We start from the raw sequence: 72,089 nt of genomic DNA on the forward strand, positions 1-72,089 counted from the left end.
TGTTATATTTTGCTTAATGAAAATTGAGTGTATTTTGTGTTTTCATTTTGAATTCAGTCATTACTTGAATGCAGCCTTTTTAAAACTGAAATGATTTATACTTTTGTATCGCATTGTAGTAGTTACTGTACTTCCATTAATTTATGCTTTTAATTTTAATAAAAAATAATAATTTGAACTTTTATTATAAACACTCATCCAACACAGTTTCTCAGTTTAATAACGCACACTTGAATAAATCAAGAGTTGTGCCATTTGTCATGAATATGAGTACTGTATCTGTGAGCCCAGTCAGTCTGCAAATGTCGTCAGAGGTTTTCTCTCTGATTGCTATGCATATTTAATTACGTTGTGATATTAGCATAATGTTAGGACTGTTTTGAAGTCTTTCATCTTTATAACTAATTGGTACTTGCTTGTTATTTTCTCTGTAAATATCCAGAACAGTCCCCATAGTCTCCATCGTACTATTCTGCTGGTTTTGTTGATGTTGTTATTCAGCAGAACCGGTGTCCGTCTGTACTGTCATTGTGGATTTGAGAAAATGAGAACAACAGATGTCAGTAAAGGTCTGCATGTTTATATATATATATATATATATATATATATATATATATATACAGTCTTGTTCAAAATAATAGCAGTACAATGTGACTAACCAGAATAATCAAGGTTTTTAGTATATTTTTTATTGCTACGTGGCAAACAAGTTACCAGTAGGTTCAGTAGATTGTCAGAAAACAAACAAGACCCAGCATTCATGATATGCACGCTCTTAAGGCTGTGCAATTGGGCGATTAGTTGAAAGGGGTGTGTTCAAAAAAATAGCAGTGTCTACCTTTGACTGTACAAACTCAAATCTATTTTGTACAAACATTTTTTTTTCTGGGATTTAGCAATCCTGTGAATCACTAAACTAATATTTAGTTGTATGACCACAGTTTTTTAAAACTGCTTGACATCTGTGTGGCATGGAGTCAACCAACTTGTGGCACCTCTCAGCTGTTATTCCACTCCATGATTTTTTAACAACATTCCACAATTCATTCACATTTCTTGGTTTTGCTTCAGAAACAGCATTTTTGATATCACCCCACAAGTTCTCAATTGGATTAAGGTCTGGAGATTGGGCTGGCCACTCCATAACATTAATTTTGTTGGTTTGGAACCAAGACTTTGCCCGTTTACTAGTGTGTTTTGGGTCATTGTCTTGTTGAAACAACCATTTCAAGGGCATGTCCTCTTCAGCATAGGGCAACATGACCTCTTCAAGTATTTTAACATATGCAAACTGATCCATGATCCCTGGTATGCGATAAATAGGCCCAACACCATAGTAGGAGAAACATGCCCATATCATGATGCTTGCACCTCCATGCTTCACTGTGTACTGTGGCTTGAATTCAGAGTTTGGGGGTCGTCTCACAAACTGCCTGTGGCCCTTGGACCCAAAAAGAACAATTTTACTCTCATCAGTCCACAAAATGTTCCTCCATTTCTCTTTAGGCCAGTTGATGTGTTCTTTGGCAAATTGTAACCTCTTCTGCACATGCCTTTTTTTTAACAGAGGGACTTTGCGGGGGATTCTTGAAAATAGATTAGCTTCACACAGACGTCTTCTAACTGTCACATTACTTACAGGTAACTCCAGACTGTCTTTGATCATCCTGGAGGTGATCATTGGCTGAGCCTTTGCCATTCTGGTTATTCTTCTATCCATTTTGATGGTTGTCTTCCGTTTTCTTCCACGTCTCTCTGGTTTTGCTCTCCATTTTAAGGCATTGGAGATCATTTTAGCTGAACAGCCTATCATTTTTTGCACCTCTTTATAGGTTTTCCCCTCTCTAATCAACTTTTTAATCAAAGTACGCTGTTCTTCTGAACAATGTCTTAAACGACCCATTTTCCTCAGCTTTCAAATGCATGTTCATCAAGTGTTGGCTTCATCCTTAAATAGGGGCCACCTGATTCACACCTGTTTCTTCACAAAATTGATGACCTCAGTGATTGAATGCCACACTGCTATTTTTTTGAACACACCCCTTTCAACTAATTCAACTAATTGCCCAATTGCACAGCCTTAAGAGCGTGCATATCATGAATGCTGGGTCTCATTTGTTTTCTGAGAATCTACTGAACCTACTGGTAACTTGTTTGCCACGTAGCAATAAAAAATATACTAAAAACCTTGATTATTCTGGTTAGTCACATTGTACTGCTATTATTTTGAACAAGACTGTATATATATAGGCCTAGTATTTCAAACAGGTTTCATCTCAATATACTATAATGCCAAATTTCCATTGAGCGTTTGGTCAGTGGTTCTGAAAGGACCAGCTGCATCACTTGGATTTGGAACTCTGCCCACAAGAATATGGCTGCATGCAAATATTTATACTTATATAGTTGTTGATAAACTGTATGTCTGAATTCACAGTATTCAGTAGGGAAAAAGTACTCAATCTACAATGTCCGGTATGAGGCCACGGGAGAGGATGTGTGAATGCCAGTGAAGCTGATGCTGGTAGATCACAACAATTCATACTATAGCATACACATACATGCTTTTTAAAGGTTGCAAAGTACCTACTCTGAGAGTATGCAGAATTTAGATGGAGCCAGTGATGGTTTATGGTTTTGAAAAACTATGAATCTGGTGTAATCATATGATTTTAATTTACAACAAGGAATAATAAATACTGTAGCAATGGTCTTGCTCATTGTTAGTTAGTGTTGATTAATAAATTAAATATTGTTTTAAAGTATACTGTTTTAAGGAAGCCACGCCACCTGTACTAACCTTGATTTTTCATGAATAAGTTAATTTAACTTAAGTTAGGATGAAACACAATCAGTGACAGATTTTTTCTTATTTATTGTTATGTACATCCAAGTATTTTTCATGTGAAGGTTCAGTAATGGCATTTTGATGGCAAGGTTGAAAAACAAAGAACTGAACAATATGCATGGATGAATGGTTCACAATAAGATCTATAACATGCATTTAGAAAAAAGATACATTTTCATTCCATGCTGTCTTTCAGAGATGAATTGACCTTGACGCACACTGAACTTGACTTTTTAAAATTTGGTGACTTTCAAATATTCATAGAAGTGATGAAATGTATTAAAAATATTAGTTTCTGGAAAATATTAAAAGCTCGTGCTAAACTCTATCAAAGAATTTCATCCTTTTAATTAAACGTTTGTCTTCATTGAGTTCAAGTTTATTGTATTGCCCTAACAGGAATATCTTTTTAATTGGATTTTAAATTAAAAACATGTCCATTCTATATTCAAGTCAAATCATTGCATGAATTGAATTTTAATGCATTTTTTAATAGATTGTTCATTGAGTTCCACATTGTTGACCCTTATGTTATGCAAAAATACAATGGTAACACTGTATTTAAAGTCTTTTTTATAAAAGTAGTTTTAATGCATTAATTATGCCTTGAAATGCACCTTATAATACATCTCATGAATAATAGTAACCACAGTTATAATACATTATACATGTAACTATGCATCGTTATACCTTTAGAAAGTATAATGCATTTAAAACACACATACAAAAACAAATTACAGTGCATTTTAACGTTAGTTACAATTATTTATGAAAATATATTATGCATTACATCATATATTTTGAATACCTTTATAATAAAGGCTTTAAAGGTGTTACCAATAATAATAATAAGCCTCCCAAAACATAATGTAGCAAAAGCTGCGTTTATCCTTGTAGCAAGTGGAGCCTTCTTTAATATATTCAGGCTTATAATTGTCTTTTACCGTATGTATGTATTTTGGCCTTTTGTATATATGTTAACAGCATTTTGGGGGCCTGAAAATGCAAACTTTTCAAAATGGATTTTAAGGTGCAAGCTTCTGAAAATGTTTTGTTGTCATCTAAACTTGTTTTTTAATAATGAGGACATCACACCAGCCATCCATGCTGACATCAGCCTAATTTGACTATAGCTTCTACCGAATGATAGATGAATGTGTGGCAAAATACCATGGAGCTTGATTGGGTGCATAGCCTTTGACATCAACAAGGAGATATTTAGCATTTTATTATTTGTAGTCGGTGTTCTTTCCCCACTATCCGTGACCCTCTCCAATCAGACTTGTGGCCCACCGTCTCAGACCACTGCACTTTCATGTTTTCTTCCAGCATTTTAGCATGCCATCACTTTTCTGCTTGTACCACAGTGAACTGCACTGACACACTGGAAATCTGGTCACCTTCTGTGGCAATACCTCGCGAGTCACGCTTGTCTGCGAGATAGAAACATGAGGAAATTTACTTCACAATGCTGCTGTCAATCACGACGCAGCAGTCTGGAGCAGCAGATGGTTTCGCAGATCCAAAAACAAATTCATCTGAACCCCAGCAACCGAGGTAAATAGCTCACGCGCTTGGAACAGACTCTTGCCGCCGTGGAGAAGGATCTCAGATAATGGGCTCTGTCCAGGGTGCCAGCCTTTCAAGCGCCGCACGTCTCCATCTCCTCAGTGCTCATCCATCACACCGGGAGCGATGACGGAGCGGAGGACTGAGGGAGGTCACTCTCCTCATCGTTATTCGCCTGCCGATAAGTGCCAGCACTCGTCTCTTGAGGACCGTGCATTTAGGGCACTAAATCTTCCACAAAGAAACTAAGAGGAAACCATATGCCGTCCATCTTTAGGGGTTGAGGTGCGATGGAATGGTGAAGGATGAGATGGAGATATATGACATGTGAATCAGGCAGGAAATAATGTTTATTAATGACCATGTGATTGATGCTTCAGAAGCAAGTCTGTTTTTGGCGAGGAATTTAAAAGGCGTCTTTGAATGTTGCTAAAGACCCATCCTCTCCATTGACAGATCAATACATATTTATGTATTTTAGCAAATTCATTTGAACATCCTGTGTACACCTAATGCTATTTTGTCTGTTTCACATGATGTCTTTATGCGATCCAACCTGATTGCAATTGGGATGACACATTTGAAGGGATAGCAGCACCTCTGCTGTCAGTGCCAATGGAAATGTTCAGTGTGGTACTTTAGAATTCTCTTTAAAAATGTCTAGCCATGCATTTCAAATGTATTTCCTGCACTCACATATACTATTTTGGTGTCACTGAAACCAATTGAAAAGGGATGTACATGCATGATCAAAACATGTTCAGGCCACATTTCATCCTAAATTAAAAACCTTTATATATATTACCTAAATAAAAATAGAAACAAAAATTATACACAGAACAAATTGGCTCTAATGGAAATCCCCACTGAGAGTAATAATAATAGCTCTCTCTCTCTCTCTCTCTCTATATATATATATATATATATATATATATATATATATATATATATATATATATATATATATATATATATATATATATATATATATATATATATATATATATATATATATATATATAGTGAAATATTATTACAATTTAAAACAACTCTTTACTATTTGAATATTTTTTTTATCAAATTTACAAATTGTGATGCACAGCTAAATTTACATTCTTTATTGTCACATGATCCTTCAGAAATCATTCTAACAGCATTTTCTTGATATAGAAATCGTTTGAGACATTATAAATACCTTTACGGACCAATTTATTTCATCCTTGCTAAATAAAAACCTTCCACCAATTTTTAATGGTAGTGTATAATATATGCATGTATGTACTGTATTTATGTGTGGATGGATGGATTACTTTTATTTTGGGGTGAAATATGACTTTTCTTGAGGAGTTACTTTGGATTCACTTTTTCTAAATAATGAGCTAATGGAAAGTTTTCTGCTTTTTGTAAAACGCAAACTTCAAATGTTCCATTGGATGGTTGAGATCCAGCCAACTGCAATCAGTAGGCTACAAAAACATTACAAAAATCATTTTTTGCCTATTTTATTTAATTCAAACATGGCAGAATTGATAAAATTGTGCAAAACGTTGTTTCATCTGAACTACCATTTGGACCAAAGACATCAAATATGTAACAGTAATGACTTCATATCAAACAGCAACAACAGTGACCCCCCCCCTTCATAAAATAATTTTCAGTTAAATGAACTTCTCAGCGAGTAAAGCAAAACATCAGTGGCAAAAATAAATTGGTTTGCTTTCTAACTACAAAGTTTTGCAGCTTCATACTCTTTGTAGAACGGCTGTTTGGCACTAAAAGTCTGCAGTGTGGTGAGTATTCTCTGTACCTCGGAGCTGGAGAGTTTGAGCCTATGTCGAAGTAGGCAGGAGAACAGATCTAATGGCAGTGGTCCGGGAGGAGACAGTCTATTGACCCGATATCGGATCTCCATCAGCTGCAGCAGAGCAGAGTCCTGAGATCCCTGAGTGTACGGATAGTCCAACTGTAGGATCAGATCCTGGATAGCCTCGGGGTCAAAGTGAATGCTGTAACCGAACAGTTGCATGCTGTTGATCTTCATGTATCCAAAGTTTTGAGAGGCATCCGCAGCTTCCAGCGGCTCGAAGTAGACTGTTTCGTTCCCCTGAGAGGACTCGGTCCGAATGCGGCTCCGCAGATAGAAGTGAACGGTCTCAAAAAAGCTCTTCCACCGGTTGCCCAAAGTCAAGGTCCAGTTGAAGCAATCCAAAGGAATGTCCAGCTTGGTCTTTTCCCAGTCCGGGAAGCCATTCTGATTGATGGGCATTGTCCAGCTTTCCGAATGGCTGCCGCCAAAAGGGTTGACGTAGACAGACAGCGCAGGCTCCAGGGTGGAGTTCTTGGTCATGCAGATCTGCAGCGAGATGCCCAGGAGCATATGGACACGGCTGGATTTGAACTTGTTGCTCTTCAGCGTAAGCAGCATCCTCTTTCTCCAAGATGGGTCAAACCAGACATTGAGGCGAACGTCGTTGCTGACAAAGATGGCATGCGTCGTGATGCGGTCGTCCCGGTGTTGCAGTAGGTAGCGTAGCTCCAGGTCTTGTAGGTCAGTCTCAAAGCCCAGGTAGTGGTCTGTAGGGTTGGGTACAGCGTTTTTGCAAATTCCATGACTGAGAACGTAACCTGGGTTGCAGCTGGAGCAGCGGGTGCGGTTGTCCACCGAGCACGAGGCACAACGGTGACCGTCACCCACCTCGCACGGGACAACACCCTGGCACGAGGGGCTTTCGTAAGGACAGGCGCAAGTCCGTAATTCCTCTGCATAAAATCCCAGTTGGTTATTCTCACTGCAGTACAGGATGGACAGGGTGAACTGTAGCCAGTAGCTCAGTGGCCTGTGAAAACCAACAATAAAAGAGTGAGGAAACATGACAAAATGGGATTTTATAGCTTGTAATGTGTGCAAATAATTGCGGAGATTATAAGGCAATGATTCGCAACAAACGGTGACTGTCAATAAACAGCTTTGTTTAAGCAACAGAACTAATTGGTTTCTAACCTTGAGCTCTGCTAATATCTGCCTTGAAACCACTGCTAGGGCAAAAGCAATCCATTAGTGCAGCAATAGCCTCAGAGGCTGTAGTGGGTGGTTAAACAATAGATTAGTCATTAGTCTTTTTTACTCGCCTGGAGATCAGGCTTGGCTAAACAATAGCGCTTTCAAATCAAAAACCCAGTAGTTTAATAATCATTGAAGTGTTTTCATAATCCCAAAGCACAACTGCATTGCTCAGAGGTTACCTTTTCAAAGCTCAAAAGACTTAATAGAGATTTTAGTTCTATTTAATTTATGTATCATCAACATATTAAATAATAATAGGCACAATTTTTGTTTTTAAAAATTGCCAAGAACAATTTACATTCCTAAATTGTAAAAACAGCTATTTATCTTCATGTTTAAAGAAAAAATAAACAATAACGCAATATAAGCCAAATATTTTTTTCAAAGTTAAATAATTGATTTATTTTATTACCATTGTTCTAAAGCCGAAATAAATTATAAAAATAAAGTGACCTTTTAATTTAATCTGGGACAAAAACAAAAAAAAAAAGTCTCCAAATATCACAGAAGAAAATAAGTCATGCAGGTTCATCAGTCATCATTCTCCAATTGCTGTGCTTTTAATTTCATCACCATCTAAAAAAAAGTAAATGAGATATTAAAGGAATCTTATTTTTTATATTTCTGTCCTATAGAGATTGAATGGAAACATACGATTTCAACTCAAATTCCATGAATCTAAAACTTTAATGCTCAAGCATTTATAATTCCTTATAGACTAAAACTTTGCAGATTAATTTGCATAACTTGCATAATTATACAACACTAAATTTGGATTCACTGGGTTTAATGTGTGCCTGTAAATATGTTTACCTCTCCCTTAGAGACACTATTTTGGGCTGTGTGTGGCATCTCTTGCTGAGGCTGAAGAGCTTGTTAGCAGTTCGTCGGGTCTTGGAGAGCAGGAGGCTAACGCGACTCTCCAGCTGCCTGTAACGTTGTTGTAGAGCACTGTCTGTCCTCCACAACTGCTGGATTCTTGATGAATTTAGAGCGCTCTGTGTTGGTAGTTTACCCATGAAGCTCTGGAACTCATCTGATGAAAAAACAGATCTGATTAACACAGCATTTTTGCAAAGATTTTCAAAAGGTATAGTTGTCAGTAAAATAACGATACTATGGAATACTAGAATTCGGATTAGCATACATCAAACACAAATGGTTTCAAGGTAGACAAATACTAACGGTTCATGTTAAATAAAGAAAATAAATACTGTTTTTATGTCCCAACATGGTCTGGACAGGGTGCTTCTTTCAAACGTTCTGAAAAAATACTGTAATAAAGTGATGACACATTATAATATAATATAATATAATATAATATAATATAATATAATATAATATAATATAATATAATATAATATAATATAATATATTATAATATAATATAATATAATATAATTGCACTTACAAAAAGCACATACTTTGTGCTACAAATGAGTAAAGATAATTTTAAGCACAAATAAATCACATTAAAAATTAATAATAATAATAATAATAATAATAATAATAATAAAACGCTGAAGCTTCAAGTTATAATATTCTATAGCCACTACAGTATATTCACAGTTTGTGAAAATGACAGTATTAATATTACTATTTTTAATTTATCTAAATCATAATTTCATTGTAGAAACAGGTAATTTTCAATTGTTACTTAAAAAAAATACTTGTGTTGCTATTAACTAAAGATTTAGGTCAACTGAGCAATAAATAATGTTTTTAATTTAGATATTGCCATTTTTAAGTTACAATTTTTTAAGTGTTTGTTATCATATGGTTTGCCTTTTGTCTGTGTATCATTCTTGTACTATTATATTGTTAGTTTGTACTCTTCAATTGTTGGTATTTTGCCTGCTTTATCTCAACTGTAAAGTGTCCTTGAGCTGTGCGAAGACACCATCTAAATGAAATATTATTATTATTAATATTATCTGTTTGCTATTGTTATTAGTTACTATGAATGTTTTTCACATACTACAAGACAGCAACAAAAAGCAGATCCTAGCCATTGAAGATACTGCAACAAGCTTTAGACCCAGTCCACACAAATGTAAAAAAAAAAAAAAAAACTATCTGTGTCATCTGTGTTTTGGTCTTTCATTCATATGTTAATGCTATTCCAAAGCAAAGAATTATATTAAAAAAAATATATACAAAATAAAAAATAAATCATAATGCATGTGGATATTTTCCAAACTGTACTATTATGAACACAATATTGCACATGGCAACAATTATTTTTAAATACAAAGTGTCTATTTGTGCTCAGGTGCAAATAGCATCTCCCACACAGTGCAGCTATTAGCACCCACAGTAATGTGAAACCACAGATATTTAGGACAAAATACCACTTATGCTACACTGCCCACATCTCATTTAACTCTTTTCCTGACTTTTTTCTCTTCCAAATCAATTACAAGCTTGTCCTCCATGTTGTTTGTTGAAATTCTGTGTTCGTGAGTTTATGTGAGAATGTAATTTTGGGATGATAGCTGATCATATAATTGCCAGACCGAATCTGCAATTAACTGAGTACTGTCAAAGTGCACAAGATGATGAGCTTCTGTCTTGTAATGTGTGCTTGGCTAATTTGTACATTACCGGTATTATAGTTTATTACATGGCTTTCTGGAATACTTGACTTCAGATGGCTACTACAATATATTGCTTGTCTCATTTCTACCCTGCAAAAAAATACTTTTCAAAGTTGAAAATCCAACTACAAATCCGATTCCAAAAAAGTTGAGACACTTTACAAATTGTGAGTAAAAAATGAATGGAATAATTTAAAAATCCCATAAACTTATACTTTATTCACAATAGAATATAGATAACATATCAAATGTTGAAAGTGAGACATTTTGAAATATCATGCCAAATATTGGCTCATTTTGGATTTCATGTCTAAAAAAGTTGGGACAGTTAGCAATAAGAGGCCGAAAAAGTTAAATGTACATATAAAGAACAGCTGGAGGACCGGTTTGCAACTTATTAGGTCAAGTGGAAACATGATTGGGGATAAAAAGAGCCTCTCAGAGTGGCAGTGTCTCTCAGAAGTCAAGATGGGCAGTGGATCACCAATTCCCCCAATGCTGCGGCGAAAAATAGTGGAGCAATATCAGAAAAGAGTTTCTCAGAGAACAATTGCAAAGAGTTTGAAGTTATCATCATCTACAGTGCATAATATCATCCAAATATTCAGAGAATCTGGAACAATCTGTGCGTAAGGGTCAAGGCCGGAAAACCAGACTGGATTCCTGTGATCCTCAGGCCCATTAGACAGCACTGCATCACATACAGGAATGCTACTGTAATGGAAATCACAACATGGGCTCAGGAATACTTCCAGAAAACATTGTCGATGAACACAATCTATTGTGTCATTCACCGTTTCTGGCTAAAACTCTATAGGTCAAAAAAGAAGCCATATCTAAACATGATCCAGAAGTGCAGCAATTTTCTCTGGGCTCATTTAAAATGAACTGTGGCAAAGTGGAAAACTGTTCTGTGGTCAGACGAATCAAAATTTGAAGTTCTTTTTGGGACGCTATGTCATCCGGACTAAAGAGCACAAGGACAACCCAAGTTGTTATCAGCGCTCAGTTCAGAAGCCTGCTTCTCTGATGGTTTGGGGCTGCATGAGTGTTTGTGGCATGGGCAGCTTACAATTCCGGAAAGTCACCATCAAGGCTGAAAGGTATATCCAAGTTCTAGAACAACATACTTCCATCCAGACGTCGTCTCTTTCAGGGAAGACCTTGCATTTTCCAACATAACAATGCCAGACCACATACTGCATCAATTACAACATCATGGCTGCATAGATCCGGGTACTGAAATGGCCAGCCTGTAGTCCAGATCTTTCACTCATAGAAAACATTTTCCGCATCATAAAGAGGAAGATGTGACAAAGAAGACCTAAGACAGTTGAGCAACTAGAAGCCTGTATTAGACAAGAATGGGACAACATTCCTATTCCTAAACTTGAGCAACTTGTCTCCTCAGTCCCCAGACTTTTGCAGACTGTTATAAAAAGAAGAGGGAATGCCACACAGTGGTAAACATGGCCTTGTCCCCAGTGGTGGACGAAGTACACAAATCAAGTACTTGAGTAAAAGTACAGATAGGTATAGTAAAATATTACTCCAGTAAAAGTATTCCTTTTTCAATTTTACTCAAGTGAAAGTACAAAAGTACTAAATTTTTTATGTACTTAAGAAAAAAAGTACTGAAAGATAGATGTTTGAAATTTTATATAGGCTACTTAATTTAATTTTATACTAGCATTTTTTTTTTATAATCCTACTGCTCAAAATACCTGGGATTTTTCCCAAAATAACCACTATATGGAATCAAGATATATTTTTGTTGTTGCTATGGACTACATTGACTAGAGTAATATTCACTGTGAAGCTTACACTGTGATGTAAAGTTACCTTAGAGAAAACAGAGATGACCATCTGATTTTCACCAGTAAGAACAAAGTATTTTAAAGTTTGTTGTTTTACAGAAAATCACAGTTATATATGGCATGATAATAAGGCCTGAAGTTAGGAAGAACATTTTAAGGAAAATATAATTATATTTTCAAAATGATTTTTTCCTTCTCAAATCTTGTCTGTGGTGTAAAAACACCCCTGGCCAAACGGGGTGCATCTCTTCCCCTCTTTGGTAATTACTGTAGTTACCATGTTCTGAACATCACATCCTTTCTTTTGTCCCTAGATGTAATCTGTAGATATATATAAAATATACATATATAGGTGGTTGAATAAAAATATTTGGACATTATTTATAAAAACTTACCTCAAGTTAGCACCAGCAAGCTTGTTAGGTTGACAGTTAGCATCAGCTAACAATATTTACTTATTTTCAGTACGGTTATTGTCATGATTCTGCCCTCGTGTCCTTGATTTTTCCTAGTCTTGAGGCAGGATCATGGCAGACCCGTGTTTTGTGTACTAGCACATGGCCTTGTCTTTGGGCCATGTGCTTGTGTTGTCTCGTTGCCTTGCCCCGCCCCCCTTGTTATCCTAGTCTTGTCCTGATTGTCCTATCTGTGTCACCTGTCGTGTCTTAATTGTTCCCCCTATTTAGATCTCCTAGTGTGCTCTGTCCTGGGTTGGTTCATTCTGTGTGATTGTTCCTGTGATGTGTTCTACTTGTCTGATGTGTACCTCATATGTGTTCCATTTGAGATTGTGCCACACTGTGATTGTTCCTACATGTGAGTGTTTACCTTACCGTGAGTGTTTGTTTATAGTTAGTATTTAGAGTCCTTGTTTATCTTGTCAGCCCAGTCCTGTTTAGTTATTTAGTCTTTACCCTTAGTCAGTGTTTTTCCCCCTCGTGGGTTTTGTTTTCCCCTCTTTGTTAATAAACCCTTCGTGTTGAGAATCCTGTCTGCACTTGAGTTCCTCACTTACCAAAACCTTGACAGTTATGAATAAACATTCATGTCTGTCTACTCGTCTAGTTAATCCAAACAATATACATATGTATAACGTTATTGATAACCGCGAGTTATTTTATATAATATGTGTTAGTTTAATGTGTTTTTTTTTTTTTTACCTAAAACACAGAGACGCTGATTGATGTGTCTGCATCGTCTGCACTCGAGCATTTCAGTGGGCTTAAACAGATCACTCTTTACAGCGGATTTAGTTCCCAAACAACTGACAATTTTGACCTAAATATGATTTTCATTTACAATAATTAATCCTAAATTTCGACATTAATAACTTACTTTTAGCAACATCAGACGCACGCGGGCTCACAAGATCTCCCGGTTCTTACTGACTCGCACTAAACGGTTCATTTGAATCAGTGAGTGGTCGACTCCAGAACAGCTGCAATCGGATCATTCTAATTCGTAAACGAATCGTTTGGTGCGATTCGCGATCCGATTTAAAAGTATATTTTGAAAAGACTCAGTTCGTTCATGATGAGTCAGACACCGCTTCTGCGTGTCGGAGCACGTGATATACTATAGGGAGTAATGATATGTTTAATGAAATGATTTTATGCTTTGGAATGTAGTGAAGTAAAAGTAAAAGTTACTCGAAATATAACTACTCCAGTAAAGTACAGATACTTGAAAAATGTACTTAAGTACAGTAATGAAGTAAAGCTACTCCGTTACTGTCCACCACTGCTTGTCCCAACCTTTTTTTAGTTGTGTTGATCCCATAATTTTAAATCAACTTATTTTTCCCTTAAAATTATAAATTTTCTCAGTTTAAACATTTGATATGTCATCTATGTTGTATTCTGAATAAAATATTGAAACTTCCAAATCATTGCATTCTGTTTTTATTCACAATTTGTACAGTGTCCCAACTTTTTTAGAATCGGGTTTGTATTACTGGAGTAGGTTTTACAAGAAAAAATATTAAAATTTTTCACTTACAGATTTCACGTTTAATTAAATATGTTGCTTGCTGTTTTTTTGTAATTGTTTGTGAAATTACTGGCAATAGCGGAGTAAATTGTTTCCACAATTGTTTGTATGTTTATTTATTGTAGGCCGATTGTACATTGTAACAAATTATGTTTTTCGTGGCGAACCTAGAGATAACACATGTGAAATTTTAAAAACATGTATAATTTACAAATAATTCATATAATTATTTATATTTATAAATAATTCAACTTCAATAAAAAAACAGTACTATTTTAGTATGAATAATATACTATTATTTACGTTTCATTTTTAGTCATTTTGTTTTGTGCTGTTGTAATTCTTAATCTGTTTGTATTTAGCTTTTCAATTCATTTCACTTTATTAATGATTAATTTGTAATTAATTTTCAGTAACTTTTAATCAGCTGCCAAAGCAACATTTCTACTCTTCGTTGAAATTTGTTCCCTCTAATATTTTTTTTATTTTATTATTTAAAATGAAAGATTTTATAATATTTTAGTAGTTAACAATAACACTTTTATATGTGTAATGAGCAGAATAATGTACAGTCAGCTAGTCAATGGTGCAAAATTAACCCCTTACAAAAGAAAATGGACAGATTTAAGTTGGTTGACCATGTCTTGCTGGTTAGGTTAGTTAAGCAATCTAGCAGCTACCTAATATGGATGATAATGTCCCACGAGAAAAAGAGAAACGCAAGAAGTTTTGGCACCTGAGTCTTGAAATTCCTGGTTCTCCTGCCTCCAGGCCTCCTTCATACGCTCCAGGTAGTTTTCCTGGGAACGGATATCAGCCTCAGGGCAGTTACACTGGGGAAACTCCTGAATGCATTGGCACCAGCAGTCATTGTCTTTGCACATAAATTGGCCTTCAGCATTGCAGCCTATGTAGCCTAAGGCAGCGTGAACAAAGTTGCTCCTTAAATAACTAGGCAGAATAGCCTGAAGTCCTGGAAGGAGAAAGACGGAAGTGTGAGGTAGACCACACATGCCTCAACTTTTCCAGTACAACCTTATTCTTGTCAGTTGCTAAATCTTTTAATCTCATTAGGAAGCACAGTCAACTATCAACATTCAAGATTTGTGTATAATTAGCAGGCTAATTAGACAACAGCGGCATCAAGGCTTTGATCGTGTAGCTATACCACGGCTCATCACACATGCACGACCTCTGGAAAACACTTTAGAATCAGGGTCAGGACGAGAGGAAGTGTTTTGAGAGGAAGTGTGGGATTGTGTACTTCTTTACCTTGCAACTGAACTCTGTTCTCGTGGCTGTGAACCAGAACGGAGCTGACAGAGTCGAGGTTGTCATAGTTACTGCAGCCCAAAGGCCCGGTCCTGGTCTCTGTTACCTGGAGAGAGAGACAACAGCAATTAATGTCTTTGTGTAATAAGTTAATTGAAATGACTGGTAAATATCAAACACATCTGATCAGTGGGTGAGTGCTTTTCAATGTAGCCATCTAAATGATCAGCACCAGGGATCCTACACCTTTTGACCAAAGAATATCCACAACTTTTTTAAATATAAATTTCTCACAGCAAGCTATTTTAATTTGGCGTAGAAACAATTTTTACTCAGAAATTGCTGGTTAACTTTGCAAACAACAAAAGAGCAAATAACACGCTGACTTTTGAAATTAAATTTTAAAGCAGAAAATCATTTATTTTCTTGTAAAACAAATTATTTTTACAGTGTTACACACACACACACACACATATATATATATATATATATATATATATATATATATATATATATATATATATATATATATACAGATCCTGAATGATTTCTGTAGGATCACATAACACTGAAGGACTGAGTAATGCTGAAAATTCTGCTTTGCATGAGAGGATTTTTAATATATATATATATGTGTGTGTGTGTGTGTGTGTGTGTGTGTGTGTGTGTGTGTGTGTATATATATATATTTTTTTTTTGACTTTTTGAAATTTTGACTTTTTCAGCACTGGAAATTTAATTTTCCCCAATATTTCTTATTTTTTTATATTTCCCTAATAATCTTGCTACACTTGCCTATGTTTAAACATGATCTAAATCACTTTATTTTTAAAAGTTTAGAAAAGAAAAAAAATCTAAAAACACAAAATCAGCACTTTTTACCTTCGCAACAGCAACCTCAACTATGCAGGCCTACTTCTGTTTGTGTAATGATGCAAGAGTTGGTTGCATCTGGTCCTAATTTATCATGAAACTAATTAGGTTAACATCACTGTATTTAATTAACATTTTTTATATCTTTGTATCTTTGTGCAGCCCAGCGAGCACTGTTCATCTCTCTACTCTGCTGTGGCATAACATTATGGATTTTATACAGCAAAAAATAAAAATAATAATAATAATAAATAAATAAAAAAACCTTGGTAGTTCATCATTTATGAAAAAAAGCTATAAAAAATATTGAGATGGCATGAAGTCAAGGGCAAGAATCAGCAGAGTGTGAGAGAGACAGAGAGAGAAAAATCACAACTTCATTACACCCGCAGCGGGCTCTAACGCTTCTGTTAATGCTGCTGGAGGGAGATTCATTAAATCCTAAAAATTCTCTCTGAGGTCTGAGCCAGCTCATTGTCCCTGCAAAGGCCAGAAACACAATAGGCCAGTTGTAGCACTCCACCTCTTATTGTACATCAAGGAACTAATTGAGAAATACAGAATTTTATTCAGGACCTAGTAAACGACAAACATAAGGTTTGTTGTGAACCGTGAATATAGAGTAGAGGGAGATTTTCTCATACAAAGCTTATTGTGTGGCTTCAGAAAAACAGTGCAAAAGCTGTACTTTCTTCCTTTAAAAGCTTCATATGCTTTTTAATACACACACACACACACACACACTCTCTGTGTATTTTTATTATGTATATATAAAGACAAACACATGCATGTATATATTTAAGAAAAATATATAGTTTTTTATATATTAAATATATTATATATAAAATAAAATATAAGATTATAAATATGCAAATGTATATACATGTAGATGTAAATATTTTCTAAATATATACTGTATGCGTGTGTGTTTATATATACATAATAAATATACATAGTACACTTACATATATTATTTAAACAAAAACTTTTATTTTGGATGTGATTAATCATTTGACAGCACTACTTTTAATATATTACTTTTATATAATAAAAATATATTTTATATAATATATTTCATATAAAATTCATGTGAGCATTTACTTTCTCGCATTTACTCAGTTTACTTTCTGTTTAAAAACATGATCTAAATCATTATTTTTCTTAAATAAAATAAACTTCATAAATAAAATAAATTGCTTCCAGTTGTAAATTTGTATTAAATTCTATAAGATACAGGGTCACATATATCTTATATGCAAATGAATTAATTTATTCAGAATTTTCATCTTTGTGTGAACTGATCCTTTAAAAGCACTAGTTAACACTAGATGACAACATACAGTATTGTTCAAAATAATAGCAGTACAATGTGACTAACCAGAATAATCAAGGTTTTTCGTATATTTTTTTATTGCTACGTGGCAAACAAGTTACCAGTAGGTTCAGTAGATTCTCAGAAAACAAATGAGACCCAGCATTCATGATATGCACGCTCTTAAGGCTGTGCAATTGGGCAATTAGTTGAATTAGTTGAAAGGGGTGTGTTCAAAAAAATAGCAGTGCGGCATTCAATCACTGAGGTCATCAATTTTGTGAAGAAACAGGTGTGAATCAGGTGGCCCCTATTTAAGGATGAAGCCAACACTTGTTGAACATGCATTTGAAAGCTGAGGAAAATGGGTCGTTCAAGACATTGTTCAGAAGAACAGCGTACTTTGATTAAAAAGTTGATTAGAGAGGGGAAAACCTATAAAGAGGTGCAAAAAATTATAGGCTGTTCAGCTAAAATGATCTCCAATGCCTTAAAATGGAGAGCAAAACCAGAGAGACGTGGAAGAAAACGGAAGACAACCATCAAAATGGATAGAAGAATAACCAGAATGGCAAAGGCTCAGCCAATGATCACCTCCAGGATGATCAAAGACAGTCTGGAGTTACCTGTAAGTACTGTGACAGTTAGAAGACGTCTGTGTGAAGCTAATCTATTTTCAAGAATCCCCCGCAAAGTCCCTCTGTTAAAAAAAAGGCATGTGAAGAAGAGGTTACAATTTGCCAAAGAACACATCAACTGGCCTAAAGAGAAATGGAGGAACATTTTGTGGACTGATGAGAGTAAAATTGTTCTTTTTGGGTCCAAGGGCCACAGGCAGTTTGTGAGACGACCCCCAAACTCTGAATTCAAGCCACAGTACACCGTGAAGACAGTGAAGCATGGAGGTGCAAGCATCATGATATGGGCATGTTTCTCCTACTATGGTGTTGGGCCTATTTATCGCATACCAGGGATCATGGACCAGTTTGCATATGTTAAAATACTTGAAGAGGTCATGTTGCCCTATGCTGAAGAGGACATGCCCTTGAAATGGTTGTTTCAACAAGACAATGACCCAAAACACACTAGTAAACGGGCAAAGTCTTGGTTCCAAACCAACAAAATTAATGTTATGGAGTGGCCAGCCCAATCTCCAGACCTTAATCCAATTGAGAACTTGTGGGGAGATATCAAAAATGCTGTTTCTGAAGCAAAACCAAGAAATGTGAATGAATTGTGGAATGTTATTAAAGAATCATGGAGTGGAATAACAGCTGAGAGGTGCCACAAGTTGGTTGACTCCATGCCACACAGATGTCAAGCAGTTTTAAAAAACTGTGGTCATACAACTAAATATTAGTTTAGTGATTCACAGGATTGCTAAATCCCAGAAAAAAAAATGTTTGTACAAAATAGTTTTGAGTTTGTACAGTCAAAGGTAGACACTGCTATTTTTTTGAACACACCCCTTTCAACTAATTGCCCAATTGCACAGCCTTAAGAGCGTGCATATCATGAATGCTGGGTCTTGTTTGTTTTCTGACAATCTACTGAACCTACTGGTAACTTGTTTGCCACGTAGCAATGAAAAATATACTAAAAACATTGATTATTCTGGTTAGTCACATTGTACTGCTATTATTTTCAACAATACTGTATGGCCAGACGCTGGCAAAACAACACCAAAACATATCTTCCCCGGTGAACTTAGAGACACTCTGGTAGTGAAAACTGATTTCTGCTATCTAAATGATGGCATCCTGTGGTCAAATTTAATTTGGGTGCCAGAAAGAGTCATTGTGAGTTCATGTGAAGGTTAATGTACTTTGGCCTTCTCTCTTCTGCTTTACTGAAGAGTAAAAAACTGTGAATAATGCAACTGTGCTTAATGTCTCTCTCCAAACACTCTGGATTTACCGCTTTGATTAATACAAAAGCAGAGCGGGTATTTCACCCCCACTTTTACAATCCGTGTTAAAATGAAAAGCCAATTCAAACAGCAAGAAATCTCCACCTGATAAGAGAATCAATGCCCTTAATGAAAAGCATATAACATTATAAAACTATTGTTGCACACAGACAAATCATTATTCTCCTAAACACATTTAAGGCCCTTAATTAGTGTAGAGACAGATAATTGTTCAAAGCACAGATGAAGTCGGTTACTGATGCCATCTGCGACTCTACTGAAGACCCAGCTAAACTAATGAGGCCGAGAGATTCGGCAGCAGTGCATCATAATCAAACCTCTAATTTATGCTCTCAAACACCCTTCGAATAGCATCCTCCTTCACCTGCATTGAAGAATCATCCAACTAGCTCCATTTAACACCTCGGCTAACCTTACAATGCATCTTCCATACATCTGTTTTCTTGCCTCAGAGCTCACTTCATGCTAGATGCAACTAATGAGTTGAATTAGTCAACGTAGAAAGGAATGTAAATGGAAGAGCCAGGCTGATCTATCACCGTGATGCATGTTGCGACTAACACCGACAGGCGCTTTGTCCTCATTAATAGCAACTTAGCCCGGCATCCTTTTAGCAAACGGGCTCAGACCCCAAAACGGTTTGCCTGAGTGCGATTGCGAATGACTGAATGTGGCAGGGCCGAGTTCGGATGGAAAACTGCAGCCTGGGATTAAGTCGCTGCTTTTTCAAAGGAAACCTTAGGTCATTCATAGCTGAAGCACTTGAGTGGTTTAAGCATGGATTTATTTTTAAAAGGCTGTGCTTGGCACTGGCGCTTTAAACAAAGCCTGAGCAAATGAGATCAGCGTGGAGTCTATCACGAACGCCGCAGGCGCAAGGTTATGCTGCTGATAACTGCGCATTGAATAATGAACTCACCTCTGAGGCGGTAATAATTGTATTCAGGAGGAAGGCGTTTGCACATATGAACCTAACATAAATTCACATTGAATAGAAATCATGTTTTTTTTTCTGTCTTAAGTTGCAAAAATGGTGATTTGAGACTTCCAGTTTAGAGACTTTCACAGGATTTAAAGAGAAACATTTTCTCTGAATTGCGACACAGTTATGTAGAAACAAGGAATTTAATAAGTCCAGTTCTGGTTCTTTTATTATTCTTTTAATAAGGATTAATTGATCAATTCAAATGTCAATATGTGGCCTTAAATATGTATTAAATATCAATCCTAAACAACCAAAATTTGATTCAATTAATTGTTATTTGTTTACTATTGACAAAATCATAATTTGTTATAATCATAATATGTCATATGCATAAGCAGTCAATAACTTTTTTTATATCATTGTAATATTCTGAATAAGGATTTTTTTTTCTGTATATAAACTTTTTTCTTTAACACTTTATACTTTATAAAAAAACATCCTCTCAACCTGTGAAACCTGTCAAAATAAAAGTTTAGCTTCACTTGAAGAAACCTTGACAGAAATATCACTTAATGCAATGATAGTAGTACTACTAATACAATTATGAAACTATTATTTGTAAAGGAATATTTACCACAAAAATATTTTTATTTGAGTTTATTTAGCAGAAATATTACACAACACAGTATTTAAAAAAGAAAGAAAGAAAGAAAATAATATATATTTAAATAAAATCAATTAATATAGATGTTAAAATGGAATCCAGAAAATTAATGGAAAACAGAATTAGGTTAAAAAAAAAAACTGAATTTGAGAGAGAGAAAAAATGGGGCTTTACACATTTATTTTTTGTTTTAATTAATTTAAATTAATTAGAAATGCAATTTTTGACTAATAAAATGTAATATATTAAAACAGAGTCTAAATAAATGTTATAATATAATACAGAATAATTAAAAAACTACACTAGATGTGCTGTGTATTTGATTTACTTAAAAGAACCAATTCATAAAAATAATTTGATCAAGAATCACTGGTTGCAGTGCACTGTACAGTATGTTTTTGATTTCCCCACAAGAACTGAATCATAAGAGTCCTTCATTTGGAAAACGGACTACAATGTTGGGCTGTGTTTTGATTCATTAAAAGAACCAAATTATTAGAATCATTCTTTTGGGAAACAGACATGGTTTCACTCTTTGCTTTTTATTTACTTTAAAGAACCAACGTTTCGGTTATTCAATCAGAAAAGAGACTACAATGGTATTTAAATTAAAATGAACTGATTCATAAAAAGACAACACTTTTGGTACCCCATCAGGCTCCTGTTGGCATACCATTGGAACATTCACCATAAAACGTGCTTGAACTACAGAATCTTTCATAATGTTAAATGTAGCTGTAGATATATACTGGTTAAGCATGAGGGAAAACAAATCCCTGTTATCACAGTTATCCATTCATTTACTACAGGGAAAACAAGAAAGATTATGAGTGGGCATATAAGGAAAGAAAAGCTGTGTCTGAACATTGTTCAGTGGTTTTCATTTTTAATTGCTCCCTTGCTCACTTGGATAATGAGTAATGAATAAACTATCCATTTTAAAGTACACAGTATTACGATAAAATGGTCTGTTGATTAAAGTAAAACCTCCCAGACTTATGCTATAATAAGAATGATAAGGCAAATTCTGTGAAATAATGTTACCTACACCACAGAGACAGCTATTACTTCAGGATTTGAGTTCTAGTGTGGCTTTTCAACATGGAATTGAACAAGACTTGCGAACATGTCTGGTACCAAATCTCCTACAGTATAAATTCATACGATAATGGGCATTAAATAATGACCCAGATACGTACCAGTAAACTGAATAGCACAAACCTTAGTAAATTACGTTGATTTATTTAAATACTCTCCTCCGTCTGAAAAGGAAACTCAAATGCTATAAAGTCCATGCCTTTTCATCACTAATTCCTGGCAGTAGTTTTGCCAAAAGTGGGTTTACACTGGTGCAAGCTGTTAGTAAATCTGGCTCATAATTACCTACATCTAATGTGTGATTAGGTTTAATCAAAGCTGCCAAAAAGGCAAGTCCAACACTGATTTGATGTCAAGTTTGTCAGTAATCGATCAATAAGAGCACTAATTAAACTGAAGCTAAATCAGACCCTGTTCCTTTCATATATTTTATTTATAAGATTCATATGATTATGAAAAGATAATTTACTATTAATGTAATGTACTAATTGGGGATTTAAACCCAGGATGATTTAATCAAGAGAAAAATTTAACATCAGGCACGACTAACCACATATTTCTCATGTTTCACAAAAGTATGGAAAAATAACTTGTTTGTATTCTTCCAAATTGTATTATTTAATATAATCTGATTAGGATTGTGTGTAATTGATATGCTACTAGGGCTGAGCAATATATGAGATATATCAAATGAAGTATGTATATATATATATATATATATATATATATATATTTTTTTTTTTTTTTTTTTAATTCTACAAGAAGTTGTGGTTGCCAAAGCAAGCACTTTGAAGTACAAAGAAAGGCGTATTAAAGTATGGTGGCCAAGAAAACTCAGTGTGCTGTGACTGAAAAAAATAAAATAAAATTATGCAAAAAAACTCCCACAAGAAAACACTAGTAATTTAAGAAAATATCTTCATCAGCTTGATAGCACATGTGCTGGAAATACTCACAATGCAACCAAAAACAGAAACACACTGGAAACACTTAATGCAACCAAATACAAAAATGTGCTGCAAATACTCATAACACACACACACATGAAAACAAAAAGAAAAATGAAAACGAAAAAAAAGAAATGCGTTCAAAAACTCAAAATGCAACCATATACAGAAACAAGCTACAAATAATCACAGCGCAACCACATACAAAAACATGCTACATGATGTGTGTATTGAGTTTGAGCACAGTCACGTCATTTTTTATCGACTATTTTTTTTATCTTAAAAATGTATTTTATACACCCATCATTTATTTTACAAACATAATTTCTGTTTCGATAACGTGTGAATATATCCTTTATCGTATTTAAAAAAAAACAAAAAAACAACCAGAGCGCCTTGTTATCACTAGATTTATTTTGATTTCCCAGCAGGCCCAGCTGAGAGAGCGGAGAGCTGTGCTTGGAAACCTCCCGGGCTGATGCCCACAAGTCCGTGATAAGTATACAGCGCGCCGCTAACAGTCCCACAACTTCTACTCCATGTGTTTCTCTGCAAAGGCCCAGTGCACCAAGGATGTGATCTTCCCAGATGTCCTTCACTCCGGTACCAGGATACTATGGACTCTGGATGCATCCACAGCAGAGGACGTGAGCCAGGCCCCGGGCGACGACTTTTCCCCCTCCGGTCTTCGAGATCTCCACCCGGAACCGCTTCGCTCCCCTCCGTGATATGCGACTCGATGCTGTGATCATCGCAGACTCCGTCGTCCAACACGTCCTTGCTATGTTAGCCGAAGGTAAAGTGCACACTCTTTGTTTCCCTGGTGCTCATGTTCTTGATGTTTCTGCGCAGATCTGCAGTCGTGCTTCACGGCGAGGTTAACGATACCACGCTGCAGCAGACGGAGACGCTGAAGAGAGACTTCAGGAGCCTGATCGAGACGGTTCGCAGCACGACGCCCGCGGCGACGATCATGGTGTCACAACCACTGCCCACGTATCGACGAGGACACGAAAGGTTCAGTAGACTTGTTGCTTTAAATGAATGGTTGTTGTCATGGTGTAAAGAACAGAAACTGCTATTTGTTAATAATTGGAATCTTTCTGGGAGAGAAAAGATTTCGCGCTGATGGCCTGCACCCCAGTAGAGTCAGAGCGGTCTCTGACAACATCTAGGACCCTTTGCTCCTTATGACTAGTAAGACAATTCTCAAATAACTATTATGATGATTTTTGTTCTACATGCTCAAATGATAGAAGTACTTGTGCTGTCCAATCTATTAAGACCGTGTCTGTTCCCCGAACAGTGAGGTCAAAATATAAATTTAATGTAAGATCTAGAAAAAATCTTATCTTGATTAAACCAGAAACATGTAAAGTAAATGAACTAAAAAAAATTTTTAAGTTTGGGCTCATAAATATAAACACACAAAGCAGTTATTGTAAATGAAACGATCACAGATAATAGTTTTGATATACTCTACTTGACTGAAACCTGGCTAAAACCAAATGATTATTTTGGTCTAAATGAGTCTACTCCACCAAACTACTGTTATAAGCATGAGCCCCGTCAGACTGGTCGTGGCGGAGGTGTTGCAACAATATATAGTGATATTCTCAATGTTACCCAGAAAACAGGATACAGGTTTAACTCAATACTTCTGCTTAATGTTACATTGTCAGATACGCAAAAGAAATCTATTGTATCTCTTGCTCTGGCTACTGTGTATAGACCCCAAATGTATCGCTCAGCCCTCTTTACTACATAGAAGCAAAATAGATTTTTGCATTTATTTACTGCTGCCATCACATTTCAAACCTGGTCGGTAGCATGGGGGTCATACCTTAATGGCTGTGGAGGCGATCTGGAGGTGATGGAGCTTCCGGAGTGTGCTATCTCTGTCGATGAAATAGGAGGCTGCCAGTTGGTGGAGGGCTTCGAGGGTCAGCGAACCGGCTGTAGCATTGGAGGGACCGCCATTCTGCTGACCTCTGCTAAGCTTGCTTTTGTCCACGAAAATGGTCAAGGACTCCTCGCCTGATCGAAAGACAGACAAAAATAATCATCTCAGCTGGAGAACCTAATCAACCCTAATCAAATACAGCATGAGCTCGCCCCGTCTCGGCCCGTCGGGGGCCCACAAAGCCATGCAGCTCTTCTCCATCTGACGCGTCAGCTCTCATTACACGCATGGTACAGATGAGAGTATCCTTCATCTCAGAGTGAGAGGAATCCAATGAAAATCAATTGACTCAGCTGGTGGGTTTGTTTGGAGAGAATAAATGACTAAGAAAAAAAATGCTAGCGTCAAAAGGTGTCCTGTGGAGCATTAGCCAGACCTTCAGATGATCTCCACTTTCAGCCTCTGTCATGGTATAAAAGCAGTTTATTTATGGAGCGAGATATTGATGGCTGAGAATGTCTCTTTTGAAGAGGTGTTTACTGTAAACAGTCTCTCAGCAGGCAAGGTATAAAGGACTGTAGAGAGAACCGAGAGACAGCTGCTCTCCAATATATCTACAATGAAGATGAGTTCTCGGAGCAGAAAAGCAGCTAAACAAACAGAGATGTACCGGTCCACACTTTTCATCTTGCCTATGGAAACTGACAAGACAGTCGCAATCCATTTTACCTTCGTATTGACATATTTTTGGGAGTGAAACAGATTATTCAGGTTGAAAAACCAGGAGGATCTTTATTTTACAGATGGGAAACTGATTGGACATTGAAAGGTGAAAGAGATTCCTTGATAAGTCACCAAAACTTAACACCAGGACTCAACATAAGCCAAAGCAGAATGGTTCCATCTACACTCAACAATAAAATGCATACAGATCACACTTCACCACATGAAAAAAATGTGATCAGATCAGTGCAAACACACTTTGAGGTTATCTGGAATGGATTTTGACTAAATTTAAATGAAGGTGTATCTGTATGCAGCAATGAACGTAATATGTGATGAGGCCGGGCTGCAAAAAAATTAAGTTCATCATTTTCACACCATAACTATAAATATATAAGCACAATTATATGGTCATTTGTTCTTCAATAAAAAGAAAAAGTTACTGAGGGAGAAAAAAAATTATATTGTGTTTATTTTGCATATTAATCAAGTTAGATTGTTTTAGTATGTTAATAATAATAATAATAATAATAATGATTTTTCCACAAAATATTAAATAAAAGCACAGCTGTTTTCAGCACTGAGGATAATAATAATAAAAAAAATCCTGCGTAGCATTATCATATTATTTCTGAAGGATCATGGACTTCAGGAATAAATTACATTTTAAAATATATAAAAATATTACACGTCATTACTGTTTTTATTGTATTTATTTTTATCAAATAAACACATGTAGCAAAAGACTGTTTAATATCGGTGTGTCAAATAACAGCAAATTAGACCTGAAGACACCCCCCATATAACATAATATTAACATAATAATAAGTATAAATACATATATTAATTATAACATATCATTAACAGACATAGAGAGTTTGATATATATTTCATAAATTAATGACAATTCATTGTATGATTTTAGAAGTGGCAAGAAAAACTATAGTTATTGAAGAAAAACATATATTTTGATAGTCAAGTTAGATTGTTGAAGTATATTAATAATATTATTGACAACAATGTTAATAATAATTTTACTCTGCAGTCCCCTTGGATTGGTTGCTGAGGCCCTTCTAGTGGGCCCCGGTCCCCTGTTTAAGAAACACTGGCACAGGTGACATGAGTCAAAAAGAAAAGTCGTTTCAGTTTAACAAAACTGCATTCGTGAAGAAAGATTACAAAGACAAGACAAGCTTTTTTCTTTGGAATAACATGCACTGATGAAATGTACATTAATAAATGACACGGGGCAAATTCTGAGTTCATTGTCTGACCTATTAAGTTAATACAGGAACTGAAGTTATGAGTGTCATATCCATTAGACAACACTAACCCCAGTGTTCAATAATGCATAAAGTCACGTCAGCTTCTACAGAGACTATATAAAGATGTCCTTGCAACTCAGGAACAAGGCAAGAATGAAAACCAGTTTTGCAGGCATAATAACTACAGTAGCTCACATGTAAAATAGTTTTCTTACCTCCCAGAGTGGCAGAGAGCAGGAAATGAGTCCCGTATTTCTTGATGATTGTGTCAGTAATTTTCTGCAGGCTTGGCCTTCTCCCCAGAAGCCTGATGTTATGGATAAAGTCGGGGTCAAAGGGCACGGCCACCCCATTGCCTTCTTGTCTCTCCGCAGCAAGGCTGTTGACCTTCCATCGTCCGAACTCCCTGTGAGTTCATAATCATTTACGTGAGATGTTGTAGGAGCCAATACTAGAGCAACAATAATCAGCACATTAGTCATTACAGTCACATCCATGTCGCCCTCTCCTCCATCTGGCTCTTCTCCACATCTGTCCCTCTCTCCATGTTTGTTTGCTCTATTCTTACTCCAAAAAGCTCTTTTGGGCTCAGCAGAGCAGCCAGGCCGGTAGGTAGTTTTCATTGTTTAGGCAGGGGCTTGAAGAGCCTCCATAGGGAGCCAGGTGCACAATCTTAGCACATTTCTACAAAGAAATGTGAGGATATAATCCTTTAAAATCCTCCTTTAAACTTTGTGTGCTTCCTGTGCATAGTGAATTGTGCATATTAGTACGTTGAACAAGGTAAAGCTTGTAAACGTCTGTTTAACCGCTCTAACCAAACGCTGAGGTGGCACAGTGTGTTACAATGTCAGTTACATTTCCTTTCAGAACTATTATCTGAATGCACCCTCACACAGAATAACAGCGAACACTTGCTCGACTAAAGGAAGCATTGTAAACTAAAATGCATACTGTACACCCACTAAACTACGAAACAGGTATCGTGGATGGAGAATGGAATCTAGTTTCTTTTTGCATTTAAATACATTTGCATCTATTATTACACCGCAAGAGAGCTCCATTTCAAAGTTTAGTCATCTGATATTCTGTTCTAATCTGGTCTGACAGAATTTGTTGCATTCCCTAAAGCTAAAACTCAGATGGTAGATCTTCAAACAAAGCATCCCACTTGTGCATCCCTAAACACTGTAGCACAATTTGAGAGAGAATGTTAAACTTTTTTTTTTTTCAAACTTTTTTTTTGCATGTGGAAACACACTCATTTTGAGCATCAAATTCCAGCTTCATTATCATATATCTTAAAAATAATAAATAAATAATAAGAATAATTTCATACAGGCAATTAAGAATAAATGTGATACTCAATAGAACTTTTTGCCTTTGGGGACAATATCATAATGTTTACAATTTAATATAATTATTAGGGCTGTTGATTGAATTTTAGTTAATTTGTGAATTAGTGAATTTAGTAACTTTTTTTTTTTTTTTTTACGTTTACCACAACCTGGCCTGGCCAAGACCTGTATGTCAAATTACATTGCATGCAATTGCTTAATGATGAACATGATTCAGAGCAAACTGTATATATATATATATATATATATATATATATATATATATATATATATATATATATATATATATATATATTATAACTGCATTTTCATATGGCTATGAGTCATTGCTCTGAATCATGTTCATCATTACATGTTATACATAACAGTATAACAGTTTAGCAATATCATTTGAGCAAGAGCAACAATTCATTCTTAATTCAATACATGCAATATATGCTAATATTATTTATTTATTTATTTTTAAATGAACCCATTTAGTTAGCAAGGTTAAATTGCTCAAATGTGATACTGAAGACTTTTATAATGTTAGAAATGGTTTCAATTTCAAATAAATGCTGATTTTGAAGTTTCTATTCATCAAAGAATCCTGACTTAATGTACCACTTTCCACAAAAATATTAAGTAAAGCAGCACAGCTGTTTCCAACAATGATAATAATCAAAGATGTTTCTTAAGCAGCAAATCAGTATTTTCAAATTATTTCTGAAGGATCATGTGACATTGAAGATGAAAGTAATAATGCTGAAAATGCAGCTTTGCATCACAGGAATCAATTACATTTTGAAAAAATATTCAAACAGAAAAAAAGTGATTTACTTTTGAAATAATATTTCATAATATTACTGTTTTTACTGTATTTTTGATCAAATAAATGCATACTTGGTGAACATAAGAGACATAAATGTTTAAAAATGTTCCCGACCCACAACTTCTGAACAGTAGTTCATATCAGCCTTTCATGCATTGTATACAGTAAAAGATCATTTAATATCAGTGTGTCAAATGACAGCAAATTCGATTTGTAGCCAGTACTTTTTGCCTTATGGGGAAATATCTCATAATTTAGATACAAATCCAGTTATTGGTATCCAGGCAGTGTACAAATTGCATGGCAAGAAAAAAAAAGAAGAAGAAGAAAACATGCCTCTTCTTCTCAGGTTCCACAAGATCACACCATCAGATCAATATTTATTATTTTCTTTCATCCTATTTCCCACACTCCCTATCTCCATTACAAGGTTATTAGTCTCCAAACCGGAGAAAACACATGAGTTTCCCCAATCTTGTCTGAAGAAATCTCTCTTTAGAGATTAGCAATTAAACCAAAGCCCTGAATACTAGTGACAGAGTTTAAAACTCATGGGAACCAATCCAATCACTCACATGAAGAGCCCTATCCAGAGAACAATCATGAAGGGAATGGAGGATGTCATTATCACCAATCAGCCCAACGAGGGATGGTGTAAGTATCAGATGAGGAGCCTGATGAGCACTAGCGTTGAGCACCTAAGCCACTGATCACCACCGACAAACCAGAGAGGGCAAAACGCTTCTTTATTGGAGAGCTCTCTGAGAGCCTGCGGTGCAGACCTGAGGGCACCACGTAATCAAAAGCCACAAGCTATTTTGTAATCACAAGCAGAAACCAGAGGCATAAATGAAGATGAGATCAAAAGGAAAATTACACTAATAATAATCTAGAGTTCGGCTGCAAGGCTTGGTGAAGGCTGTGGAGGTGTGTTTATGCATTATTACTTATTGTTTCGGAGAAGGTATTTATTGGTGATTTCTGAGGCGCTATGCTGAGTTTATGATACTTGATGTCTTTTCACCAGGGATGTTATACAGAATTGTGTTATCATTTGTTTGGTTATGGCTAATATATGAGCCCATGAGAACAAATACTTCAGTAAACATTGGGAATGTTTTCACAACCCCACTTGACAAACTGTGTAATAGTGAATGGCGGGTTTTGGTGGGACCCAAAGTCCGCTAGTTGCATAATAAAAAAAAAAAAACGGCTAGTACTTTCTTGTTCTGGCAAGCTCTAATCTGATTGGCTTGGATTGGATTTTCAGCAGTTGAGTGCATAAAAAGTCATGTTTGGAAGGCATAGGGTTGCTATAATGAGTGAATCACCTTATAATTGCCTAAGTTTGTAAGGCATTGGAATGAAATCTTTGCAAGATATGAGTTTTGTTTAAAAGAACTCACAATCAAGTAAACAAGACATTTGGTGTTGATGGTCAGATGAAGAACCTTTATCCTCTGTGGAAACTTTCCATTTCAAAGGGTTCTGTATAGTTGAAAATGTGCCTTTTTTAATGTTCTTCTGGAAGGTTTTTTGGCAGCCTGTCCTCCAACAAAAAACGACCATATAGGTCGTTTGTGCAAGCATTTATTACGACCTATATTTACGTTTTAAAGTTAAGCGCCCTCTATCGGGAGTAAAAACAATGACAGTCTCGCGTTACGTCTGTCGTCATGAATTGACGTATAACGTCATTACCAATCAAAACGCACGTTTATTTAAATGCAATGTGTGGGCGTTTTACACCGATCTCACAGTATTTCCTACATATTTTACTACTGTAGGTGGCTTATTCGTTTGAATGACCACACCTAACCCCACCCCTAAACCTAACCCTCACAGAAATCATGCTAAATTATGATTTTTGAGCATATACATTTTCGCGCACGTCTGTTCCCTGGGATGGAACCCATGATAGCACGATTACATATCAAGGTATAACGCAATAATATACTAACTGAGCTAGACGAAACGCAAACCAGAGGGCAAATAAAAGAGTACAAAACATTAATATGAAAACGACCTTTTACCTATAGGGGCGCAATTGTAGTATACGCTCTGCTGGGTCGTATTTCAGGTATTTGGACAAACGACCTATACAAACGTATTGGTTGGAGGACAGGTTGTCTTTTGGGGAACACAAAATGGTTATTTTATGACATCTCTAAGGAAATCTCCCTTTGGAACCTTTACTTTTAATAGTGATCTTTAAAATGAGTTACATGTATTAACGTTTCTGATTGTAATGTGTACACACAAATTTTACATACTATTTATTTATTATAGTAATTACATAAATTGGGTAATAACCAGATACTAAACTTGAATGTACCCTTAAAGCCAACCTTATGTAGTTACCTTATATTACCCAGTACTTTCTTTGGTAAGTACACTGTAAGTGCACATACTGTACCACAAAATACAGTGCAACCCACATTTCTGATAAACCCGCCTCTGAACAGCTTGTACAGATGACCTGTGGTTGGTTGTTTTGTTCAGTCAGACAGTCTCATGTTGTTTAAGTGGGCAGTTCTGGGCTAGAATATCCTGTGTGGTTTTGTGTGGGGGGAAGCAAATCCCAGTTAGTTAACCATAAATTAAGAACACTCCATTAAAAGGAACACGCACAGACATGCACATATTCAGATTTGTCATTTCACCAACACACCTTCAAGAGGAAAGAGAGGACTCCATTACTTCACCCATGACAAATCTTTAAAATTTTCAAATTCAATTATGTTATTTAATTTTTGTGATAATTTACTTTTGGTTTTCCAATTTTATGTGGAAGTCAAAAGTTTTTTTTTTTTTAATTGCTAGAAAAAAGAAAAAAAAACACACCATAAAACCATTTAGCACTGAAGTAATACAACAGGTTTGTTCGAATGAGAGACCCAGATTTAAGCAATTTTTCAAGTAAAATTTAAAACTCAGAAGTGTCACATTGGACATAAGTGACATCAAATCCATTGGATCTCACTTGTCTTGCAACGGATTGTAACATGCTAATGTGTGGATGCATCTTTTTAAATATGAAAGCTTTCAGTGAAACATAAATTAAATTTTGTCCTACTTTTCACACAAACTCTATGCCGTTATAGCACTTGGAATAAGGCATGAGATGTTTTTTTAATTAAATAATTATATTTATCTTACTGGTATTTCATGCTCATGGCGTTTGAATTTTAATTAAGCAAATGCAATTGCAATTTAAAAAAAAGTTTTCTCTATATAAAAAGCAATATCTTAGAAATATAATTAAGCAGAATGTGTTTTCCTCTATTAATAGGTTGTAATGTGAGCCAATAAGCGAAAGCTATCTGTTATCACTTTCCAGCTTCAGTGCTTGAAGCATGGATTTCTTTTGGAACTATTTTCTTTGGCAGAGAAGAAATACATGAACCAACTCAAGTTCTCAGCATTCATTATTTATAGAACTGCTGTATGAGAATGTGATAGGAATATGAGCAACTCTTTTTAGTGAACGAAGTCACCTGTAGGCTCGAGTTTGAGGCGAATCGGACATGCTGATATTCACTATTAGCCTACAGCAGCTCTCTAGCCCGGGTTAAAGGCAACAAAGACGGTTTAAAGAGCAGAGGGTGCTGGGATCTGACTCTGACCTCACAGGAGCCGAAAAGAAAAACACTGTCACATTACTGTTTCTAAGACCTGTCGTACCTGTATATTTTGTATCTGGTTGTAAAGCCGTGTTGGTATCGCTCGGTGAACTCAATGAATTCCTGAGAGCGATGGAAAGGACCTTTATCGGACAGCAGCCACTCGAGCGGTTCCGCGGAGCCCACATACACCGCCAGAGAGACGAGCACACAAGCCCAGCGGAGACAGATCACCATCCCCTCCCATAAGAGCATCAGGTCAGGCGGTCTAGGACCAACACTCCGAGCCCACATCCTTCAGCCATACATGCTCTCTCCTCGCAGATCCCCGTTGTGTCCTGCAACTCAAAATAATAGGTGTTTTCAAACGGCGATCTCAAGTTAACATCCCCATCACACAGATTTCGGAAAGAGGCACTACCTGACATGAGTTACACTTCGGCTATCCGAGACACGGAGAGAATGATAAAAGACAATACTCGGAAATCCTCCGCGCAACTGTCCGCCCAGGAAAGCGGTCCTTCTCGGAACAGGTCTAAAGTATGTCGAAAAAATGTTTTCTCACATCAGGTGAAAGCAGGTGCGCGCGCATTCCCAAATCCACGCTGGCGCGCGCAATGGAAGAAGTTGACGCACGTCTGAGAGAGGTGGGAAAAAATGTTCTACGGGTAGCGCTTTTCGCAGGAATAAAAAGTGAGATTTCTTTAGATCCGTCTGTTTTCTCGGGGGGAGCAGGTTGGATGCTCTCTCGGTCTTTATAGGTTGTAGAATATGCTGGAGCATGAATGCCGGTTTCCCCAAGAGTGCATCTCCTGCATTAACACTTTCACACTGAGCAATACATATAAAGCGTAACTCTCGTGCCCCCCCCCCCCCCTTTCTCTATTTCCCTCACCCTGTATGCCCCTCCTTCTGCGCATTCACTTCTTTTTGTTGGAGAATGTGCCCTGGAAAATGTACTATGATGTGGTTTTATTTCCTCTAAGTAACAGAATTTAAATAAGGTAAGTCACTTGCTATAAGTTTATTGTACATGATGGTGTTACATTAACATTCATGTTCTGTTGGGGGTCTGAGACACCAGCTGTTTTAATATCCCAAAATGACTTTTCCTTCCCTTTTTAAATACCTTATGAGAAATTAGTATAAACAATACTTAATCAACCTGATAACATACTTTAAAGATCCTCCAAAATAACACAATTAAATAAATCAGTAAAATGATTTGAATATGTGTAGCCTACATATTGTGATCACACACACACACACACACACACACACACAAACAATGTACAGTTAATATCAACAGAACACGAGAGCTCTCTTTTCTGTGCACTGTGATTATAAATAGTCTCAAAAGTAATTGTTTACTGATGAAGGAGAAAAAAAAAACTTTGGAATATTAGGTTTGTGGAGAAAAGAGGAAGCATTAGAGGAGAACTGTTTCATATTCACAAAGAGACTAAATCAATCATGCATGGGATATCTGTAGTGCTGGAATATCATCGTTCCATTTTAGTGCTACTCTGCTGGACTTTTAATTGGAAATGTTTTGACTTCCAAACTTGTGATACATTTTAGATATGGTGTTGCCATATACGGCCTGGAATTATTAGTATTTCAAATGAGTTCCTGACAGATCGAGTGGGGTTTAAAAGAGTGAAAAACCCTATGGCGCTGATAGCCAAATAAAGCCATTAAAAAAAATCTAAGACCAATACAATTTTTCTATTTTGCATATACATTTTTCTTACTAATTGCATGTTATCAACATATACAACTTGAGTAAAATGCTTAACTGAAAAATGTCAGAAATGGCGTGTTCCCTTTTGTTTCCAAAGAGCATATTGAGCTTCAGTGGAAGCAAGAACTTGCGAGTCACATGATTAATGTCACAGAAAAATCGTATGGAGTTGACATATTTTGCTTTTTACACTTAAATTAAGTAGCAAAATTGTTTTCTTATGTTTTACTAAGAGGAATCAATTAAATGTTTATGTTTTTGTTCTTTAAAATGTAATCTCCTCCAACCAGTAATCCATGTCATCAGTGTCACATGAACCTTCAGTAATCATTAATAATGGTTTGGTGCTCAAGAAACATTTAATATGTTGCGCTTTATACAGTATACATATTTTCAGAAGTAATGGTGGATAGGTGGTTTGGACAGAAAGAGTGAAAATGTGCTTTCATCATTTAAATTAAATAAAGCAAATCCAATCAAATTGGACTTTTCTGTTATTAACACTCTAGTGATCATCTCTGATTAATTTCACAGTGGAAGATTTGCCATTTAAAGAAAATGAACGGCAGGTAAAGTTGTGCGTCGTGGTCTGTCCCATGTCTGAAGAATCGGTGAACTATTCGCTGTGTGTGACCTAGAACTCCAAGTGAAGCTCCAACCAATTACAAAAGCAATTACAAGATTAATTAAAGTGAAATTAAAAATACTCTGGACATTTGGAAATATTCTCCAGGAAAACTTAAAAAGTGATCTCCGCTCTTGGGAAAGTTCCTCACAGTTAATCTTTACGGGCAATTCATTACCCTCAAGCTTTTGAAGATAATTTCAGATGTAATGAAAGTCTGTCAGCAAAGGCAGAACATCAAATGTTTGCTCTGTGTGTCTCTGACATTATTTCTGTGAAGAGCAGAGTTGAGGAGGGGAAATGAGTTTCCCTTGAGGCTAAAGACTGTTATAGTTTCCAGTGTTCCGGGTCTTTGTTGTCTGTTTACACAGTAATTGAAATGTTCCTAAACCTTTGCCCTGCCTTACTCTTCCCTTTTTCCCTATTTCCCATTCCTTCTCTCTGTTCATTTCACTCTCTGTTCCACACTTTACCCTCTACTCCCCATTCCTTCTTGCCTCTTTCGTTGTTTTCCTCCAGCCGCCTGCAGAGCAGAGGGATTCAGTCACTGTAGTTATTTGTGTGGTAATCATCTCCTGCACCTCAGTAGCTCAGCCGGCATAGATGAACCAGTCGCAGAGGTACGTCCTCCATTATGGAGAAAATACTTTTTACTTTTCTCAACCAAACCAAAAGAATGTGGAGATGCATGTATCCTTCTATCTCCAGGAAACAGGTTTGATGCTTTGGGTCACTGCAGGACTACAGTATGGCTGTGTGCATGACAATAAATTGAGTTCCTGAAGAACCATGGCAAGAACTTAAACTCTTAAAGCTCTCAAAGCAGCTTTACAGTATTAAATAGGAAAATATTGTGTCAATAATGCAAAAACGAAAATAGTAAACACTCAATTTTCAGATAAAGGCAGTTCATCACTGAATTCAGTGATGTCATCATCCAGCTCAGTTCAAATAGTATCTGTACAATCAAGTAAATGATTTTGCAAGTGAATTGTCCCCAACTAAGCAAGCCGGAGGCGACAGCAACAAGAAATCAAAACTCCATCGGTGACAGAATGGAAGATATTTTAAATAAAAACCTTGGGAGAAACCAGGCTCAGTCGGGGGCCAGTTATCCTCACTGTAATTAGTGATTTGAATTATTTTGAATAACCACTTTACTTCTGCGAACGTAACACTTTAGAATGATTGAATTAAACGTTCAGATAACCTTTATGTCCTTTTTGGACCCCCACTGACTTTCACTCTATGAACAAGAAAACACATGAAACATTCTCCTTTTGCTTCTCAGAAGAAAGAACATCATTTGGAAAGAATGATGATGGAATGTTAATTTTTTTAGGTAAAGAAAAGTAATAATAATCACAATTTAGCTGTCTGTACTTTATTGCAGTTTAAATAGTTATCTCTATTTAAATATATGTATGAATATGTAAAAAAAAAATAATATATATATATATATATATATATATATATATATATTTTTTTTTTTTTTTTTATATATAATCCTGCTCAACACAGACTAGAGATAGGCTATATTTTGCACTAAAATCCATGTCCATCGTTTATTAAAATTTCTTAAAAGTTTAAAAATTTTCTATTTCTATGAAGAACCCTTTTTAGAACATTATTTATTGTAATGAAATGTGTTTATGTGGTTTATGGTTCAAAAAACATATTATTTTCCACATACAGTACTGTACATATCGTATCGTATCATTTCTTCTCTATGCCCTGCTTTTCTGAAATGCGCCGATTTTTACAAAGCTCATCGGTCTAAAAAGCGAGGTGTGCTCTAATTGGCCAGCTATTTTGATTGGATGAATATCTAAAGAGAGTGACATATCACGTAAACATAAAAACCATGTCTGCATTTGTGATCGAAGAAAAGCTTAAATTAAATACTAAAAGCAGTGCTTTAGAGGAAATAATACTTACTTTTGTTTTTGTGTGTGTGTAAAATATTGATTTATTCAATTCAAAATATTCATTTTTTTGGGGTTTCTTTGGAGAAACGAGAGATCACTAGAGTTACTAGAGATCAGACAGTGGCTCAATGCCCTTTTACTAATGGTTCAAAAAGAGGGTAATTTTTAACAATAACAATCGAACAGCAATTAAGTACAAATAAAGAACAATTCCATCTCAATGGACATGACATTTTGCAGAGAAAATGTTAAAAGTAACTTCACTGAGAAAGAAATCACTAGTATGTAGAACTATTATTATGCATTATAAACTGAACCCCCTGCAGGTGCAGTCCAGATGTCAATCTAGACAAGTTTCCCCCCACTTTAAACCACTTACATTATGGATGTGGTAAAGGATAATGGACATGACTTTTTGAGAGATGACACACTTTAGGGAGTCCGTGATTTGAAATGCACAGTTTAGCAACAGTAATAGCCACATAGAAGACACAGCCCTCTGAACATATAATGTTAAAACATTTTTGTAGTTGTTCTGATATCAAAGAAAAAAAAGAAAAAAAAAAACCTAAAGCAATTAATGTCCTTTTTCTAAGAAAAACTATACAGATTCAACACAAAATATTCACAGTAATGACGCTTGCCCCAACAGCTGTACACAGAAGCGGCTCCTGGAGGATATCTTATGAGGTCAGCGCTGTGCATGCACCAATGAGTCTCGTGAAAACCAACGTTTATTAACAGGAGCAAAGGCAGCAAAGTTTCCTTACTTTAGTAAAGGAAAACCAGTCTCCTCTTGGCATATATTGAAATCCTCTGATATTCTTTTTTACAAATACTCATTTTGTATTTCTAATTAGTGACCGTTGTTTGGATCTCTCACATTCTGAGCTGTTTTAAACTTTCCATTTAGCATACCACATTCATATAAAAAAGCAAAGAGAAACAAAATATATTCTTTATATATATTCTATATTTTTTTCTTTGTGAATATAATCAAAGCTGAATGGTGTGACACACAGTAGCATTGTTAGAAAGGGAAATTTAAAAGAGGAAAAATTAGAATTAAGGAGAATCAATAAATTATGAGTAATTTACTGCCATTGTGTGAATAACACGTAATCATGCAATCCATAAAAAGTAACTGTAATATGATTATGAGCATTTTATAACATAATACTCTAACTACAAGTACTTTATTTTTGGAATCTGATTACTTAATCCAGACTGTAAAACATGTAAACATGTAATCAGTCACAATTCATGTATACGTCATGCTAGCTTGCTAATTTCGGTAAAGAGCCTGATCTTATGCTAAGAAGAAGCTATTTTCCACAGGTTTTAAACTGTAATTCCAGCCACACAAGTTTGCGATGCTGTTTGCGAATGTTCTTTGGATCTATTTTGGTAATGATAATGACGTAACTTGGGGGTACAGTTGGCTAACAATGTTTTTCAGAAACACATCACTGGCTGCTGAAACATTTGTTTAATTTGGCTGGATTTTAGTGTGTGAACATCTCTCTCCATTCATCAAAAACTCTCCCCCTTTTCCGCTTGAGCTTTGTCCTCATAAACGCTGGACAATCAAAGGCAGAGGAAATCATTTTCCAGCCCTTTGTCTTGACTTGGCTCATTAGCGGTACTGAGTGGAAACAGCACATTGTGTATCACAGCTCTGACACAGCACTGTTTCTGCAGCACATGTCTACATGCCCTTTGTGTCTTGAGTCACATTTCCACAGTATAGGACTGACCTAGAACATTTTTCAGTGGGCAGAGGAGCAGAACACAAGAGCACTCAAGAACACCTCATTTCTGTTATAGACACTTGACACAAGTTCTTTAATTTCAATGTGCCGAATTCAGAACGGACATGAATGCACAGAACACCCTTTGTAGTGAAGTCTGATCCAGTGTGATAAGAGATCTGATGCAATCCTTTCAGGTCGACATATTAGGCTTGCAGTATTCATGAAGTACACTACTGTATGGTCTTTTTGGTATTTTAATGCATTTGGTTGTTTACCTTGAATAGTTGTCTCCAGATTCTTCGATTACTTACAGCAGTACGGCAAATTAAACCCCAGACCACACGCTGGGCTACCGTATCGATTTGCTTACTCAGCCTCCGTTTGGGGGTGAATTAAACACAACGAAGCTTGGAGGAAAAAAGAAAGTATTAAAAAGTAATACCTTGAAATAGAATTATCCTTGTGGAGTACAATGGATTTTGATCAAATTCTGTTTGTTGTCTGCCACACATGAAATCACTGGCGACTCTGATCTCTGAGGAGTTGAGGTGAGGAGCGCCATCTTATTGAATGAGACATGTCATTTTACACATAGTACTGCATTACAAAACAATCCCATCAAAATGAACAGAGCTTCTGGCTGTATTGAGTAACAGGGCCATGCAGAAGGTCAGCTATTGTCATTGCATGCTAGGATACATATCAAGAGTCTGCACTACATGGCATTAATGGCAAAATATTTAGAAAGCATTACTAAAGCAGTTACTATAGGCTGCTTGTGGGTCAGCGTTCAGCCGTGGTGTTTAATCATGCCTTGTGGCAATATGAATTAGTCACCCACACCTACTGTATGCTAATGTATGAACTGCTTATTATTATTCAGCTGAATACAAACTAAGATATAGGGGATGCCAAGGCTCCACTTTTTATTCCAATGAATATTTTTCAAGGTAGTTTTTTTATTTTTTATTTTAAGGAATTCTGTATATACTGTACATTCTTTAAAGTAATTATTTAGGAAAAATGATACAGTTACAGAAAAGTCAGAAAAAAAAGCCAACTAAAAACATATGATAACAATGTAGTGTAAACATTTGTCTATTCTTACATTCTTATTTTATAAACAAAATATTTATTATTTAAATATTCTTTTTTTTTAAATAAATAAATAAATACAATAACGAAGTAAATGTATAAATACAAAATAAGAAAAAAATTATATTTTTAAGTTTATGGAATATTCAGAAATGAAAAATGTGGCTTCTTATCAGTTCAAGGTGAGACACAGGAAGAAAAATTTACAATTATGAAGAACGCAATTTAACACAGGTTAAAAAAATTCACTATTTCTGTTTAAAGCCTATAAACATTCAAATGTCAGAACTTTTTAACCCATTCGGATACTGTCCATTATACTGGACATCACATGTCTGCCCTTTTTTTTTTTTTACTTCTGGAGGATTTCACCTAGTTTAAAGCCTGCAGTCCATGAAATTGGACGTTTGTCTTCCAATCAAATGGCAGTAAAGCTATGCATGTTGTTTTCCAGTATTTCATAGTTTGTATGTAAAATAGAAGGACTGAACTTATTATTTAAAGTTTAAAATCGATCGTAGAATTGCACGATGTGTCTGTGCATTAGAATGGTCCAGGTTGCAGAATCTGATTTTACCAAGTGAGACGTGTTCCTGGGACAACATCTTTGCTGTCCCTGAAACAACATTGTGATTAACCAATCAGATTTGAAGAACCAATTTATAGATTTTGTGAAGTTTATGCTTAAAATCACTGTTTGGTGCTTGTACATCAGTGTCAGTCATCTATAATTTCCTCTGACTTTAGGGATTACTCAAGGTTAGGGTTAGGTTTAGGTGTAGGGAAATGGTCAAGAATATATTTTTGGAGTAAAATGTTGTTCCAGGGTCAACAAAATATGTTACTCTAGGAACACATCTAACTCAGCAAAATCAGGACGTGCGTCCAGGTTCAAACGTCTGTTACTGAAATCACATGTCCAGTAATGCTGATTGAAGGGCATGGGAGGGGTGGAGAAGCTTGATCAGCTAATCAGCATTTACAGGATTGATATCAAGTCTCGCAAATGGCCAGTGCGCATGATTACTCATGCTTTTGATGTTGCTGTAGTGAACAGCTGGCTTGAGATTCACAGGGACAATGAATACAAAGGAACTCACCACAGAAAATCATGGATCTCCTTGAATTCAAAATGAATGTGGCCAAACAATTCTAATGCAGCCAGTGCCTCTCAAACTCCACATGATGAAGCTGGACAAGAGAGAGGGGCAAGGGAAAGCTGACCAGTTCTTGAAGTTCAAAAATATATGGTTTTTACGACCTGCCAAATTATAATTCAAAAAAGAAGCAACAAGATGCAAATTGGAAGGTTGTTCTGGGAAAACACACGTCTTCTGTGATAAGTGCAGGGTTCACTACTGCTTTGTGTCACAGAGAAATTGTTTCAAAGATGCACACAGGAAATTACTCTAACGTGACTTGATTTATTCCTAGGCTCATTTTGTAATGAATAAACAAATGTGCAATCTATAAAGCAAAAACTTTACAATTAAAGTTGAAATGTTATAATGTTCAAGTTTTTGATAAATTAAAGAAAGAAAGATCCACACAGAAAATGACTCTAAAATGACCATATTGATTGATTCCAAGATATTTTGTTCGTTACAAACAATGTGCAATGCAATCTGTAAAACAAAAAAATTCTAAAGTAAGGTTGAAATGTTATACTGAAATGTTATTCTAGTTTTTGACCCTGAGATGAAGCTTAAAGTAAAGACCAACAATTTTTATGTTTACATTTTTGTGAGGTACCACTGTTTTGACCTGATGTCCATTGAAATGGACAAAAAAAAATTACAATTAAATGCTAATTCTAGAACAGTACGCAATCTTGATTTAATTCTAAATGGCACGCAACCTTTTTATTATTAAAAAAGAGAGATTTTATTCTTAAAAACATACAGCTTATCCCCCAATTTCACAGAAAAGGCTTAAGCCTAGTCTTTCTAATGCACGATTATAAAACTTACTTACATATCCTAGCTGAACTATGGCCTTATCTTGGCCCTGTCTGTGAAACCAGGCCTATATATATATATATATATTTCAGCTTATATGTCCATGAGCAATCATTGAAAATAATATTTAGCTCATATACCCAATGGTTTTAACAAGGAATTTGATATAAATCCAATGTAGCGTTAATCTATTTTCTTAAGATGAACCTGTAATTTCACAATGTGTGATTTGAATTAATTCACAGCCCATATGCTGCATTGCTTAATATTCAACACACACACAGCCATATTCTTCTTCATATCAGTGATGACCACATTGTAGAACGGCCGCTGACTTTCCCAAGGGACTTGTCTTTCTGAAGATAACAACTTCATGTAAATGCAGTTATGTCAAAATAGAGGTCAATATGTAACACGAGAATGATTTACAACTCAATGTCACTAGAGGAAATAGTCATCTGAAGTTCTCAAGGCTAAAGCTCTTGGGAAAGCTTACAGTCTAAAATGAAGAGCAAAATGAATTCTTGATTTACAGTAGACTGTGATATTTTAGATGTTTTGCTTATCAAAAATCTAAGAATACAGACAGTTTGACGACTATCATTATTTTGTTTTTGCCTTAGGGTGTTTCTAAAATAATTTGGTCTACATGCTGGATAATTATTGGTAATAGTAGTTTTCTCTTCAGGTTCATAATGTTTTGCACTGGAATACTGCCAAGTCCCAGTTCTTTAATTATAACCTATGTAGTTCCATGGGTTGTTATTAACCTTCGGCAGGGCAAGCGTCACTGCCGCAGAGCGTGCATGACTGAAAATGAATTCTTCACTATTATTGTCTCCCACAGTCCATAGTCTGCTTTTGAATAGACACATAAGGAATTTATGACATTCTTTTATTTTTATTCTTTTCACATGCACTATTCTAATGATACAGCAGCAGATTGATACAGATTGATACAGAACACTGCCATTCATTTCAGTGATGAATGGTCTTTAGAGGTGACTAGCAATTAAATAAAAAGGCATGCTGAGCCCGAAATCCAAATTTACCCTTTACTTGATTATTTTAGAATCAGAATTTCTTTTATTTTATGTTTTCAAAGCAACATACTGTAGAGTGATTGATAGACCAGTCCCCTGGAGCAGGCTGAAGGCCACTGTGTATTTTGTCCTGTGCACATCTTAAAACCTTTATTTCCAACTAATTAACTGAATTCGACTGCTAGTGATCACCCAGCATTTCCATTTATGGACAACAGCAGAACTTTTCAAAGCCCATATGCTCCACACCAGGTGTACGTAAAATAAACTGTCCAGTGAGTGCATAAAGGTATTTTTGAGGTTGTTAAAAATATATTTATGCACTCACTGGACAGTTTATTTTAATTACATCTGTTTGTCTGTTAATAAAAATGTATAATCAGTTAATCACATGGCAGCAACTCAATGCATTTAGGCATGTAGATATGGTCAAGATGATCTGCTGAAGTTCAGAATGGTAAAGATAGGTGATTTAATGACTTTTAACGTGGCATGGGTGTAGCTGCCAGACAGGCTGGTCTTAGTATTTTAGAAACTGGTGAAATACGGACATTTTCACACACAACCAGGGCTTACAGAGAATGGTCCGAAAAAGACATTATAGTCGGTGAGCGGCAGTTGTGTGGGCGAAAATGCTTTGTTGATGCCAGAGGTCAGAGGAGAATGGCCAGATTGGATTGTGCTGAGAGAAAGACAACAGTAACTGAAACTCGTTATTACCGAGACATGCAGAAGAGCATCTCTGAAGGCACAGCACATCAAACCTAGAAGCAGATGAGCTACAGCAGCAGAAAAGCTCACCAGGTGCCATGAAGAACATGAAACTGAGGCTACAATTCACACATGCCCGCCAAAAATTTACAAAAGAAGACAGGAAAAAAGGTCACCTGATGGGATGAGTCTCGGATCCTGCTGCAGCATTTGGAAACAACATGAAAACATGGATCCATCCTACCTCGTATCAACGGTGCAGGCTGGTGGTGTAATGGTGTGGGGAATATTTTCAGGCCCCATTCAGTGAAAGTAATTTTCACAGACAGCTAAGAATTAATATGTCGTCAAATTGTGGGCTTATTTACAGAGGTCCCACAAGACATGCACAAAAATGTGTTTATTGTGGCTACAAATTAAGAATTTGTTCTCTCATTTAAGAAAACACTATTTTTTCCCCCATCTTTTACTTTAAATGAGGTTAAAAAAAAAAAACAAGAAAAAAAACAAGAAAAAAAGAAAGAAAGAAAAGTAGTACAACATGACAATGCCTTACTAAACCAAGGGAATAAATGAAAAACTTCTAGGCATGAATATCCACAGTATATATGTTTTACCTGCATGTCATGTGTGGGACTCTGTACTGATTCCCCAAGCTACTCATGTGTAACTCCACCTTGGCTAAGTAATATATTACAGCTTAAAAACTGTGGTATTCAGTAAAATGACAACTAACTTCAAACCATAAATGAAGCATGTTTAAATAAAAATTCATTGTAAAAATGAAAAAAATAAAATAAAAATAAAAACTCATATAAAGGGTGGTCAGGGTAAGGGGTTTAGAGGATTTTTAAGGCTACCCAACCAAACACCACTTTGACATCATCTTGAACCAGCTGAGACCAGCTAAAGGTTTCTTGGAGCAGAGAAACTCTAGTGTCGAAATAAAGTGTGTTCTGATTGATCTGTCATGTACTAACCTCAACTGTGAATCAATCAGTAAAGTAAAAAAAAAAAGTGTGCTGACCCAGTAATCTTCATAAAAGCAAGCTGGGCCAAGTTTAATCAGGTTCACAGTTGACAACGAGGCACATCTGACTGTAACAGGAATATACTGAATTGCTAAGTAATGATAAAACATTATTGCTGGTTTTCAAGGATAATTGCAAGTTACTTTAAAGGGATAGTTCACTCAGAAATGTAAATTCTGTCATTAAGTTGCTGACTATAGCGGGTCAGAAAGCGTTTTTAAGGGGTTTGAACAACATGTGGGTGAGAAATAAATGACAGAATTTTCATCCCTTTAACACATTTGTGACCCTGGAGCACAAACCTGAATCTTAAATTGCTGGGGTATATTTGTAGCAATAGCCAAAAATACATTTTATGGGTTAAAATTATTGATTTTTCTTTTATGCCAAAAATCATTATGATATTAAGTAAAGATCATGTTGCATGAAGATATTTTGTCAATTTTCTACCATAAATATATTAAAACTTTATTTTTTATTATTAATATGCAATTAATATGCAATTAATATGCCAAGAATTCATTTGGACAGCTTTAAAGGCAATTTTCTCAATATTTGTATTTTTTGCACCCTCAGATTCCAGATTTTCAAATAGTTTCAAATATCTTGGCCAAGTATTTTTCAATCATAACAAACCATATGTAAAGGCCAGTGAGTAGGTGCTGTGCAGGTAAACCTCACTCCCCGATCTCAAGAGACGTACAAGCGGCTGCAGTCATTTAGCCTCCTTGTTAGTGCGTCCACCCCCCATGCCAGAGACCCAGGTTCGAGGCCCACTCATCACGAATGTGAGGGTTAACACATACATCAGTGGAAAGCTTATCATTAGCTTTATCCAGACTTCAGGTGATGTGTAGATCTTAATTTTGAAAAATGTACCCTTATGACTGGTTTTGTGGTCCAGGGTCACATTTGTGCTGAGAAAAACCCAATTGTGAAAACTAAGCATTGTTTGGAGGGCCTTGTGTATTTATGGAAATTTACAAATGGTAAATTTTCATAAGATAAAAGTAGGCTTTTAGGGATTTCCAGCATGTATTTGTGTACAAATGTTTTTTTTTACTTAGAAATGAGGTTTGAATCCCAAAATTTACACCTGTATTTACTGGTGCACTGATCGTATCACTAACGGATGTTATTGCCAGGTGTAAAAGGGCTTTGTGTTAGCAAACCAGATGCCTAACCATTAAGCCACCACATGCCATTTGTATTTCAATGGGTTCCTGAACAAACCCCCTCTAGCAAATCGACATGTGCAGCTTTGATTTCCCTCCATTTGTTTGAGGCGTTGTTATAAATGAGAGCGGTTTATCTTTGCTTTCATTTATTTATCATGGGTGGGACAGTTTGAAATACATGGCAGAGGATCCATTGAGTCCCATTTGATAATGGACTAAGTAGGATTTTTCACTGCTAATGCATTTTTAATGGAAGCAAATTTAAGAATGGGTGGAGAGGTTAGCTAGCACAGCCTTGCCTGAACCTTTCAAAGCTGGTGAATCAGTGGTGCTAAATGACAGAAGAGAGTTTGCATAAATGTATGCAAATCATCTTTGCTGTTGTTCTGGCACTTTAGGCTCCACGTCCAGTAGAATAATAATCATTTTGTGAATGAAAGAATTCACAGATGTTGTTTTATCACAGATTTTACAAATGATGGAACACAAAACTGTGCTTATTTCATTAATTATTCTTTATTATATCTCATTTACTTACGTTTGTTAAGCAGATTTTCCCATTATTAGTTAATGGTTGTTCAGGACTATAATGCTGTAAAAATTTGTTTGTGAATTCAATCCTATTTCCATTTTATCCTGTAATGCCTGCAATAATTCTGCAGAAGCACCTATATGCCATGCTAAGGTCAGCAGGTATTTTATTTTATTTTTTGTCACGTTCATGCATGTTACTGTTCTTGCTGTGAATTATTTATCAGTGCATTATTATTATATTTTGGACCTTGTAAACTTTAATCAAATCATCAAAACTTGTTCTTACTTTGATATGAATGATTTCTCTTTGTTGGCGTAGTTAAAGCCATGCTGCATTTGAGTCAATCACATTCATTCCAGTGTGCAACTCCCACTTTTCACAATCCAGTCAAAAATAATCAAATCAAATTAAGTCTCATTCTATTTTCTGCTTTTCAAGAGCCATTTCAATCAGATATGGGTAATGATATCTTAATAAAGTTAATTGTAACTTTATTTTCAAGCCTGTGTTAATGAGGGTGAACGGTGCATTAATTAATGCATATTAACACATTAACGGTGCCACCTACTGGTTTGGAGTATGCCACGTTTTTATTAAATTATTTAATTAATTCAGTACAAAAAATTGTCTTGGATTTACTTTGTAAACTATTTTCAAACAGAAATGTAGTACATTTTACAAATAACTACAAAGTAACAGCAATTTCTTGTAAAATGTACTCCAATAATAAAGTGTACACTGTAAAAATTTGTTTATGAAAAAATACACTTGCTTAATTTTTTTATCAAAAACAAAGCTTATCAGAACAACTGGAAAATGTTTGGCAAGCCACATGGACTTCTTTTCTGATGACCTTAAGTGTTAAATTAACCTTTTAAGTGAAACACAATGCACTGCCCCAGTACTGAATTCACCAAACCAGATTTTTATATAGGAAATTTGGAAACATTTCATCTTCAAACATTTATCTGAGGTTTTGGACTCTGGCCATTTTAGTCAAGGCTTGCATGGCCACTTTTCATTGAAACATCTTCAGGACCTGTATTTATGCACTCACCAAATCAATTAATGCACTTTCACCGAATGAATGAAACACCCACAGAGCTGGAAGAAAGAACATACAAAGGCTTGAAAAACAGCCCAGCATCAACAAAAATCCAGCTAGGCTTATTTAGAAACTCATGGATCTTTTCTCAGCAGGTGGGTTTCTTTGAGTAGTAGATACGAGGGGACTGGTCCTAATACCACGCTGTGCTAGGAACAGTTTAGTCTCTGCTGGATTTAGATTACAGAATGTTTGACTATAGTCTTTGCCAGCAAGACCACTGCAGTGCTGTGGAAACACACCTAATAATAAGATTACTGTGCAAAAAAAACCTGCAAGTACAGTTTTATAATTACAGCCGAGGTAAAAGTTTCTTATAACATGACGTCATAAAAGCTGTCAGTTCATTTAATTGCAGGCATGTTCTCACTTGTCAAGCCTGCAGATTTGAAGGACATGTCAAAACAGTGACATGTCAAAACAGTGAGTTGATTTGTTCCCCAAGGCATTTGCTATATTAGAGAGATCACAAAACTCTACCAAACTTTAAGTGGTATCAACAAATTAGTAGGTTGAATAAGCTTAAAGGAATAGCTCACTCTAAAATTAAAATTCCTCATGTCATTCTGATCTTCTGTGACTATCTTCTCTAAAGAGTGTACTTTTGGTCTTTTCCATGCATTTATCATGAATGGGGACTCGGTAGTGAAAGTAGTATAAAAGCAGAGAGCAGCATCAAAGTATCATGAAAGTACATTATGAGAAATGTAGTCTGTTTGACTTGTGATCTACTGTATACGCAGTGTTGGGAAGGTTACCTTGGAAATGTAACAGGTTACAGATTACAAGTTACCCTACTTAAAATCTAATAAGTAGTGTAACTTCTTAATTACTTTATTAATGTAACTGACTACATTAGATTACTTTTTGATTACTTTTATAAGTTTATAAATGTTTTTAACTGTTAATCATTTTCAAACATGTAAACCAACACTCAACACTGATTACTGTCTGACTTTCAAAATCTTTCACTTGAATTAAGATTGTAATATTTAAATATTTAAGGAGACACTTAAATTTACTTTTCCATGGTGTTTGCATATAAATGTATCTTAGCAGTGTGTGGACACAACCACACTACAATAATAAAAATCTTTTCACTCCTTTTTTCAATTTTGTTCCAGTAGCTCAATTGGTAGAGCATTGCCTTATCAAGCGCAAGGTTCGGGGTTCAATTCCCCAGGAACACATGATAGGTAAAAATGGATAGCGTGAATGCACTGTAAGTCACTTTGGATAAAAGCGTCAGCTAAATGCATAATTTTTTTCAGCTTTTTTTCAGCTAAATGCATGAATCCCCCCAAAACCTAAACAGTCTCAATTATAAAACCATTTAGATTTTCTAACCGGTATGATGTCAGGCGTTTTTGCTCAGCTTATTTTCGCCCTCAGCCAGTTGTAAGAAGTCCATATTTTTCTCTGTGCTCCAAAAGCTGTAGCAACAATATCTTATAAGCAATACAGGTGTTTTGTATTTTTCAATGTAGTAGAATCTTATTTTTCTCCCGACATCAGAGCCACTTAGGACACAGTGCATTCATTTGTTTTTTATTGGTAATGTGCCACAGAATACACCTTACTTTGTTTTTGTCTGTGCAAATCATTTTACTCCAGACTGCTTTCTGAACAAGGAAAAATTCAAGGCAAGTTTTGTTAAAAAGTTAAAACTCAAGGATTGATCAGTACCTATTGTTTGTGATCCAGCTGCACCTCCAAAATATGCAAGTCTCACACTTTATATTTTTTATGATTATTTGGAAATCGCCGTTGCTCTTCAACGGAAGAGAGGGGTGGGGTGAGTAGAGCTCAGCTCATTAGCATTTAAAGAGATGTGCACCGAAATGAGTTGCTGTGTTGTTGAAATCGGTCGGGTGCTGTTTTATACAATCATGGAGGAATTTTAACCAAAGTATGTTGCAGACATTTTATGAGGCCCTAAAGAATCATACCAGCTTGTGGAAAATAAGCATCCAACATCCAATATAAAGTATATTCATGAAACCATTTAGGAAATAAAAGAGCTACTGTATAAGCATATTCTAAACTCCTGAAACATTGGTGTTTCATGTTTTAGAGCAGTGACTGCAATTTATGAAATAAATCAATTAAATCTGTATGTGGAAGAAAAAATCAGTGAAAAAATCAGATTAAACCCCTTTTCTTATCCTTTAACATTTTCATAAGTAACTGTAATTAAATTACACTTTTTCTCTCAGTAACTGTAACTGATTACAGTTACTTTTATTTCCTATTTAATTCCTTTACATGTAACCAGTTTCTTCCCAAAAACGTGTTTATGACAAGTCTTCCGAAGCCATATGATACACTATGTGAAGAACAGAAAGAAATGTAAGTTAAGGCCAAGACACATTAAACTGACATAAAAAAACTATGGCAACGAAAGCTGACTACGGTGTTGCCAGCATCTGGGCCAAAATATGCACTTCAATGCTGCAAAGACTACAGTCAATGGCCAACTAGCAAATGTGAGAGGAAAATATAGCTGCAAGCAATGGTTACTGGTATTCAAGCGCTTTATGGCATTTATGACATGAATGCTGTTGTGGACCAACTTGAAATGTATGGCTGAATCTAAAACATATCCATGATGGAGAATACACTCTCACACACAAACCCTCACAAATTAAATAGTTAAACTTTTATATTAATACCCATTAAGCATGCTTACACACACACACACACACACACACACACACACACACACACACACACACACACACACACACACACACACACACACGCACACACACACATTTTGTTGCAGATATAAATCTATATAATAAATGACAAACAAAATCCTTATATTAAGTCTTCTATTTTTATAGATTTATTTTCAAGTTTCAGTGCAATCTTAATGTGACATAATTTAATGTCTATTTTGGGTTTTGATTTATGTTCTTGTTTTCATGTCTTTTATTTTGTAATTTGATTCATGCTGTTACTGTCATGCTTCCATTGTCCTCATGTTATCTTGCCATGTATGTGTCATGTCCTTATTGGTTAGTTTAGTCATATAGTCCCCTGGGTATGCCCTGTGTAACCTGTTTGTTGCTATAGTTTCCCTCATGTGTTGCCATAGGCATCGATTGGCTCCACCTCCTTGTTACCTCATTAATCTTGTGTATATCAAGCCATGTTGATGTTGGTTTCAATATTATTTTATGTCTTTGTTGTAAGTAAACTGCACTTGGTTTCTTAGGCTTGAATTAAGTGGACTATTTTGCACATAATTGTAAAATCTAAAATCTCCTAAAAAAAATTATGGAGATGAAGTTGTAGACTTTGACAAAATGTGATTTTTAAGTTTTATATCAGTGTTTCTTTTTAATGTGTAAATATTAATCCAAAAGCAAATCCTGTGAGAGGCACTGTCTTGGTTGAATAAATCAATGTTGCATGTGTCACATGTGCTTGGATGATTTTGAGAAGTTCTGAGTTGCTTTTAGGCACACTTGGCCATGGCCATTTTCCAAACGACCTTGTTATAGTTTTGCAAGTGCTAGAGAACTGTACTGCAGTGGTTTTTGCAGTAGTTTATGTAATCTTGAATAATTAGCAAATAATGCAAGAATGAGATCAATCATATGATATGAATATTGTGTACATGTAAAAAAAAAATCATGCTATTTACAATAGTTTATGTACTTGAAAAATTTGATTTTGCACCCCACCAACTCCATGGTTGTTCCATTCAGATTGAGGTTTCGTGTGTATTGAGTTTGCTACTAAATCTCATACTGTTGAAAAGTTATGGCCTTTTCAGAAAAATTAGCATATATATATAATTACTGGTATTCACTCAGGCGAAAACATAGGACTAGTTAGCAAAGGTAGATTTTTAAAATCCAAAAAGCCAAACATTTTGCTGAGTGGTTAGTGAACAGGAAAAGCAATAGGACTACAGAAACCACCTTCTCACCAGTCAGCACAAATAAGATGAAGATGTAAAATGATAAAAGCTTTCTGTATGTACCCTCTTGAATTTTTAATTTGTTTGCTTTCATTAATTCTGTTTGTCTTTTTCTAGTTGGATAAGCTAAATAGCCAGGGTAAAAACATTAGGCTTCACCGCCAGTTCATCTAATGAAGGTCCAACTGGTGCAGAACACAATGTCAACCCACTGGCTCAGTGTTTCATGGTTTGTTGGTGAAAATCTTGACATCCACAAAACCTGTCGTTTTCCCATTCCTAAGAAAAGTGGCCAATTTGTGAATGACTCATTCTTTTTAGTCAGATCTTATCCTTGAATCATTTGATCCAGATTACAATACTTATTTAAATGATTCATTCTTTCTCTCTGAATATTTGCATCAAATTGTTAGATAACAAGATTATATTTGAATAATGATGTACATTATTGAACTATTATTCATACAAAACTAGCCATAACTTAAAAGTTGGTGGTGGTGATGAAAACCATCTTAACTCAACTGACCAACAAACCAAGTCTCATTACGGGAAATGTTTAATGGAAAAAGCAGCAGTGTCTAATTCTGTTAGTAATCACATTAGTACACAGTTGAAAGCCAAAGAGTGCCTCTTGATCCTAAAATGTCATGTAATTGCTCTTCTTCAAAACAGGTGCATTAGAAATAATGATATAATCCCAACAAAGCCTTGATTCCCGCTCTAGCAAATAAATATCTCAGGTACATTCATGTACTGTAAGTGTTTGTGTAACATCAGCTACAGATAAAGCCACAATAAGCCAAGCTCCCCATAAAATCAGAGTACCACCAGCTGTTTGGTGACCATCATTCTTCAAAATATCTTCTTTTGTGTTCAACAGCAAATGTTCTACAGGTAAAAAAAAAATGCTCTAAATGATGACGGAATTTCTGAGTGAACCTATTTTTTCATGAAATTCTGACAGTAATGACACAAGATTATTTTGAAATGTTTCAGTGTAATCGTTTTAGCTCTCACTACCAAACTACTTATGAAAAAAAAAGATTAAGCAAATGATTTAAACCTCAGACAGCTAATTACCTAGGTGTCATAATAATCCAGAATGACTCATACATTTCCTGCATTGTGTGAGAGTGACGGAATGGGAAACGCTGGAAAACAAATCATCTTTGGTTTCTTTATCATGCAGCCCCATCACTCAAGTGAAGCGATAAAAACTTCACTCTCTCATTCTCTATAAAACTCCCTTCAGTGGGCTGGCCCAGAGCCTGCCGTTAAATCAAGCAAACAGAACCATGCTTTATCACGGAAAACTCTAGAATAACAGTGTGCCAAGATCTGGAATTAGAATAAATACCAATCTATGGCAGCCAATATTTTGATAAAAGAGTGAGTTTCCTGTCAATACTTCCCTCGTACTGCGTATGCTAAGACGCTATGAAAAAAAATAAAAATTACGCCATGAACTGAAGCCTTTTTCAGTAATGCAGTGTAACTGCATGGCCATTGGTTCGTGCAGTACACCTAGAAAAAATTAACTAATGTCTCGACAGAGGTGCTGCCCGAACCTATGGCACGAAGCTGGCTAAAGCCCGCCAGAATGGGCAGGATTCTTTGATAATCTCAGCTGACTTAAGGGCCTGCTTGCCGTTGACATGCCTCGCAGTGGAACAGCGACCTTTCTGCTTGGCTGATTTGCCACCTTTAGCACCGCACAGCAGTGGTCCAGCTTTCCCTGCAGCCATCCGGCAAGCCTTATACTGTAAGAGGGAAATTTCTAAAGAGCAAATTTTTGCGGCAAATCTCCTACTGTTATTGCCATACCCTGCACGCTGACGACGGCCACAGTGAGTGTGTTTCCCACTTGGAATCCATGCTTTTAGAGACTGATTGTTCCGGTTGTGAGAACATGAGACTTGCTTCTCTGAAATCACGGATAGCTTTCTTTTCAGAAAGCGACTCTGCCCCTTGCATCCTCCATCCTGGCAAGCCATACCGGAGACCCCCATGTTTCAGCTTAGTGGTTTCCCACTTTGGATCAGAGCAAGGAGGCACACGTCCTGCAAACTGAAGTGAAAAATCTGCTGTCAAAGGGAGCCATGGAGATGGTGCCTCCAGCTAGGAGCGAGTTAGGCTTCTACAGCCATTACTTTCTTGATGATGGTAATGCCTCTGATGGTGGCCTCTGAGGCAGAAGGGAATCCACATTCTCAGTTTCCTCAACGACTGGTTCATTCTGGCCCAGTCACTATCTCACAGAGCCCTCCTTCTCAGCCACTTCAAAAAGCCCTCAAAATGCTGGCAGTATGTCGGGCCTGTCAAATCTTCCTACCAGACCTGAGGGAACACCATGTTCTGGTTCGCTTGGACAGCATGATTGTGGTGTCTTACATAAATTGCATCTTTGTGCTGATAGAGCACCTCCTGGAATAGGCTTAGCTCAACCTGCGCTTGCTGAAAGCAACGCATGTTCGAGGCAAACTGAACCAACTAGCTGACATGTAGTCATGAAGCAAAGTCACCTCAGAGAAGTGGATGCTTCATACGCAGACAGTTAAAAAAATTGGGAGCTCTTTGGCAAGCCAGAAGTGGACCTCTTCACACCATAAGTCAACACTCATTGCCCAATTTATTATTCCAAAGACAAGGACATGTTTGCTGCCACAGTCTGTTGTGGGGGTGTGCCGGTGTGAGTATTGGTACCGAACGATCCATGGGGCAAATTCCAAATGGAAGTGATCATCCCTATCCCCTCGGAATGGGGACTTTGGAGTGAGCAGGGCAAGTGTGGGCCATTATGTAGTCATTTTGGAATGCACTGGGCAAAGGGAGCAACATAATTTTCTCATTAGATGTACATTTTATATTTTTAAAGGTTATATATATTCGTTTTTTATGTATTATATAGAATATATTAAAAACTTTTTTAAATATAAAATGTATGTTTATTATTTGCAACAGTCATGCTTTCTAAGTGGATACTTGATGCTATTATGCTAGCCTACTCTTCCTTGGGCCTGGAATGCCACATTGGAGTATGAGCCCATTCAACTAGAGGCATCACCTCTACTCGGGCATGATCTATCATGAATCACATTCCAAAAAAGTTGGGACAGGTAGCAATAAGACGCCAAAAAAGTTAAATGTATAAATAAGGAACAGCTGGAGGACCAATTTGAAACTTATTAGGTCAATTGGAATCATGAGTGGGTATAAATAGAGACTCTCATAGTGGCAGTGTCTCTCAGAAGTCAAGATGGGCAGAGGATCACCAATTCCCCCAATGCAAGATGGGCAGAGTTCCCCAATGCTGCAGCAAAAATAGTGGAGCAATATCAGAAAGGAGTTTCTCAGAGAAAAAATGCAAAAAGTTATCATCATCTACAGTGCATGATATAAAGATTCAGAGAACCTGGAACAATCTCTGTGTATAAGGGTCAAGGCCGGAAAACCATACTGGATTGCCGTGATCTTCAGGCAATCCAGTATGGCACTTAGATGGCACTGCATCACATACAGGAATGCTATGGGCTCAGGAATACTTCCAGAAAACATTGTCTATGAACATAATCCACCCACCCATTCACAGCTGCCGGCTAAAACTCTATAGATCAAAGAAGTCAAGTCAAGTCAAGTCACCTTTATTTATATAGCGCTTTAAACAAAATACATTGCGTCAAAGCAACTGAACAAAATTAATTAGGAAAACAGTGTGTCAATAATGCTAAATGACAGTTAAAGGCTGTTCTTCATTGAATTCAGTGATGTCATCTCTTTTCAGTTTAAACCGTGTCTGTGCATTTATTTGCAATCAAGTCAATGATAACGCTGTAGATGAAGTGACCCCAACTAAGCAAGCCAGAGGCACCAGCGGCAAGGAATCGAAACTCCATCTGTGACAGAATGGAGAAAAAACCTTGGGAGAAACCAGGCTCAGTTGGGGGGCCAGTTCTCCTCTGACCAGGCGAAACCAGTAGTTCAATTCCAGGCTGCAGCAAAGTCAGATTGTGCAGAAGAATCATCTGTTTCCTGTTGTCTTGTCCTGGTGGTCGTCTGGGATAATTTCTTTACAGGGTATCTGTATCTGGGGCTCTAGTTGTCCTGGTCTCCGCTGTCTTTCAGGGATGTAGAGGTCCTTTCTAGGTGCTGATCCACCATCTGGTCTGGATACGTACTGGATCCGGGTGACTGCAGTGACCCTCTGATCTGGATACAGACTGGATCTGGTGGCTATGGTGACCTCGGAATAAGAGAGAAACAGACTAATATTAGCGTAGATGCCATTCTTCTAATGAATTTAGCAAGTACATCGGTTGGTATGGGAAGTGTTCCCGGTCCGGTTTACCTAATTAATGCAGCCTAAAAATCCTTTAACGGATTTGGATATTAAAAGCATATTAGTATGTTATGTGTAAGCCAGGTTAAAGAGATGGGTCTTTAATCTAGATTTAAACTGCAAGAGTGTGTCTGCCTCCCGAACAATGTTAGGTAGGTTATTCCAGAGTTTAGGCGCCAAATAGGAAAAGGATCTGCCGCCCGCAGTTGATTTTGATATTCTAGGTATTATCAAAATGCCTGAGTTTTGAGAACGAAGCGGACGTAGAGGATAATAATGTAAAAGGTGCTACACCATTCAGGGTTTTATAAGTAATAAGCAATATTTTGAAATCTATACAATTTTTGATAGGGAGCCAGTGCAGTGTTGACAGGGCAGGGCTAATATGTTCATACTTCCTGGTTCTAGTAAGAACTCTTGTTGCTGCATTTTTGAATTGCTGTAGTTTGTTTACTAAGCATGCAGAACAACCACCCAGTAAAGCATTACAATAATCTAACCTTGAGGTCATACATGCATGGATTAACATTCCTGCATTTGACATTGAGATCATAGGCCGTAATTTAGATATATATTTTTAGATGGAGAAATGCAGTTTTACAAATTTTAGAAACGTGGCTTTCTAAGGAAAGATTGTGATCAAATAGCACACCTAGGTTCCTAACTGATGGCGAAGAATTGACAGAGCAGCCATCAAGTCTTAGACAGTGATCTAGGATATTACATGCAGAGTTTTTAGGTCCTATAATTAACACCTCTGTTTTTTTTTCAGAATTAAAAAGTAAGAAATTACTCGTCATCAAGTTTTTTATATAGACTATGGATTCCATTAGTTTTTCAAATTGTTGTGTTTCACCGGGCCGCGAATAAATATAGAGCTGAGTATCATCAGCATAACAGTGAAAGCTAACACCATGTTTCCTGATGATATCTCCCAAGGGTAACATATAAATCGTGAAGAGTAGCAACACTAGTACTGAGCCTTGAGGTGCTGCATACTGCACTTGTGATCGATATGATACATCTTCATTCACTGCTACGAACTGATGGCGGTCATATAAGTATGATTTAAACCACGCTAATGCACTTCCATTAATGCCAACAAAGTGTTCAAGTCTATGCAAAAGTATGTTGTGGTCAATTGTGTCAAACGCAGCACTAAGATCCAATAAAACTAACAGAGAGATACAACCACGATCAGATGATAAGAGCAGGTCATTTGTAACTCTAAGGAGATCAGTCTCAGTACTATGATACAGTCTAAATCCTGACTTGCAATCCTCACATATACCATTTTTCTCTAAGAAGGAATATAATTGTGAGGATACCACCTTTTCTAGTATCTTGGACAGAAAAGGGAGATTCAAGATTGGTCTATTAACTAGTTCTTTGGGGTCAAGTTATGGTTTTTTGATGAGAGGCTTAATAACAGACAGTTTGAAGGTTTTGGGGACATATCCTAATGACAATGAGGAATTAATAATAGTCAGAAGAGAATCTATGACTTCTGGAAGCACCTCTTTTAGGACATACATGTTTTTGGTTTAGATGATTTAACAAGTTTATGCAATTCTTCCTCTCCTATAGTAGAGAATGAGTGGAACTGTTCATCAGCGGGTCTATAGTGCACTGTCTGATGTGATACTGTAGGTGACGGCTGAATGGTTAAAATTTTATCTCTAATAGTATCGATTTTAGACGCAAAGTAGTTCATAAAGTCATTACTGCTGTGATGTTGGGAATTGTCAACACTTGTTGAGGCTTAATTTTTTTTCATGTAAGTAATCGGATCTACCAGTTTTTAATGCTTTTCTGTAGGATAGGTTACTTTCCCGCCAAGCAATACGAAATACCTCTAGTTTTTTTTTTCCTCCAGCTGCGCTCCATTTTTCGGGGTGCTCTCTTTACGGTGCGAGTATGCTCATTATACCATGGTGTCATACTATTTTCCTTAACCTTCCTTAAGAGTAAAGGAGCAACTGTATTTAAAATGCTAGAAAAGAGAGAGTCCATAGTTTCTGTTACATCATCAAGTTGTTCTGGGGTTTTGGATATGCTAAGGAATTTGGATACACCAGAAAGGTAACTTAAAAAGTAGTCTTTTGTGGTAGAAGTGATGGTTCTTCCTTGCTTGTAACAAGAAGTAGAATTTACAATTTTGACTATATGAAGTTTGCAAAAAACTAAATAATTATCTGAGATATCATCACTTGGCTGCATAATTTCAACACTATAAACATCAATTCCATCTTACAGTATCTAATCTAGAGCATTATTTCGACAATGAGTAGGTACTGAAACGTGTTGTCTAACCCCAATAGAGTTCAGAATGTCTATAAATGCTGATCCCAATGCATATTTTTCATTATCAACATGTATATTAAAATCACAAACTATTAAAACTTTATCTGCAGCAGGGCCGGCCCTGACCAATTTGCTGCCCTAGGCAAGATTTTACCTGGCGCCCCATGCATCACAGCCCATTTCACCCTGTCATTGTGTTCATGATTTAGCATATATATATATATATATATATATATATATAGAGAGAGAGAGAGAGAGAGAGAGAGAGAGAGAGAGAGAGAGAGAGACACACACACACACACACACACACATTACAGCAGAACTGTTTCCAACACTCATAATAAATCATCATATTAGAATGATTTCTAAAGGATCATGTGATAGACTGGATGTTACATGTGACACTGAAGAATGTCAGTGTAATGATGCTGAAAATTCAGCTTTGCATCACAGAAATAAATGATAATTTAAAGTATAATAAATTGAAAACAATTTATTTTCAATTGTAATAATATATCACAATATTAAATTTTTTCTGTATTTTTGATCAAATAAATGCAGGCTTGATGAGCAGAAGAAACTTCTTTCAAAAACATTAAAAATAGTAATGTTTCCAAACTTTTGGCCTGTACTGTATCCCCTCAAAACTGCACAACTGTAGAGTAAAACATTAATAAAAAAGTGATAATAAAAAAATGCATCTTAAAACTGACATGATTGTACAAAATCACAATCGGGGGACTCAGAACTCAGAACAACTGCTAACATTAAGTTTAAGGTAGAAATAACTGCCATGAAATTATAGTATCTTACTCCTATGCAATAAATTGTTCTTTCACTATATCTCTTTACCTCTGTCTTTATCCTCTTCTCTTCTTTTTGGCACTGAATCTATCGCAGACTATGCTCATTTATAATGTGTCATGTAAATTCGGCCTTCCGTCACAATCAGGAAACTTTCACCGTGTCTAGAACTGGCGCGAGCTGCCAGGCCCGTTTCTACGAGCTGTGTGTTAACAAAAGCAGTGCTGTCTACATTGGATGCGGCATCGGGCACGCTACACAACAAATTACCAACAACTGCTCGTGCACGCGCTCTGTTTCTGATGCACTTCAAGCACTCGATGGGCAGGGGAAGATTGAAGAGCCTGACTTTTTTTTTTGCTTTATTTGGTAGTATTTCGAATTAATGGTTTTTAAATAGTAGCCTATTAAAAAATATATATATATATGTAAAAAAAAAAAATTCACTCGTTCACTCATTCTGGCGCCCCTATGGATGAGTGGCGCCCTTAGCATTTGCCTATACCGCCTATGCCGCGGGCCGGCCCTGATCTGCAGCAAGAACTAACTCGAATGTAAAATCACCAAACTCATATCTAGAAGCCATATCTAAACATGATCCAGAGGCTTAGGTTTCTTCTCTGGGCCAAGGCTCATTTAAAATGGACTGTGGCAAAGTGGAAAACTGTTCTGTGGTCAGACGAATCAAAATTTGAAATTCTTTTTGGAAAATTGGGAGGCCATCTTATCCGGACTAAAGAGGACAAGAACAACCCAAGTTGTTATCAGCGCTCAGTTCAGAAGCCTGCATCTCTGATGGTATGGGGTTGCATGAGTGCGTGTGGCATGGGCAGCTTACACATCTGGAAAGGCACCATCAATGTTGAAAGGTATATCCAAGTTCTAGAACAACATATGCTCCCATCCAGATGTCGTCTCTTTCAGGGAAGGCCTTGCATTTTCCATCATGACAATGCCAGACCACATACTGCATCGATTACAGTATCATAGCTGCGTAGAAAAAGGATCCAGGTACTGAAATGGCCAGCCTGTAGTGCAGATATTTATCCCATAGAAAACATTTGCCGCATCATAAAGAGGGAGATGCGACAAAGAAAACCCAAGACAGTTGAGCAACTAGAAGCCTGTATTAGACAAGAATGGGACAACATTCCTATTCCTAAACTTGAGCAACTTGTCTCCTCAGTCCCCAGACTTTTGCAGACTGTTATAAAAAGAAGAGGGGATGCCACACAGTGTTAAACATGGCCTTGTCCTAACCTTTTTGAGGTGTGTTGATGCCATGAAATTTCAATTCAACTTATTTTTCCCCTTAAAATGATAGATTTCCTCAGTTTAAACATTTGATATGTCATCTATGTTGTTTTCTGAATAAAATATTGAAATTTGAAACTTCAACATCATTGCATTCTGTTTTTTATTCACAATTTGTACAGTGTCCCAAACTTTTTTGGAATCGGGTTTGTACGAGACAAGCTTCTGGCTGATTGAAAAGTCTGAGCTTCTTATTACTGAGAGTCCAAATTCATCCGAATTATTGCAGCAGAAAACTAACAAACATGCAATCATGGTCTATTGTCATAACTTACAATGATAAATGATTAGCGATGAAACCCTTTTGGTTATTACCTTTTGTTCAAGGCCCATTTCCTGCTGATTAATCGTTAATTATTACAAGAGCAGAGAGAGAGAGAGAGAGAAAGAAAAGTCTGCAAGATTTCATAAAAACAGCTTTGCCAAAACCCCTGAATAACTTCTGTGTAGCTGTCATTTTAGACTGTTAAATGGGGCCCCAGAAAAAAATTAAACTTTAAGAAAAATCAAGACAGAGCTTTAATTTAAAAGAGAGAAAAACAAATGTGCTGTCAAATGAATTAGAAAATTTGACAAGAACAAAAGTAAAAGCTTGGAGCTTCCCCCAGGGGTCAGCACACATCAGTTCTCTGGTGTTCCAGCGCAGGTACTCCATAGAAAGACTGCCAGAGGTACTTCAGTCATATGAGATGCATTAATGATGGAGTTACACTCAAAAAACTCTTTTGAATGATTAGGACAGATCTGAAAATATAAAAGGTGAGAAAGATATATAAAAGCTAGTAAATTTCTTGTTTCTTGTCACATTTACCTTTGTATGGTAATATCTGATTCAAATGTGTTTAACTTTAAACACTCAGAAATGTTATGCATTTCCCAAATAAATAAATACATAGCTGCTTAGTTTGGAAATTACCTCTTAGTATGCAGTGCTTCATGCGTTGGTACACTATTAATAATTTACAATTTACAGTGGCATTTCCTTAATGTGACTACAACTTTACAGTAAACAATCCAACAAATAATTGTTGTGCTTGAGCATTTTGATATTAGTTGCAAACCATATAATACATTAGGGTACTTTAACTTTGAGCCAGACAGCAGACTTAACCATTTGTTTAGACTAGCGGCTTCAAACTTCCAGCTTTAATGCCATCTCATTAAAGTTCTCTAGGGGTCAGTTAAATATCAGGCTACAATACGTACATTTAAGCAATATTACAGAAGCAAGAGTGCTGTATTCCTGAACATCAGTATGCATAAGGCCTTTGGTAATCACAGGCATTCTGATATTCGGTAAACCAGCATGATTTTGAATTTGACATTGCTTTTATAAAACTTTTTAACAAACAAGAAAGTAATATTCAGTAACTTAGGCTCAGATTTTAGCCCTAAATACAGTCTTATAAATAAAGGTGCTTCACTATGCAATAGAAGAACCTTTTTTGTGTAAATGTGCAGTGGCTGAGAGAACTCAACACACTACAAATAGAAAAAAACTCAAATTAAATTAAAGAAATTAAGAAAACAACTTCATTGACTTGACAACACACATACTGCATATGCTCATAACATGACCAAATAAAGAAATGCACTGCAAACAGAAAAAAGCGCAGGCAAATAAAAACAACTTCATAAATTTGACAACACATGCTGTCACGATCATCAGCTGGCGTGCCCATGAACTCCAGTAGAGGGCACTCCACTCAGGACTCTTGCATTTGGTGTCCATTTCCATTCCCAACTCCATTTCCCATAATCCCGTATTTAGGCCTAATCACCACCAGGTGTTCCTCATTACCACTCCCCTTTATATATTGTGTTTAGACTTTGTCAAAGTCTTGTTTAGCCCCATCTAGCATTTCCCCAACCTCTGCCTGGTACTGTTACTGATTTTGGATATCCCTTTACACACTTGACGCTGTTGATGGATTACTGCCTGTTTGACCACTCTATTATAAACTATTGCTTATGGATCCGACATCTCTGACTCCAGGATCCAGCAGCCCGGTATCCTCTCTTTACTGAGATGTTCCCACTTCTAGGTCCGCGTGTCAACTTTACAGCTCTATAACTGACCCAGTAGATCAGCTATTACACCTTCGCCATGGAGGCCTATCTACTGATGAGTATGTTCAACAGTTCTGTGAGATATAATTTCAAGTACCATTCTATGACAAAGTCTTTTTTAAGGACTTGTTCCGGACATCATGGAGTATGCTCTTCTCTTATGTGACTCTCCATTCACTATGGGAGAGGCAGAGGACAGCGTTGAAACCCCAAATAACTTTTTTAGGGGATGCCAACATTGTCAAGCGCAGTCGACAGCGGAGCTTGAACCACCAGCACCATTGCACAAGATGGCCGCCAGCCACACGCCAGTGCACAAGATGGCCACCAGCCCCTAGTCACTACACAAGATGGCTGCCAGCCCAGCACCACTGCACATGATGGCCACCTGGCTGGGGCAACACCACAAAATGGCCACCAATTTGGCACCCCAGAACAAAATGGCCACCAATCCAGAACCCGCTCCTCGCATGTGCCCTCTAACGGGAGGTTGGGTCGTTGCACTTCCTCCAGAAATGGCAGTCATAGCTGATATTCACGAGCCAAGTCAAGTCACCATTGACCTTCCAGAGTCAAGTCATGTCACTGTTGATCTTCACAAGTCATGTCACCGTTGATCTTCACAAGTCAAGTCACTGCTGATCTTCACGAGTCAAGTCAAGTCACCGCTGATCTTAACGAGTCAAATAACCACTGATCTTCACGAGTCAAGCCAAGTCACCACTGACCTTCACAAGTCAAGTCACCACTGACCTTCACGAGTCAAGTCACCGCTGATCTTCACAAGTCAAGTCACCGCTGATCTTCACGAGTCAAGTCAAGTCAGTGCTGATCTTCACGAGTCAAGTCCAGTCAAGTCACCGCTAATCTTCACGAGTCAAGTCAGGTCACCGTTGATCTTCATGAGACAAGTTAGGTCACCGTTGATCTTCACGAGTTAAGTCAGGTCACCGTTGATCTTCATGAGTCAAGTCTAGTCACAGTTGATCTTCACGAGTCAAGTCTAGTCACCGCTGATCTTCACGAGTCAAATCACCACTGACCTTCACGAGTCAAGTCACCGCTGATCTTCACGAGTCAAGTCAAGTCACCGCTAATCTTCATGAGTTAAGTCAGGTCACCGTTGATCTTCACGAGTCAAGTCAAGTCACCACTGACCTTCATGAGTCAAATCACGGCTGATCTTCACGAGTCAATTCACCTCTGATCTTCACGAGTCAAGTCAAGTCACTGCTGATCTTCACGAGTCAAGTCAAGTCAACGCTAATCTTCACGAGTCAAGTCAGGTCACCGTTGATCTTCATGAGACAAGTTAGGTCACCGTTGATCTTCACGAGTTAAGTCAGGTCACCGTTGATCTTCACGAGTCAAGTCTAGTCACAGTTGATCTTCACGAGTCAAGACTAGTCACCGCTGATCTTCACGAGTCAAATCACCACTGACCTTCACGAGTCAAGTCACCGCTGATCTTCACGAGTCAAGTCAAGTCACCGCTAATCTTCACGAGTTAAGTCAGGTCACCGTTGATCTTCACGAGTCAAGTCAAGTCACCACTGACCTTCATGAGTCAAATCACTGCTGATCTTCACAAGTCAAGTCACCTCTGATCTTCACGAGTCAAGTCAAGTCACTGCTGATCTTCACGAGTCAAGTCAAGTCAACGCTAATCTTCATGAGTCAAGTCAGGTCACTGTTGATCTTCATGAGACAAGTTAGGTCACCGCTGATCTTCACGAGTCAAGTTTAGTTACCGCTGATCTTCACGAGTCAAATCACCACTGATCTTCACGAGTCAAGTCTAGTCACCGCTGATCTTCATGAGTCAAGTCACCACTGACCTTCACGAGTCAAGTCACCGCTGATCTTCACGAGTCAAGTCACCGCTGATCTTCACGAGTCAAGTCAAGTCAAGTCACCGTTAATCTTCACGAGTCAAGTCACCACTGACCTTCACGAGTCAAGTCACCACTGACCTTCACAAGTCAAGTCACCGCTGATCTTCACGAGTCAAGTCACTGTTGATCTTCACGAGTCAAGTCACCGCTAATCTTCACGAGTCAAGTCACCGCTGATCTTCACGAGTCAAGTCAAGTCACCGCTAATCTTCACGAGTCAAGTCAGGTCACCGTTGGTCTTCATGAGACAAGTCAGGTCACCGTTGATCTTCAGGAGTTAAGTCAGTTCACCGTTGATCTTCATGAATCAAGTCTAGTCACCGTTGATCTTCACGAGTCAAGTCTAGTCACCGCTGACCTTCACGAGTCAAATCACCACTGATCTTCACGAGTCAAGTCAAGTCACCACTGACCTTCACGAGTCAAGTCACCACTGATCTTCAAGAGTCAAGTCACCGCTGATCTTCACAAGTCAAGTCATCACCGCTGATCTTCCAGAGTCAAGTCAAGTCACCACTGAACTTCCAGAGACTTCCAGAGACTTACTGCTGTGGAACCTCCAGAGGTGGTGGCAACTGCTACAGAACATTCGGATGTGTCGGTAGTATCCATCTATGAACTCATTGTCTGTCTTGTTATGGCCACAGGGGATGCTCAGGATTTTATTGTTTGTCCTGTCATGGCCACAGAGACCATTCGTGAACTCACCGGCCTGTACTGTCATGGCCACGGGGGACATCCATTAACTCACTGCCTGACCTGTCACGGCTATGGAAGACAAACTGTGAACTCTCTGCCTGCCCTGTCATGGCTATGGAGGCCGTTTGGGAAATTTCTACCCGCCTGTTCTCTGTTTCAGTCCTCCCTGACCAGACTTGCTCTCCTTTGCCATCAAATCCACTGTGGAGGTCCTCTGCCCCGCCCTGGTGGGCTTCTGTCCCATCTGCTCAACTGTGGTGGGCCTCTGCTATGCCCTGGCGTGCTTCTGTCTCTCCTGCTTGGCTGTGGTGGTCCTCTGCTCCACCATGGTGGGCATCTGTTCTGCCCGCACCGCCCCGGTGGGCTCCAGTACCACCTGCTCCGCCCCGGTGGGCTCCAGTTTTAGCTGCTCCGCCCCGGTGGGCTCCAGTTTTAGCTGTTCCGCCCCGGTGGGCTCCAGTTTCACCTGCTCCACTTTAGCTTCCTGCTCTGTCTGCACTGCCTTGGTCCCCAGCCAATCCATTTCAACGTGGCTCTGCCCCTCCATCCCTCCCCCTATTCCGCCTCCACTCCACTTCCCACCTGAACTTTGGACGGTTCTTAGTTAGGAACAATGATGGCTAAGTCTTGTTTAACCAAGTCTATCATTTTCTGAGCATTTTGCTAGTGGTTGTTCCTTCCGTGTCTGATTTTGGATTGTGTATACCGCCTTTGATTCTCTGCCTCCTGCCCCGACCTCTGCCTGGTACGGTTACTGATTTTGGATATCCCTTTACACACTTGATGCTGTTGTTGGATTACTGCCTGTTTGACCACTCTATATTAACCCCTTTACGTGCAAACATCGCCGGCCCCAGTTTATTATTGTTTCACTTTCACAGCACATTAAACATCACTGTCTTACTTCATCTGGACAAACTGTGCATCAATTGAAAGTTTAAAGACTCTAGTTTCGATATTTGACCAATATTTTGATAAAACATTGTTGCAGTGACAGATATTTAGTGATCTATGTCAGAAGTGCAAAATAATAAATCCGTATTATGCCACATTTTGAATAGAAATTCACCACTCACTCAAATTCAGTCACGTCAGCAGCGGTTTATTTGTGTTCACATAGACTCACTGAACAGCGTCAATAAGGATTTATAGACAAAAGATGCATATCTGCGGAGATATATGGATATATTTACTGATGCTTACTTCATATTTCTTCAGACAGAATCGTCATTTCTATTCATTTTCCACGGATTTACGCGATCTGATGATAAACATCCTCTCCCAGCAATCTGTGTGTGCGTGCAGTGGTCACAGCTCGTGCTGTGTGCCACTCAGACTCTGATTGGGCCTTCCCAATGTCAATCTTAGAGTGTCATATATGGACACCGCCACATCGTGTCACATGCTTCCTGCACACTTCCTGGTAGTTATCTGGCCAAAACAACACCGAAACACCTCTGTACACACGAAATATCCAAATAATAAACCCGCGATTACGATAGTAAAGCTTTGTATGAGATTTTCTTGAGATCTGGGGCGTTTTTATAAAAAAAATCGAAAATGTACATGGGAAATGCTAACTTGTGCAGCGATGAAAAAGGCTACAAATAATATATTTTTACAACAGTAAACGAGCAAATTCCACCCCTGATCGCTAAAGGAAGTTATTATAAACACTCGATCGGGGTTTAAAGTGAGTTTTGAGTAAAAGTGTACTAATAATTTCATAAATTGTCTGATGTAGCTTGATGCTAACGTTAGCTACAATGCTACTAATAGCAGGTGCTTTTCTTCTTCATAATGCATTTTTGTCTCAATAATTCACGTAAGGTCGTAAGAAAATGTTTTGTTGTATTTTTATAGTAAGACTTTTGATAAATAAGGGCTAAATGCAAAGAGAGACTGAAGTGAGATTGCTGCTTTGTTGCTTTGTAAAGCCTGAAAAACCACAATCAATGCTAATAAAGGTGGAATAAAAACAAAAGAATAATGATAAAAGAATAATGCGGATAATGTGTCATACCTGTCGGAGGTGTGAAAGACTCGTTTGTTGAGAACAATAGAATCATGAATGGGGAGTTTTGCAAAGCCAACACACACACAAAATACACAGAAGAGTTTACATGTGAGATCTTACAGGGATGACAAGGGCCATAAATCAATCTGATTAGCCTTCTCTAAAAACACACATGACATGGCCTTAGAAAATATTTAATAAAATCCACAGTTTTACAGATTCGATTATGAATTTTTTTATGAAGTTTTGGAAGACTTGTGGCCTTAGCTACACTGTGTTTTCAAACTCATTTCCTACATCAACATTTTTTTAAATACATTTAAAACATATGTTTTTAATATTTTTATTTCTTGTTTTTATGTTTGAGCTTATATATCTCTATTATCATAACAGTCTGAGTGATTCTGATTCCTGAACAGTAAACTTTAAAGTGTCAGCTTTGTGAACAAAGGTTGATTATGTATCTAGTCAGAAAGAATCATGAGCAGAAACCTTTTTATTTAGGGAATGTAATTTTGGTCTCCATGCCAAAAATGGGGGGTTACTAGTAAGGGGTTAAATTCACTCTATTAAGATGACGATTAAAGGAATATTCCAGGTTAGAGTAAAGTTAAGTTTGATCAACACACTGTGTGGCATAATATTGATTAATTTCCATTTACCCTTTATTTTCTTAAAATAAAATAAACTCTGTGAGATACACACAATGGAAGTAAATGGTAGCAATTTGAAAACGTTAAAACTCTGTTTCAATATTAAGACATTCACAGCACACATTTTTTTTTAGTGTTGAAAAATCATTCAGGCTCCTGTGTTGTTTTATTATGTTTGACAACTTGACAATGGAACACTGTAAATATTATAAACAACTGGAAAATAATAATTTAAACAGATTTGCACCCTCTATAACATTTAAACCATCCATGTAACAGAGCTGCAAGATTAAACTTGTTAACCATTTGATAATATAGATCTCTGAATTGTTTGATCATTAAACGTAGCCTGATCTTCACATAAAATATATTTTAACACAATTCTAAAAGCTGAAAACATTCAAAAACTGAAAATAGTCCTCCCATCAAGAATTGTGTGAACCATGTCTCAAAAAAAAGCTTTCACAGGACCAGAAAAAAATATTCTAGCCACTAGAACCTTGCAATACACAGTTTGAAAAATATTTATTTATACAGTTATAGGATTCACATTAGTGCCTCACTGTATTTTTTTTAAGAAGTTGCTATTAATTTTTGTATTATTCCACAAATCATGCAGATTGAGCCTAACTTGTATTGAATTCAGAAAATTTCTTTAATGATAACCCTGCATGCATTCTGTCTACTTGAAAGAGCATTACATTGTTGTTTACTCAAGTTAATACAGTAATGTTCTGCAGGTTTTTTTTTTAGGATACTTCATAGATTTTGTTTTCATGTGTGATTATGAAAGGCATGATCAGAGTACAAATTACACAATGATCTTTAGAGAAGGGCTTGCATGATGCCCATAATGAGCACAAGGTCTGCACCGCGTGTATATCTGTACACAAAGAAACTTTCTGTAGCCAGCTTTGATTTGTTTACTAAATGCTAAATGTCTCCAACTAGAAACATGTTCAGTGAATTTTCAATTAACAACACAGGAATCATTGATTTGTTGTCGTCTGGATCATGCATTCAGATTATTGTTTGCCTCTGAAGGAGAAAACATCTTATAAAGTAAGAGGTCTTTCATTTAAAGAGTTTTTATAAAATTAGAGACACTCAGACCCTCGACATGTAACAAAAAAGTTGCAATAATGCTGTCCATCAACAAAAACATTGGTAAAGTAAAAATATATAACAATTACTGCACAAGAAACTCAAAATCAACAACAACAGCTTAAAAAACTGAAAAAAAGAGAAAAAAAACAGTAAACAGTAAAACAGTAATTATTTAAGAGTTGGTGTTTCTTCATACTTCAAAACTAGCTGGAAACAAACCCTTAACAAACCAGTAATATTGTTCAAAATATGTGAACCCCATGTGGGGCCAGCATTCACAGTCATTCACATTTCCTAGCATTTAAGATTCTCTGTGGAAATTTCACAAAGCATGCGCAAATCACCCAGTTGTTCTCAAATAATATCAACTTACATACAGAGGCCTGTTTTGGGGAATGTATTCTCACCTAGGGGTCTCAAATTATTGCTAAACAAGTGGTGCTCTACTTTGGTGCAGTCAAACAGGTACAGTCATGGATTTTAATTATACAATTGGCACAGTTTTTTTGTAAGGGCAGACTTCTGAGATTTGAGCCATTTATCTCTTCCTCATCCATATTGCTTAGCATGCATAGTGAACTAATGACTCCTGAAATTGTATTTCTTGAGAATGCCATTTATTTTTATTTTTTTTCATGCAGGCAGGTAACTGCCTTGAGACCAGGAATGTTGATTTGGTTTTGATGTAACTGTCAGTTGTTTATATAAGGACTAAAAATACACTAGTCCTTTCAAACTGATGATGTTTGAAAATAAAAAATATTTTATTTAAGATGAACAGGAACATTTTTTGGAAGGATTTATAAACCTGCATTAACAGACATCTTGAGTGAATGGTCAAATTTGTGTATTTTATGCACTTTTTTATTTTCACAATTACAATTTTTAAGTGAATAAAAAAACATTATTGGTTTTATTGGGCCTTTTTCAAACAACATGTCCTAAAATAAATTAATTTATATATAAACCTTTTGAAAAAAAAAAAAAAACTAAAAACTTAAATAATAATAATGTATTTATTTAAAAACACTAAAATATATGTAACTTTTTTTCCCCCTGGCAACTAGTATTGTTAATTATGTGACTATTATGTGTAACTTTTCTTCTGGGATCTAATGTTGTTAATATTGTGACTATGTAATATACCCTGTTCTTGGAGTACAATAAATTAATAAAAAAATAAAATATTATTAAATAATAATAATAATAATAATAATAATATTAACAATTGAATGAGTGAGTGACTGAATAAATGAGTGAATGAAAGAATGAATGAATGAATTCCATGCTGTGAATTCACTTTCTCTGTATTTGTGTGTTCAAGACAGACTGTCATTTTGCATTTTGTCATGTCTCTTTTAGGATTTGTTTATGCCTTATATTTTGAAGTTTGTCATAATCATGCTTGCTGTTTTGTCATTTTGTCACAGCTCAAATTCTCAAATTCTCCAAATTCTCATTCTCACCCACATATCTGACCGGGGCATAGCCATCTTTTTACAAGTGAGGGGGAAAGAAATTACATGCACACATACACACGCACACGCACACACACACACACACACACACACACACACACACACACATATATATATATATGTATATATGTGTGTGTGTGTGTGTGTGTGTGTGTGTGTGTGTGTGTGTGTGTGTGTGCGCGCGTGCGTGTGTATGTGTGCATGTAATTTCTTTCCCCCTCACTTGTAAAAAGATGGCTATGCCCCGGTCAGATATGTGGGTAGAAATGCCTTATTGATGCCAGAGATATATATATCACATAATAAGTCAGAATGGTTTCTATACTGTAAAAAAAATGCTATGTCATTTAGCACTGCATTGTTCATATACTTTATTTATCACCTGCTGGAGATTTTTTTTGACTTTTTTCTTTTTTCATTCAGTGATAGCTGGATGCTGTTGTCCATATTAGGAGCTCATAATTTATTCAGGAACTGCCACTATTGCCTGTTGCTTACAGACATTAGAGATGGGAAGATTCACTGATTTGTTCTGTGATATTTTTCCTCTTTCCTCCAAGCCAGCACGGGCTGCCCCTTCTAAAGCCTTGGTTATCCGATGTTCTTTGTGAGCATCAGACCAAACTGAAGGTAGCTGAGAGAAAAAGGTGCAAAGCAAAAGTTCTGTTAGTCCTTAGTATGTATCAGTCTTTGCTTTCATCTTTTTCCTGTTGAAGTCTATACTGCCAAATGTTCATATTTCCACTAGAAGATCAACAGCACTCCAGACACATGTATCCTATTCAAAACATTAATTTCTTTCCTCTGTGCCCCTCCACCACCTCCTACCACTTCTATAACCGATGATGATTTGCCACAGACAAAGCTAGAACAATCAGTAGTCAATTCTCAGCTCCACACACACAGGACCTCAAACCAACTACATCCATTGCTAAAACTCCCATCTTCTTCTTCTGTCCCCTCACTGAGGCAAAAGTGTCAAAACTTCTCCTCTCCAGCCATCCTAGAACATATCCTCTAGAGCCAGTCCCCCCTTACCAGCACTCACACACATCATCAGTATATCTTTCTTCACATGTACTTTCCTCACTGCATTCAAGGAGGCTTGGGTAACCCCACTACTCAAAAAAAAAAAAAAAACTACATTAAACACTTCACTTACTCGATAGCTATAGACCTGTCTCTCTCCTTCCAATCAAAGTGAAAAACCCTTGAAAACAACTCTCAAGGTGTTCAACCAGGTATCATTGTTTATTTCACAGAACAACAAACTGGATGCTAACCAGTCAGGTTTCAGGAGTGGCCATTCAACTGAGACTGCAGTATGGAAGACATGCAGATTTTAAAAGCTGATTCCAAATAATCAGTTATTATTCTGCTGGATCCATCTGCTGCTTTTGACACTGTCAATCATCAGATCCTCCTCTCTGCCCTTTCATCACTGGGCATCACAGGGATTTCACTTTGCTGGTTTGAATCATATCTCACTGGTAGGTCATTCAGGCTGGCCTGGGCAAGGAAGTGTAATAATAAAAACTTCCTAATCAACGGGAAGAAGGAGGCGAGAACCGGCGGACAATCACATGAAACTTTAATTACAAAAATAAACACAAAACAGTGTATCAGCCCCTCACGGACGACTGATGTGCACAAATAAAAAGCAAACATAAAATAAAAGCCCAGGCCTGGTCCTCTCTCATCCTTCATTGTCGTCGCTCCAGTTTTATATTCTTCCATCTCCTCTGTGCGACTCGAGACCGGTGTTGGGTCGCAGGTGTCGCTCATTTCCCAATCACTCCACTGGCCTCGCTCGTCCCCACAACCTTCGGCCCAGCCCCACTTGTCACAGGAAGGTTTCCAAAACTCATCAACTCGTCACTGGGGTTCCCTTTCAGTCGGTCACGTTTGACGTTAAGAATGGGATCTGGTGTTGGTGTGACTGCGCCATTCAGCTGTTCATCTGGGTTTCCTGCGACAACTCCCGTGTTCCCCTGAGCGCTTCAACACCTCTGAGCTATTTCCTTTCATAAAAGAGATACGGGCTGATTTGCGTCTTTTTAAAGATGTAATTTTGCCCATGTGTTTCTGGGTGCAGTCGATACATCGCTCCTCATGACGGCCACGACTGTTGTGTCACGTGTCTGGGTTTCCAGCACGCTGAGACTGCGTTCGTGGATGCGTGGACA

At 36.8% G+C, this 72,089-nt stretch overlaps 1 protein-coding gene across 1 annotated transcript; it reads right to left on the minus strand.

Annotated features, from left to right (window-relative positions):
• Positions 1–5,906: 5,906 nt before the first annotated feature.
• brinp3b (bone morphogenetic protein/retinoic acid inducible neural-specific 3b) lies at positions 5,907–33,432 on the minus strand. Its single transcript, XM_026206866.1, has 8 exons — positions 33,010–33,432; positions 32,650–32,926; positions 27,012–27,202; positions 24,749–24,942; positions 15,157–15,262; positions 14,621–14,857; positions 8,295–8,517; positions 5,907–7,254 (listed from the first exon to the last, which is right to left on the minus strand). The coding sequence occupies exons 2-8, from the start codon at positions 32,880–32,882 to the stop codon at positions 6,138–6,140; spliced, it is 2,301 nt and encodes a 766-aa protein (XP_026062651.1). The 5' UTR covers positions 32,883–32,926; positions 33,010–33,432; the 3' UTR covers positions 5,907–6,137.
• Between the last annotated feature and the right edge of the window lie 38,657 nt (positions 33,433–72,089).

This window comes from Carassius auratus, chromosome 27 (assembly GCF_003368295.1).
Source record: "Carassius auratus strain Wakin chromosome 27, ASM336829v1, whole genome shotgun sequence".
NCBI lineage: Eukaryota > Metazoa > Chordata > Actinopteri > Cypriniformes > Cyprinidae > Carassius > Carassius auratus.

Bases quoted from the DNA above. Each gene is read 5' to 3' on its own strand.
- brinp3b (XM_026206866.1), bottom strand. From the start codon at position 32,882: ATGTGGGCTCGGAGTGTTGGTCCTAGACCGCCTGACCTGATGCTCTTA. The intron at 24,943-27,011 runs GTAAGAAAACTA...TCTTTCGATCAG, and splicing joins GCTCTCTGCCACTCTGGGAG to GCGAGGAGTCCTTGACCATT. The intron at 7,255-8,294 runs GTAAACATATTT...TGGTTTTCACAG, and splicing joins ATAGTGTCTCTAAGGGAGAG to GCCACTGAGCTACTGGCTAC.